This window comes from Populus trichocarpa, chromosome 19 (genome assembly GCF_000002775.5).
Source record: "Populus trichocarpa isolate Nisqually-1 chromosome 19, P.trichocarpa_v4.1, whole genome shotgun sequence".
NCBI lineage: Eukaryota > Viridiplantae > Streptophyta > Magnoliopsida > Malpighiales > Salicaceae > Populus > Populus trichocarpa.
Genome location: NC_037303.2, coordinates 10381938 through 10452494, shown reverse-complemented (window position 1 = coordinate 10452494; position 70557 = coordinate 10381938). Strand labels below are relative to the sequence as shown.

Here is a 70557-nt window from a genome sequence, read left to right as displayed (position 1 = left end):
TTTTAAAATTTTTATGTTCTTTAATGATTGTATATAGATTGTTGGAAAGTTTTTAATTTTCTGTTCTCTAATGATTGTATATAGATTTTTGGAATTTTTTTAAGTTTTATGTTCTTTAATGATTGTATAAATGTTGGTGGAATTGTTTTAATTTTTTGTTGTTAATATGGTTAGCTAATTGATTTGTTGGTGTTAACAAACAATTTTTATTTTCATGAAAATAAAAAATTATTTATAAATAATAAACAATTAACAAAATTAGTAGCCATCATAAATAAAAAAAAATAGCTAAGATATTAGTTAGGATAAATGAGTAGTTTTTAATGTGAAATATTGTACTACAAATCCTTTAATGTGTTTATATTTACCTATTATGATCATTTCGCAAATTTTTATAGCAAAATTAATTGAAAATTTGGTTAAATCAACATAATTGAAATTATTCGATTGATATTGTATTTGCAGGTTTAAAAATTTTAAGTAATCTGCCGTATATGAGAGGTGCTACCATATCTTTTTTTTAAATATGAATGATTTATAGTACCTTAATCTTTTAATTTGTGTAGATGTCTAGGGAAAAGTCAATAGCATGTCGTATGGACATGATCGCTGTTAGTTCTTCTAGCAGTGCTTCTGACGACTATAAGTCATTCGGTGCCAACTAAGAGCAGACACAGGCAGATATGCTTGACCCGGGCTCGTCGAGTGCGATGCCACCATGTTGAGGGGGTCCTTTCATAGCGGGATCCATTTACCTGGAAGTACTGGGTTTAATGGAAGAACAACCTTCATTGTAAGTTTTTTTCCCTTCACAACAACATGTTAATAATTTTTGAAAAATTAATTTCAGTTAACGAATACAATTTCAGGTTTACAAACATTGAGGCTACCATAACCATAACATTGGCGATGAAATTATCGATGGAAATTCCATCATTTCAATAGAGTTAGGTTTTTAAACATCTTGAATGGAAACTTATGATTGATACATGGTTCGGAAGGTTTAAGGTTTGTAGTAACTTAAATATTTTTTTTATTATGTTAATTCGGTTAGTTTATTAACTTATTAATGAAAATTTTCTTTTATAAATTTTAATTGCAAAGAAAATTTTGAATGGGATAGAACTCACAATGCTATTATAAGGAAAGTTTGGGTGAATCACGCTGCAATTAGGCAAGATTGAAATCCATATAAAACTTTTTAATCATTTTATTCAATTTTATTATTCATTTACTAACAAATAATTCATTTGTATCATATACGTTGCATGAATTTTGTACGAGGTGCAAAAGAAAGCCAAAAAATATGTGAAAGAAAGAGAGCTTCCATTCTAGGCTAGAAGGAGGTGGGAGTTTGGAAGGATTTCATATTGTTGTATGTCTCGGAGGCCGAGTGGGCATGATATATTCATGCACATGATGTCTGATCATTTCATGCCATGATCACACTTCAATGCAGAAAACTGGAACCAGTGTGTTCACGATTTCATTACCACGTGCACCGACAGCTTCATTTCGTTCGTTTTGTATGCAAAGCGGATAATAAGATTTTTTTTTAATTACATCCATTTTTTATTTGTTTTTTTATAAATATATTTAACTAACAATAATTTTCTCTTGCAGATTATGGTTCTTAGACGCAAACCAAGCCTGATGGAGCTTTTTATGGAAACACACTTGCAGATTGATGACCGCCAAAAAGAGGTGCAACAACTTATGGATAGCCGAGTTCAACATTTTATGGTATGTTGTTTTCAACCAATTTTTAAAGTTATTATTTTTTTGAATTTGCTGATTTTTTTTCCAAGATATATATAGCACCTGATTGAAAGAGAGATACGGTGACAATCCTTCGACTCATCTGAATCTCGATTTGGATTTTTTATTAGAGACAAGATCTTCATGTGGACCTGATAAAAATCGAGTATACGGTCTCTCTATCACTACAAACAAAAATTCTTTCAGTAAATCTAAAATTAAATTCTAGTAGTGGTTGTTCATATCTTTGCTTCTTTGAAATTGATGGTGGTGTGGATACTTGTTTTGATGAAGTCAGTTCCACATAATGAAAATGGTATTCTTCCAAAACTTGGGTAATTGAATGCCGACAATTGTAGTCAAAGTCGTCCTTTTACAGTGATCTCTCTCTCTCTCTCTCTCTCTCTCGATCTCCACCCTATTAGCAATGAATAATGGATGGATTGAATAGGGGTGGTCCTGACCCTGGAACGAGCAATTATATATACAAGTAAAGGAACAAACAGGAGAGTGAGAGAAACTTGTTGCGGTGCTCTATCAAATGGACCCCCGCAAGCGATACCATATATATATATATATATATATAGCAAGATTTCAAAAGCAGTCGCCTTAGCTTAGCTAGCCAAGTTTTAAAATATAGGTGCTAGCTAGTTTGAAGCAAGTATGCTAGCTAGCTACGTACCAATATAGGACCACACCTTGAGTTTTAAGTCTTATAATGTACATATATGTTTATTAATGAGGTGGAGAGCTACTTCTTAAACTGTCAGTAACCCACATGATGCCCCAGTAGAACTGGGCTATGTCGACGTTTTTGTCTGCATACAATTAATAATTAATGAAGGAAGCCGTGTCTAGAGTGCGCAAGTAGAATGTCTATGGCCATTAGTTTAAAACCATTCTAATTTGAAGCCTTCAAATCTTGTGGTTTTGATAGCGATATGTACTGTAATAATGTGAAAGGATCGACATTTTAGCAACTACATTAATAAAGAATAACCAGGGAAAAACCTTTAGAAAGTAAGGGGAGGTGGTTGAAGAGTATGAATCCATCAGGAAAGGAAAGGTTTGTACTCTCTACAACACCTTCCACTTGTGTTACTATTCTGCACGAACAAAATAGAAATGGGACCTAGCTAGCTACCGACCTCGGAAAAAACGAAACGCCGACCTGTGGTGCTTAGATGCTATATATGAGGTGATGAAACTCTTCATGTAGCTTTCCAGAGAGGAAGTGAAGGTGCATGTGTGTAGATAGATGCATTTCTTTCATGAATAGATGCTTGAAAAACTAGAAGAGAATTGTGTAACTCGTGCATGCCTTGTCCATGATGAACTTTTTTCTTTTCTGTCGATGGGAAAGTGATTGTGACAATGTTGTGGGTCGCCATTTCCTGCTCCTGAAAGTGCTTGGAAGGTGGAGGAAATTAGAGGAGTATAACATTTTTTTATTATTATTTGTTTTGGCTTGCGTAAGAGGTAGATCATGTCCATGGTTTTGGAATTAGTCCTTTCCAAGGCCATATCACAGAAGTAAACGCCAATTTTGCTAGCTAGGCTAGCTATTTGCAACACGACGGTACCCAGGTGAAATAGGCATGCAATTGACGGTACATAAGTCAAAAACCTTGCATACAATGGAAATCAATCTGAATCTCCTATACCTATCCCTTCAACAATCCACATCAATAAAGTGCTTAAGCCATCTGTAACTCTATCAAAATTTTGGTACAATATAAAAAAAATTTCACATCAAATTTCTCAATGCATTGGAATAAGCTATATTTAGTAAACTTGTAAAGAAATGATAGCATACTGAGAAGATTTTCAAAAATGATCAAATTAAGAGCTGATCAACTTCAAAAATTGAAATTTAAAAGAATCATTAGGAATTCAAATTTGCAGGAGCAATGCTTTGGACTTAAGATTGTAAGAATCATTTGAGACTTAAAAGTAAACAAAACCTTGAAAAAGTTCTCTAAGACTGAATAACGACGAAAACATTTATGCTAGTCATTTGAGACTCAAAAATAAAGAAAAATTTGTAATAGTCATCCAAGGTAGTGTTTGGAAGTGTGGTAATAATTGCTTTTCAAAGTGTTTTTTGCTATAAAATGCATGAAAATAATGTTTTATTATTATTATTGATTTTAGCACATCAAAACAATAAAAAAAAAACAAAAAAAAATAATTTCAAGCAAATTTGTTTTTGAAGAAATCATGAAACGGGGTTTCAACCGCAAAAACAAATAGCCCCTATGACTCTAAGAATAAAGACAAATTTGCAACAATCCTTAGAGACTTAAAAGTAGATTCCCCTTATACTCAAAAGGCAAGAAAGAATTGCAAGAGTCTTTTGAGATATAAAAATAAAAAAAATTACCAGAGTCTTCTAAGACTCTAGATCGCAAAAGCCTTCTGATGGTAAGATTTGGCTCATATTCCTCAAGAGTCCTTTGAGACTTAATAATTTTTTATGCATGATCCTTGATGCCCATCTTTCATTGCCATTTTTTTCAAAAAAAAATTCTCATCCTTGACCATAAGCTAATTGGACACATTTTCTACTTGAGCTTTTCCGTAACATTTTTGTTTTCATTTTTTTAATTTTTTCACTTTCATATTTTTTTATATTTTTTTTATTTTGATGTGCCTTTTAGCATTTTGCTTTATGATGCTAAGTCAAGCTTTGCTAGATATGTTATGGATGAACTAATGTCGCTTTTGAATTTTACTACATATGTTATGGATGAACTGATGTCACTCTTGAATTTACTTAGTGCTTTATTAATCTTTTTATGACTTTTATTCGCCTTCTAATATGGGGTGATCCTAGTTTAGGTTTGTTGCAAAGAATTTTTTTAGGCTCAAAGTGAAACAATAAGGGTTATGTGTATTTTTTACTAGGAATTAAAGAAGGCATTTCATTATTTCAAACATAAACTGCTCGAATTGATAAGTATTGATCTTGTCTGACGTAGTTTTTTGGACTAGCATATAATGTTTTATCATGAGTTTATGACTTTTGAACCTATCATGCATCATTATTCATAATGTCAAAGCAAAATATGTAATATGCAAGGCAATAACATGTTTAGAAAAACTAAAGGGTTTCTCACTTTTTTTTTTATGGCCACCTAGGGTTTGGTTGCCTCTTAAAGGTATTAAATTTCAAATGAAATATTTCATAAGATATCATTTTCCCGTCCCAAAGACATGTTTCATTCTATACCATTTTCGCACTCTGATTTTCATAATGCATCATTGCCCCCATCAAAATGCATATTTCATTTGATATCATTTTCACATTCACCTAACATACTTAATTTTAATTATTGTTTTCCATGTTTATGTATCATACTTTGTTTATTCATCATTTTCATCTCGTAATTTCTCATTTTTTTTCTTTCATTAATTTCACTTATTACAATCCTATTTCATATACCAAAATCAACCTAACCATACAAATCATCATCATCACATAATATTACACAATTTAAACCTACAAATCACGATTCCCCTAATTTTCTTATTTTTCTATTATACTATCTTTTCAGTCAAGACACATAACCATTTAGTCTCTGCCTTTGTTCTTCTTAATTTATAGTTTTTTTTTACTTTTTTTAGGCTAAGGTTGTTGTGCTCTATATGTGTCAATTTAGTTCATGTGTGTCAGCTTAGTGTGTGGGTTGCATATTTATATAGTGTTCCCATATCGATTTTTAAGTTTTTCAATTTAGGTTTTTACTATAAAGTGGCAGGCTTGGTCTACGACCCATCATCCACACCTTGACTTTTCAGGTTAAGCATGCATCTTTTTTTTTTATCCAATATTTTATTTTATTAGGTATAAAAATTGGGTGATTAAAATAACAACAACAACAAATAATAAAAAAAGAGTTATGTTATTGAAACAAATTTCATCTTGGATTCAAGATTTGAATAAATGAAGAAAAAAAACCAACTGGAACATAATAAAGAGATAAGAGATAAGAATTGATTGATGGTATTATAAAAAATTATTATTTTCAAGAACCGTATACAAAAGGATCTAGAAATAGGTCATTTGAAGTTTACTCACATGAAGATTCAGATCGATAAGATCTCTCTTATAATGTCATTATAGTGACAAACTCTGTTAATGATTGCTTGACCCAGAGCTCGCAAAAAAGTTTGACCTAATTGATCAAGAACAAAGTTTTTCAAAGCATAAGAACTAATAGATAATAAACAATATTATCAGTATCATATAAAGTTAACCTTTTAAAAGGATAAACACGCTGAGTTGTAATTCCTTTTATATTTGAAGGAAAAGTAGACCACATATTTATTGAATGAGTTGTAATTCCGGGTTTTGACCGGGTCGGCCGGGTCAATCACTATTTTAAAAAAATTCAAAATAGCGTCGTTTTAGTAAAAATAAAAACAAAAGTCAACGGGTTGCAACCGGGTTTTGTCGGGTCAACCCGCCAGGTCGGCTGGGTTACACTGGGTCATGGCTTTTTCTATTTTTTCATCAACCAGACCCGATTCCAGCCCCGGATCGGCCCGACGGGCCGGACCGAATTTCAAAACTATGGGCAAAGCCATACCTTCTACTTCATACTACTAAAAAAAAGGTAGAATTCATATCAAAAACCCTAATAATTTGGTGATAAGAATAATTATGAAATGATAAATCCAAGCAATTATGACTTGAAATCCATAGATAAAGGGATTAATTTGCATGTTGCATAACTCGGTACATATAGATAAAATAAATTATAAAACAATTATCTTTAACATGTTTTAAAAAATAAGATCTTTTGCATGTTTTCAAACTACTTTTTTTATTATTATTATTTCTCTTACGGTAGATCATTAAAAATAGTTGTTTTATTTATTCAATTAGTTGAGGAGACACCGTTTGGGAACGCGGTCCACAAAAATTAAAATTTTGTTTTGCTAAAAATTAATTTTTTTATATGATTTGAATCGTTTTGATGCGCTAATCTCAAAAATAATTTTTAAAAATAAAAAAATATATCATTTTACTGCATTTCAATATTAAAAATATTTTAAAAATAATCGCAACCAGATTTCAAAACACTTTAATGGATTCCTCTCTCCCTCTCCTGCGTTTATTTTAGATAAGCATGGTTCCCCCTCCCTCTCTCTAACTAGTATGATTATTTATTGAAGTGATGCTGGACAAATAAAGAAACATTAAAGTGACAGAAAATGCTTGACTTCGTGTTTTTTTATTATTAAGTAATACTCTAAAAGTCATGGGAAAACTTCTGTACCTTCCCCATGACCTTTCGCTTATTAATATATTATATTATTATAATTATAATTATTATATTATATTATAGAACTGTTTTTTTTAATGAATTTTTTTTGTTTGATTTAGTTTGTTAACATTAAATTTTTTTATTTAGTTATCAGATTTTCATGATACGGATCCCGGGTTTGATGGGTTAACCTTGTTTGACGAGTTAACCCGGATTTTTTTTCTTTTTAATTAATTGTTTTCGTTTAGTTTAGTTTGTTAATGTTAAATTTCTTTCTATTTAATTATCAGACTTTCATGACACGTATCATGGGCTTGACGAGTTAACTTGGTTTGATGGGTTAACCCGGTTAATTCTGGGTAAACCCGTCAATTTTTTTTTCTATTTAGTTATCAAACTTTCATGACGTGAATCTCAAGTTTTACGGGTTAACCTGATTTGAAGGGTTAACCCAATTAATTCAGATTTTTTTTTCATGTTGGTTTTTTTCTTTTTAATTAATCTATTTAATTATCACACTTTTATGACACGACCTTATAGCCAGACTCACATCCAATGCTCTAGGGTCCGGTGTTGCAGCCAGACTCACTTAAACTTAAGTCATGTAAGTTTAATGTTATTATTAATATTATAAATAGTATTCTTGGATCAAGCATTGCAGCTAGACCCAAGGCTTTTGGGTATATCTTTACAAAAAGACCTAACACTCTTAGATCTTAGCATTTTTTGATATTTTTTATGCAAGAAAAAAAAATTAACCCGTGGCGTATGCCTTTGTTTTTTTTTTCCTTTTCCTTTTTCTTTTTCTTTTTAAGCCTTTTACTTTGAACAACACGGTGCAATCCACAGTGAAAAAGCTTATGTCTTTAGTTTATTTTTTTTTTCTATAGTTTCTTAATATTAAATTTTTTCTGTTTAATTATCAGGCTTTCATGACACGGATCCCAGGTTTGATGGTTTAACCCAGTTGATTCAGATTTTTTTTCCTTTTCTTCATTAGTTTTTTCCTTCTTGTAGGTATTTTTCTCTTTGCTTTTTCCTTTTTAATTAATCTTTTTTTAAAAAAAATTAGTTCATTAATATTAAATCTTTTTCCTATTTAGTTATCACACTTCCATGACACGAATCACAGGTTTGACGGGTTAACCTTATTTGGCAAGTTAACCCAATTGATTCAGATTTTTTTTTTCTCATTAGTTTTTTTTCTTTTTATTGGTTTTTTTCTTTGTTTTTTTTCTTTTTAATTAATCTATTTAATTATCACACTTTTATGACACGACCTTGCAGCTAGACCTACATCCAATGCTATTGGGTCTGATATTGCAGCCAAACTCACATCCAATGCTATTGGGTCTGGTATTGCAGCCAAACCCACTTAAACTTGGATCATGTAAGTTTAATGTTATTATTAATATTATAAATATTACTCTTATGTCAGACGTTGCAGTTAAACCCAAGACTCTTGGGAATCACTATTCCCCCCACACACAAAGCACTGTGGATTACAACAGTAATCCACAGTGCATTTTTGTTTTTTGCATTTTTTCATTTTTTTCCTACTTTCCCCTTTTTTCTTTTTTTTTCTTTTTTTTTTCCAAAAATACTTTTTTTTTAACTTTCCTTTGTTTTTTTTCATTTATTTTTTTTAAAATTATTTTTGTTGATTTTGCTTTTTAAATATTGAGCTGATTAAAAATTTCGCTTTGTAATTTTTTCCCTTTAAAATACTGTGGATTCCTGCGGTTTTTTCCCACATAGTTTTTCTATTTTATGTTTTTTATTTTCAAAATTATATTTGTCGTTTTTTTTTTAATATTGAGCTGATTGAGAATTTAGTTTGGTAATATTTTTTCTTTAAAACATTGTTGATTGCTATAGTGTTTCTCCGCATGGTTTTTTTTTTTGTTTTTTTTATGATTTTCTCCTAAATTATCTTTTTTTTTAAATATTTAGCTGGTTAAAAATTACAGTTACAATATGTGAGGAAATCACTGTAACTTTCCTCGCAAATTACTGTGGATTGCTACATTGTTTTTTCCCACATGGTTTTTTTTCTGTTTTTTTATGTTTTTTTTCTAAAGTTATCTTTGTCAATTTTATTTTTTAAATATTAAGCTGGTTAAGAATTGCAATTACAAGTAAATACAAGTTTTTCCTCACAAAACACTATGGATTGATACAGTTTTTCCTTACATGGTTTTTTTCCAGTTTCTTTTGTGTTTTTATTTTTTGTAATATTTTTTTTCAAAATTATTTTCATCGATTTTATTTTTTTAATATTGAGTTGGTTAGAATTTAACTTTGTAATAAAGCTTAATCATGTGGGGAAAGCACTGTAGCTTTCCTTACAAAACATCGTGGATTGCTACAGTGGCTCTCTACATGGTTTTTTTTTTCTTATAATTTTTTTCAAAATTATCTTTGTCAATTTTATTTTTTAATATTGAGCTGTTTGAGAATTACAATTACAAATAAGGCTAAATCATGTGGGGAAGCATTATAGCTTTCATCACAAAACACTATGAATTGCTACAGTGTTTCCAACATGATTCCCCCCCCCCATTTTTTTTGTTATTTTTTTTTCTAAAATTGTCTGTCGATTTTTTTTTAATATTTAGCTGATTAAGAATTTAGCTTTGTAATTTTTTTTCTTTAAAACACTGTGAATTGTTGCAGTGTTTTCTCATATGATTTTTTTATGATTTTTTCAAAATTATCTTTGTCGATTTTTTTTTTAATATTGAGTTGGTTAAGAATTATAATTACAATAAAGCTAAATCATATGAGAAAAGCGTTGTAGTTTTTCTCACAAAATACTATGGATTGCTACAGTATTTCTTTAAATGGGTTTTTATTTTATTTTATTGGGGAAAGCACTGTAGTTTCCCTCATAAAATATTGTCAATTGTTACAATGTTTTTTCTCATGGGTTTTTGTTTCCTTCCAAAATTATCTTTGTTGGTTTTTTTTTTAATATTAAGTTGGTAGAGAATTTAGCTTTGTAATTTTTTTTCTTTTTATTAACAGAAAAGCTAAATGATGTGGCGAAACCACTGTATCTTTCCTCACAAAACACTATGATTGTTACAATTTTTAAGTTTTTGATCACCAACATAACCTTTTTTTCCGCCATGAAATATTTGCTCCATCATACCTTTAGTTTCTATTACTTATATAGCGCTGGTTCACAATTATAATACTATCAAGTGCGTTTGTTTTATAAGCTCGCGGCAGCGCGCGAGCATGTCATCTCGTATAGAATTATGTGCTGGAGTGTTTTATTTATTTATTTATTTATTATTATTATTATTGAATCCCAAGTCAAGTGCCATGAAATTGTAGGAAGAAAGAGCATAAGGGGTTTAGGAGAGTTAGCCTTTTTTTTCTTTCTATTTTTTTACCATTTTTTATCAATATTTTCTCTATTTTTATGAGTGATTAGTGTTTTTTCAGAGGAGTTCTAAAACTTGGGTTTGTTATAGAGATATTAACATTAGTTTTTTTCTTGAGAATCTGGATTAAAAAATATTAAATATTAGTTATATTAATTTTAGTTTTTTAATAGTTAATGTTTTTATTTTATTTTTAATATTTTAATTACTTTTAATATTTTAAAATATATTATCTTTGTATGATACTTAATTGTTGTTTCGACAAATTCTAATATGTTACTCTATTGTAATTAGGATCATAAAGTGAAAATTAGAAGAAATTAATCCAATCTTTTGTCCAAAACTCCTATTAGTGGAGACATACACTAGAACATATAACACTTTTCTCAAAATGCTAGCATATTAATAAAATTCATATAGCTTTGTTAGAAAATCTTGTTGAAATTCCTCATGTTTAACGATACAATTGTGTTCTTATGGAAATGAAATGGGTTGTAAGCCCAATTGTATAAGTCCAGCTCCCAAGTTAAGAAGCACCACAAAGGCCTAAAATAAGATGTCCAGGCCCCAGTTGGGGAGCAAAGATTTCACTGACCAAATTTTGAAAGAAATTCAAAGTTTGTGATATTTCGAAACAGATCGAAATCAGACCTAAACTGGGAAACTCACTAAAATCCTAGGTAGCTTCTCCAATCTTGTTTCCTCCCTGACCCAAAACAAATCTTCATATTTTTTTATATATATATATATTTAGCAACTGCATTTGCTTCCGTTTTGTATGGTAGCATTCCAAGCAAAACAGCCTGAGAATCGTTCCTTTTTCTTGTATAGAACGTGAGTTTTTGTTTTTTGTTTTTTTTTGCGATTATTAAGTTTAAGAGAGGAAAAGAGAAGATGGGTTTGTGTTAAAATTGAATTTCTTTAGCAGAACTATTCAAGTTTTTTTGTTTCTCTGAGGGAGAGAGAGAGGAAGCTGGGGAGAAATGGATGGTGGAGGAGGGAGGAGGATAACGGTTAGTCCGAGGCCGTGTAATGGGAAAAGAGTTGTGGCGAAGAAACGGGGAAGGAGTTTTGGTGGCGGAGATGGGTTTGTAAACAGTGTCAAGAAGCTTCAAAGAAGGGAAATTTGTTCTAAGCGTGACCGTTCTTTTACTATGACTGATGCCCAAGAACGTTTTAGAAACATCCGGTTACAGGTACCCTTTTGGCTTTGGTTTCCTCGGAATTTGTCTTTTTTTTTTTATTATTCTTGTGGGAATTTAAGGTTTTGATTATTGATTTTCCTGTTTGTTGTTTAAGGGTTTCTACTGAGCGTGTCTATTGTTTCTTCTGCATCTGTCTTAATCGTGTTGATGATGAAATTTGTTTTATTTTAAGTTTGCCCATCATAGTTAGAATGGAGGTTAAATCAGGATAGTTATTTATTCTTTAATTTGTGCTTTGTATTACGTCAGAGCTATAATTCTTTTATTCATATTTCTTAGCATCTTTTTATGGGTGCTAGCTTCCTTTGATGCATTTTTTTTGCTACTTATATACCAATGACGCTATGAGCACTGAGAAGTTATAGTGGCAGCACTTGTAGTTGTAGCTAGCAAAGTTGGTCTTGCCAAATTGTTGCAGTGAGGACACACTAGTCTAGAAAATGTTTGATTGATGTTGACAAAAGCTGTATGAATGGCAATTGTGAGTGATGCATGTGATGGTATCTGCAGAATTTAGGTTTTTTCAGTTCTGATAGTTGTTCCTTTGATGAAGGTAGGTTAAAATTTGATCTAAGCATCACCATGGTCGCGCAAATCTCTTTGCCTGTCACTTGTCATAAATGCCCTAGCAATTGACAATATTAGGAGTTCCAAATTTTCATTTGAAGATAGAATTCATAAGGAGCCAAAAATTTGATAAAGAGCGTTTCATTTAGGTGGAATCGAAATTTGGAGGTATTTAGGAAGAAAGTGTTAGGATTAGTGATTGATGTCTAGACACAGAACATAACATTTGAAAGTGGTTCGACAATTTGTCTACAACCACCGAGCAACCAATTTCATTATATAGAGAGAAAACAACAATGGAGGAGGAGGAACACCTCACTCAACTCCCACTCTCTATAGTTGCTTCACATTTCTTTCTATCCCTCTACTGCATGGCTCTCATGCAACTACATCTTGCTGCACTTGCTTCTTCAAATGGTTCTCATACAACTTCAATTTATAGTGTAAATTGGGGGGGGGGGGGACAACCATCCTCATTTCCATCCCGATATTCCTTAACCTAACTTTCCACTACATCTTGATGTACTTGCTTAATTGAAGTTGTTTAAACCTTCTATAGATCTTCGAGGTTAGAAGATAGGTCTGGTGCCTTTTGTCTCCAATTGGAAGATTGTTGAGAAGTGGATACAAAGGCCCACACTCAACCACCACACTAACTCAACAATGATGGTAGTGGAAAGTTGGGTGAAGAAATATTGGGATGGAAATGAGGATGTTTGTTCCCCCATTTTCAATATAAATAAAGGTTGTATAAGTCATTTGAAGAAGCAAGTGCAGCAAGATGCAGCTGCATGAGAGCCATTCAGCAACTTGCAGTAGTAAGCACAGAGGGATAGAGAGAAATGTGAGGCAACCACAGAGAGTGGGAGTTGAGTGAGGTGTTCCTCCTCCATTGTTGTAGATTGTAGTTTTCTCTTTATATAATGAAATTGGTTGTTACATGGACGTAGGGAAATTACCGAACCATGATAAAATGTTGTGTTTGGTGTCTAGGCATCAATCATCAATCCTAACAGAAAGGTAGAGGAACCCATTGACCCCTCCCTTCTTCCATAAATCCCCTACCATCTCAGTACGGCTGAAACAAGAATTTCTAAATTAGAACTTTCCGGTTCAAACCTTTGCAGACGTGCTTGAGGACTAGTGATGAAGAAATTTTACCTGCCTACTTGGAAATATTCTTACTTGCACCATCTTCCCGGTGATGTTTGAAACTAGAACTTCTAAATTAGAATTTTCCAGCTCAAACCTTTGCAACACCCTTGAGGGCTTGTGATGAAGTAACTCTGCTTGCCTGTTTAGAAGTTGCTTGCTTGTGCCTTCTTCACACTGAGCTATTTCATGGTGAACAGAATAACTGAATGTAATAATTCAACCAGCAACCAAACAAATATGCTATTATTGTTTTTCAAGAATATATAGGTAGAAGTGTTGTGCCTTCTCTCATTAAATTGTACTGTTTGTAACTGCTTTTCAAGAATATATAAGTACTCTTAGTCCTGCTAATAAGAAAACATATCTTTAATATGGCATGTCACTATCAATACTGCATTTCTATATAACCATGCTGTATGAAAATCATAGTGATGCCTGTTGGATGCACTTAGAACGTTCAGTTCAATCACTGCTCATGGAATTTAATGCTAGCATTGCACTACAAGCAGGCTCTACTGTTCAGCAATTAATATTTCTCCTGTATACATGTCTCCTCAACAGTTGTATACACTTCATTCTGCATCATATTGTTGATGTTCCCACTTTCTGTTGTGAGATGTAATCTGTGAATTTATGAATAGGAGGAATATGATACTTATGATCCAAAAGGTCACTGTACCATGGTACTGCCTTTTTTAAGAAAGAGGTCAAAGATCATTGAGATTGTAGCAGCTCGTGACATAGTATTTGCTCTTGCACAGTCTGGTGTCTGTGCAGCATTTAGCCGAGGTATTGATTGTCTTTCCACTGTCAGCTCTAATCTTTGATTCTCTTTGCATCAAAAAGTGGAATGGAAGGGTTGTAATGTATTCCTATTGTTTTTGGCAGAGACCAACCAAAGGATATGCTTTTTGAATGTCACTCCTGATGAAGTTATACGAAGCTTGTTTTATAATAAAAACAATGATTCACTCATTACAGTTTCAGTTTATGCCTCAGACAATTTCAGTTCCTTGAAATGCAGAAGCACAAGGATTGAGTATGTGAATCTTTTTACACATGCCTCTGCCTCTCATCCCCCTTCCACTCACATCTCCCACCTTTCAAAATTATGTAGGAAAGACCAAGAGGAAATAAGAGCATCTAGATTTAGTGGTTTCAATTTGTTTAGCCCTACACTTTTATTACTAACAGTGCTTTCTGTTCCAGATATATAAGAAGGGGTCAACCAGATGCTGGCTTTGCTCTTTTTGAATCTGAGTCACTGAAATGGCCTGGTTTTGTAGAGTTTGATGATGTAAATGGCAAAGTACTCACATATTCTGCACAGGATAGGTAAGTACATCGATGGCTATATTCAATTGAAATTATTAATTATTACCCAAGTAGCTTTTTCTTTTCTCAATTTGACCTCTTATTTTCTCTCTCTTTCCATCTATCAGTATATACAAGGTGTTTGACCTAAAGAATTACACAATGTTATACTCGATAGCAGACAAAAATGTTCAAGAGATTAAGATCAGGTACGTTCCTTTACATTCTTGCAACTTTTGATCTGCTCAGCAGCATGTTCTCAAATGCACGAGAGATGTGCATGCAGGTACACATGAGCGCAAACTCGTGCACTATTCCAGAGGGGCTGGAATTGCTGCATGCATGAGCTTATAGTTCTTTTGAGATTAATAGGTCGTACACTTGGATTGTAATTCAGGGACTGCTGCATGCATTTCATGATTCTGAATGTCTTGTGTTGTTTCTTTGAGATTATTCATCAGATTTAATAATGCAAGTGCACAAGTTTAATTTCAGTGTTCTGTTTCCATTGCTTCACACGAGCTTAGCTTAATAATGCAAATGCACGAGAGATGTGCATGCAGGTACACATGAGCGCAAACTCGTGCACTATTCCAGAGGGGCTGGAATTGCTGCATGCATGAGCTTATAGTTTCTTTGAGATTAATAGGTCGTACACTTGGATTGTAATTCAGGGACTGCTGCATGCATTTCATGATTCTGAATGTCTTGTGTTGTTTCTTTGAGATTATTCATCAGATTTAATAATGCAAGTGCACAAGTTTAATTTCAGTGTTCTGTTCCATTGCTTCACACAAGCTTAGACTTTCTCCTGTTTGCTTTTGTTTTTTTCTCTTCAGTCCAGGGATCATGTTGTTGATTTTAACTAAAAGTAGTGGCTGTGTTCCTCTTGAGATTCTTTCAATAGAGGATGGCACTGTTCTCAAATCTTTTAATCATCTCCTTCATCGGAATAAGAAGGTGGATTTCATTGAACAATTCAATGAGAAGCTTCTTGTCAAGCAAGAAAATGAGAATCTCCAGATTCTTGATGTAAGGATCATTGATGTTATCTTCCAATTGTATCTCTTCATCCATGCACAAAATCTGACCGCTACTCTCTGTAGGTGCGCAACTTTGACCTAACAGAAGTTAGTAGAACCGAGTTTATGACACCATCTGCATTTATATTTCTATATGAAAACCAGCTATTCCTGACTTTTAGAAATCGAACTGTGGCTGTTTGGAACTTCCGGGGAGAGCTTGTAACTTCCTTTGAGGATCACCTTTTGTGGCATCCTGATTGCAACACTAATAATATTTACATCACAAGTGATCAGGATCTCATTATTTCTTACTGCAAGGCTGATTCTGATGATCCCTTGTCTGAAGGCAATGGTTAGTTTTTCAAAATTTCCACAGTTTTTCCAAGTTTATTATAACCTGCCTTTTGGCACAGAGTTGTTAGAATACAGAAAAATGAACGTAGCTCTAACAATATTTGCATCCATATGCAGCAGGATCCATCAATATCAGTAATATCTTGACTGGGAAATGTCTTGCTAAAATAAAGGCAAGCAACAGCTTCCCAAATGAGAATGAATGCGGTCAGAATTCAAAGAAGCATAGGCATGCCTCAAGGATTAGAAGCACAGCTGCAGAAGCTTTGGAAGACATAACTGCTCTCTTCTATGATGAAGAGCGCAATGAGATCTATACAGGCAATAGGCATGGTCTAGTTCATGTGTGGTCTAACTGATGTTTTGGTTAATCCTTGTTTGCTTAAGGTTCATAATTGTTTAATCAGATGGTTGAATGAGCATGCTTCCTGGATGTGAGAGTTCCTTGAAACTGTACCGTTGACCACTCCTGTACCATGTTATATTGCATTTTGGCCTTTGAAGAGTCCTTGTTTTTGTTTTGAAAGTGTTTTTAAAAAATTTTAAATTTTATTTTATTTTTCTTCTTGTTTAATTTTTTATTTGTTTTCAGATTGTTCTATAGGTGTCAAAAATAAATTTTAAAAAAATATTATTTTAATATATTTTTAAATAAAAATATTTTAAAAAACAATAGTTTATTTTACTGCGTTTTCGAAAGTATCCGGCGCTCCATTGCCCTTTGTTTTTCTCTAAAGGCATTCGTTTTCTTCCACTTTGCTCAAGTAGTTTTTGTTTTCAAATATCACGTTGGTGATTTGGTAGATCTCTGGTGCCGTGGATGCTGGGGAGTGTTGAACAAGTATCAACGGGTGGGTCATTGTCGGTGAGAACGCATGAAATTCTTGTCTCTCAGCACTAAAAACATGGAGGGCTTTGCATCACATGTTGTAAGAGTCTTGGTGTGCTTTTACCACAGTGCCACATGGGGGGGTTAGTTACATCAGAATCAAATGATTTCTTGGGTCCCCTCCACAGTCCACTGAGCCACCATCATTCCATGTAAAACCAGAGTGGAGGTTGCAGAGGAGGAAAGATGCTGGGACGGTGGAGCAATATGTTGATGGCATCCTCTCTGTTAGTTTTAGGTTAGGTGGGGAATGAAGGCAAAACTAGTTATTGCATTTTCACATGGATTGGAAGGAAAGCATAGCCATCAAGTAGATTCAATGCTTTACGATTCGCCAACCTCTTGTATTATCATCCTCTTCTCTTCTCTTCTCTTGTGCTTTTGACGTGAAACCTAGTTTAGTTTTCTGACATGGTGGAGCAAGCTAGTTACTAGCAAGTAAGTATATAGAAATATTCGAAGGTAATAAGAGATTGCTGGGTAAGTTGGTTATGTTGATTAGGAAGTTTGTTTTTGTGTTTTTAAAATATTTTTTTTTAAAAAAAAAATTGTGTTTTTTTATTGTTATGATATACTGATGTTAAGAATAAAAAAATATTATTTTAATGTATTTAACGAAAAGTATCTTAGAAAATAACCGTTAATATAAATTTTAAATAGGCTCTGAAACTCGGAAAAATATTGTTAATTCACAAAAGAGAGTGTTAATTTGCCTTAAAACATGTAAAAAAATATTGTTAATTCACCAAAGAGAGTGTTAATTTGCCTTAAAACATGTAAAAAAATATTGTTAATTCACCAAAGAGAGTGTTAATTTGCCTTAAAACATGTAGAGTTTGGTTGTTTTTGTATTTTAAAAACGTCTCTAAAAAATTAAATTTTTTTTTTATTTTTTTTACTTCAAATTAATATATTCTAGTAATTTCAGATTATTTTGATGTACTGATATTAAAAATAATTTTTTAAAAAATAAAAAATATTATTTTAATATATTTTAAAATAAAAAATATGTTAAAAAAATAAAAATTACCATACTTTCGAATACCCTTTCTTAATAAATAAATGCTTATGAGTTTGAAATCTTAAAAGGGTGATAGCAAATTTGGAGGCAGCAATGGTTGGTGATTTATGAACTCAAAGAAAAGGGAAAGCATCGATCTGAAAACTTTAATTAAATAAATAATACACAACTTTAAACAACCTCAAATCTCATGATCATTGATTAATAATAGAGAGAGAGCGAGAGAGAGAGAGAGAGAGAGTGGCATTCACGCATTGCCAATACGCGTTGGTACCCTGCAAGCATTATTTATGGTTGGGTTTAGATTTCTGCGCAATCAACGCGCACCACAACCACTCTCACTCGGGAAGGATAATAGTTATTGCTGGATAGGTGACACTCACGCGGCCTTGTTTAAATTTTTTCTAATGTAATAAAAATATTCAGCCACGTAATGTTTTTCTTGAATAAAAATAAAAATTAAGATTCAAGTATGGATTTAATAAGTTCAATATGATAAAAAATAACATTAATAGTATATAAAATAAACAAATTTTTTTAACAATTATCAACTATAAAAAATAGCTATTAATATCGTATTTAGAAAAAAAAAATTAATTGAAGATTTATATCCCGTTTGAAAACGTGGGCCAACCCGTATTTCTAAAAAATTCATTTTTTTGCTAAAAATTAATTTTTTTTATATGTTTTGGATCGTTTTAATGTGCTGATCTCAAAAATAATTTTTTTAAAATAAAAAAATATCAATTTGATACATTTTGATATGAAAAACATTTTAAAAAACAAACACAACCACACTCCTAAATAGTTGTACCACCACTAAAATGACCCCACCAAATATAAGGTGATTCTCCACTTGTAAAATATATATTATTTTAAATGGTTTAATGATACTAAATGCCATGTTATATTATTTTTAATAAAAGTATAACGTGATTTAATATAAATATCCGTCCAAAATCAAGCTAATATTTTATTGTATTTTAAAAGAGTGCCATATATTATTATATTTATATTGATTCCAATCCCAGAGAAAAAAATTGGCAAATGCACGAGTACTCTCTGACCCGTGTGTAAGAATCCCGTTATAGTTCAATGAACTTCTTATATTTTTAAATAATTTTAATATGTTATTTCAAAAATAAATTTTAAAAAATAAAAAGAATTAAAAAAAAGGGAAGAAAATCTCCACGCTTTGCTGAGCTAAGCTATGCTTTATGTTTAAAGAACTTCTTAGTTCTTACCGTAACAGGAGTAGTTAGTTGGGTGTCGTAATATCTGGAGTTACTGCCATTTCTCTATCCTCTCTCTTCTGGAGCACAGTAGCAGTGTCTCTTTTTTACGTTGGAATAAAGATTAAAGAAATAAAAGCCACACATCCACACATGGCATGATTCTTGACGAAGCTCCTCTCCCACATTCAATCAAGATCTCGTGCTATCCAACCCACTGAGAAGTTGAGCTCAGCAGCCCCCATTACCTTCCCTCCTCTCTTCTTCACTCAAGGTGAGCTAACTTCGTGCTTTCCTTTTTCTTTTTTACTCAAATGGGCCCTTTTCTTTTTGGGTGGTAGTTCCTTCTCTTCTCTATTTCTTTACCTACTACTCCCATTTTCTGTAACGCAGCACAAGCTCTATCTCTATGCTTTGTTGTATCAGTGAACTTCTCTTTAGATTCTAAATGCCTTTTGCCTTGACTGTAAAATTCGCTGTCGGTGCTGAATGGTGGAGTGGTGACCCTTCTTTTCTTTATTAAATTTTTGTTCTTTTCTTTCTTTTGTCCTGTTGTTTAGTGTAGGATATAACATTTCATCGCCTAGATCTGATTCGATGCTTAATTTTCTAGTAAAAGTTAGTTAGTTTGCTCTTAATTATGCTGGCACAGATCAACTAAAATAATAAAAAAAATCCCCCTTCGTAGTTGCACCTAACAGAAGGCTGCTCTTTCAATTGTTTTGGTCGGCTGAACATTTATATGCTTTTTATCTTTTTGGTTATTTCTTGTTCAGTCTCAAGTCTGTGTATCAATGAGTGCTGAATTTTGAATTTTGTCACTGGGGTTGAGAGCATTTTGCAAGTAAGTAGATGAAGTTGTTTTTGGAATATTTTTTTTCTGACAAACAGATTGGATCCCATGCCACTGTTAATAAGCAATCCGCTTTTATTTCTTGACATACTCCTCTACGCTAGTACTAAACATTTTAGCTTGCTATTTATTTTTTTCTTCTTAAATGTAGCATCCTTCGTTTTCGTTTATGTTTGTCCGGCTGTGAATCACTTTCACTGTATCAACTTAAATTGGGTGTCTACATCTTTGTGTCTGTCTATCACTCACTTTATTGATTCTATTTGTTGTTGTTGTTGTTGGGTTGAATGTTATAACAATCTGATTTATACTTCGTAGCTTTCATGTTTAATGCAATTAAGATTTTTAATGGATATCTCATTTTAATCTCTCCATCCGTGCATAAATTTCCTGGGATTTAACTATTTATTTATCCTTCCTGTTCTTGCACCTCGTTATCCTTTTTCTTTGAGCTTGTTGTTTTGTTAGTATTGAGTTTTGGTATTTGTCAATAAATATAACTGGCAGTATATATAACAGAAGATCGAGAGTTCTAGTTTCATTGATGTGTATTTTTTAGATCCATAGCAAGCACATATTTTTTATAGTACTTGTTAAAGTAATGCATATACTTGAAAAAATAAGTTGAAGCATGGCACGATGTGAGATTGGTCTTCTGTTTCTGCAAAGTTGAAGTTTTCTTTCCTTTCAGGTTCTTATGATGGACAGCGGAATAGATCCTGATGCATCTCTGGATTATGCTACGATTCAGATATTTCCAACTAAAAACAAGTTAGTTGTTTTTGCATAAACATTGTTTAAGCATTTCAACCAAGATGCTTTATATCATTGAACAGTAGGATATTTTAAGCTGATTTGTTGTCACTCTGCCTTGTTGGCTTGCAACCTTGACAGTTCTATGCTGACTGTTGATAGAAATAACTAGGGCTTAATGAAGTTGTGAAACATTGTCAGAATAACCTGTTATTTGAGTCATATGGACATTTTAATAGCCTTTCATGCATAACTAGTCAGCATTGCTAGTCCCAGAGACTGAAAATATTGCATTTAAACCAAAGAAAATATACAGTGAGCTGTGTATTTCTTTCATTTCATTCATCTAGATGTGTGCGTGAAAGCACATATTCATCCATGTAAGAGACCGCAGGATTTTATAGGACCCATTATATAATCCAATTTTTCTTCAGCCCAAAGGAAAAAAATGATTTCCCAGTCCAAGTGCATGACTTTGCTTCAAGAACCACCATTTCATATTAAAAGAAGTCGAAGTACCAAGCACTGATGTTTGTTCATTGAGAAATGGAACCCACTTTATATCTAGATCATCCTTCGAAGAGCCCTATATAAGTAGTACAAACATTGAGTAATGTCCTGTCAATATTCAAGAGGTATACAAGGCTTTGCCTAGCACTTCTTTCCATGAAACAAATATGGTTACTAATTAAGTAAATCTATTACTGTGCCAACCAGGTTTCAGGATTTTTTTTTCTTTTGGGTGGGGGGTGGGGTGTTAAAGTAAAAATTTTCTAGTTTCGTGGCTCTACTTTTGTTTGTTAGTTAGCTTTGTCCTGCATCTAAAGCTTGGTGCCATTGATGGCATTCCTCCTTCAAGTTTGATAGATATTTAATCATCTCTAAGCATGTATAGGCATTCCTTTTCAGTTTTTTTTTTAAGTGAACCCCTCTGACGTATCCACTGCTATTTTAGGTACGAGATATTTGTTTGTGGTGATGACGAGGTTGAGAAATTAGCTGTTGGCCTGCTGGAGCAACTCTTGCCACATTTGCCAGAAGTACGTAAATTGTACGCTAAAGGAACTAATGCTATCTTCAAACTCCAAGTAACAGGAGAACTCAGCAATGTACCATGGTTCACAAAATCAACTTTGAACAGGTTTTTGTAACTTAGTGTGCATTTTGCTTTCTGTTTATGTTTGAATTAATTGTGGGTGCTTGTTTGTTCTGTTATTAAAATAATTATAATTCTTCTCAGATTCCTGAAAATTGCTGGTTCACTTGATTTAGTGAATACCAGCAAGACTATTGAGGGTGAGATCTCCCAATTGGAGGAGGCCAGAAAATTTCATCTTTCTTTATCTTCTCAGGTCAGCTCCAGTTTCCTTTCATATAATATATTATATTGCCTAGATTGTCTTGTTAACGAAAATTTTCTTTTGTCAGGGGCATCAGGATCATTCTAAAAGTGGACAAACAGGTAACTTGTTTAAAGAAACATGGAAGTTTACCCTTGTTTTGTTATTCTGGATTCTGGAAAGTACAGTTGCATCAAATATATAATCAAATATTCTTCTTATTGGTAATTTTCCATTGCCAACAAAGGAATTTCTGAAACAAATCAGTTGAAGATCCAATGTGGTTTTATCACTTCATCTGGAACAAAATCATGGCAATAAAGTTGTTTTATAAGCAGAGATATATATGGAAATAAAGAATGTGCCAGATAGTCATCAACTTTGGTAGTTTTAAAGTACTCATTGTCAGCCATCAACTTGGTAGTTTTAAAGTACTCGTTGTCACTGGCTGGCCACACCATCTGCATCAAAGACAAGTGATGCTGTTTATAATCTCAATTTGTAAACAATGTGTCTCCATGAACTAAACTTGTTTTTGCGGGTGATTATCCAATTCATGCCACATTTATCCTTGACATAAATTCATAATGTTAGCGTCATAGGATGTCCAAGCATATAAGTCGACTTCAGTGTCATATTAATAGTAGTTAGCTACTGTGCTCGGTGGACATATTGGCTTAAAACAATGTGATATTTGTATCGAATCTGCTGAGATTTGAGTTTCAGTTTTTATCTGATATTTATTGTATATCTTTCCTTATTTGACAGGTGGCTATGACTCAATTGAGACAGAATCAACACTCAAAGTAATTGCTTTTACCTCCTTGTTTTATGAGTTCTCTCTTATTTGTAAATTGGATTAGGTTATTGTTGTGAATATTATAACTACTAAAATAAATTGTCTGGACCTGTTTAGGCTGAAGCGAAAATTGCATTATCAGATACTTCAAGGTAAGTTCTTCTGATTGCTAGTATTTCCAATGAGCTTCTATAAGGGCTGCATATCCTCTAAGCTATAGATGATTGTATTGCCAGAAATGAATTGCTGCGAGCTATGGACCTGAGGCTTACTGCATTAAAAACAGAATTGGCTACAGCCCTAAACCATGCTTCTGGTGCTGCCTGCTCCTGTAAAGAAATCACTTATTTGGTAGAATTTTGTGATTATTTTGGCGCAACAGATCTAAAGTAAGTCACCCACAAGAACAAATTGTGCATAGGTGGTCTAAATTCCTAGTTGCTACAAAACATTTGTAGATGCAGCCTCACGTTACTTATAATTTTTATTTTCGTCTTTCAATATAAAGAAGATTATATTTCTGACTCTAGATTTCATCTGGTATGTATAGGAATTCTTTGTGCAAAATCTTAGAATTGAGCCAAAAGGGTGAGGCAGATGTACTCCTAAATGACGACAAGCATTCTTCAACAATTGACAATGCAAGCAAGATGGATGAAGATGCTCCAATTTCAAGACCTGTATATTCATTACCACCAGTAAAATATGGTGTTTCACCAGCAAAGGCTGCCCAGGTTGAGCGACAGAGCTCATCTGACAGTGAAGAGTCTTCAGATTCGAGTGATGAAAATAAAAAATCTGCGGAAAGAAGTCGAGCTCTTTCAAGATCCGCAGCACCTAGAAGGTCAGCTTCTCCAATGCGGAGGGTTCAAATTGGGAGAGCTGGCTCACACAGGGCAGCTGCACTAACAATTAAAAGCCTGAACTTTTATCCTACCAGAGAAAGGACATCATCTCATAGAGATGCAGCTGAAATTAGTAGTGAGGAGGAAGGATCTGAACAATCCAGTAAGAAACCTGAAGCTAATGTCCGAAGGATGAGTGTTCAAGATGCGATCAATCTTTTTGAAAGAAAACAAAAGGATCAAAGCATAGATGCCCTAAAAAAGAGCTTGTCATCGAACATTTCTCTCTGTACAAATAAATCTGTTTTAAGAAGATGGAGTTCTGGTGTTGCAGAAAGTTCCAGTCTCTGCCAACAAGAACTTAGTTCAGAAGACTCTGTTCCTCTTCCTTGCAATGATATTGCAGATAAAGAAATCTCAAATAATTTGGTGGAAGAAAAATTAGAGTCTGATTTTACACCAGGAGGTCAAAATCTTTCTGAGACTGCTGAAGTTGATGGAGAGTTGGAGAGATGGGAAGAAAAGGAACAGCATGCAGTAGATGTTGAAACAGATGCTAATGGAGCCCAAGGAAAGGAAAGAAATGGAAGAACAGCAGACTCAGTGGAATGGAGTCGACAAAAGGAAGCAGAGTTGAACGAGATGTTGATGAAAATGATGGAAAGCAGGCCTGTGAAAACCCAGAAGCCTAAAACTGTCAAAAACCAAAATATCCCTTCTGAGCAGAGGGGTGGATTTTATGATCACTACAAGGAGAAGAGGGATAGGAAACTTAGAGGAGAGAATACTGAAAAGAGAGCAGAAAAAGAAGCGCAATTTAGAGCAATGCAGCAAATTCTTGATGCGAGAAAAGCTGAAATAGCTACCACAAATGTGAAGGATGTTGGTAAGAAGCATCCACCAAGCAAACCCCAAAAATCTCTCAAAAATCCATCTCAATCTGCAGATCTTCGAAAAGACAGCCTAAAATCTTCTGTCACAAAAAAGGTTTCATCTAAAACAACGACCTTGCCTGCCACTCGTAAATCATGGCCATCAACACCACCAACCAGAGGGCCAGTGTCATCTCCATCTAAAACTCCTTCAGGAATCTCATCTGCTGTTACCACACCAAGGAATCGAAAATCCCAGTCAACAGTATCGCTTCCTCGATCAAATGCTAAAGTTGAAAGATCCCAGCCACAGCATAGAATTGTAAAGGAAACACGAGTGGATGCTAACAAGAGCTTAAAGGAGGTAAAAGAGAAGAGGCAGCAAACTGTAACAAAAAGTGGAAAAACAACAAAAACAAAAGCTGCAGCAGTTCCTGAAGATGGTTCTGCCATGGTTCCATCAAAGCCTAGTTTCTATAATAAGGTTACCAAAAAAAGCACTGTTGTTCCAGTGGAATCGAAACCCTTCCTCCGCAAGGGATCTAGAAGTGGCCCTCCCATTGTGAACAAGACAAAAGATTCTTCCCAGCCAGGGGAGTCTTCTGTAAACTGTGGGAGTATGTCAGAAAGTCAAGAGAATGAGGTGGTTGTTAATGCTTCTGTCGAGGTTAGTGAGCATCAAGATCAGGATAATGTGGCAGAGAGTCATTTTGGTGCTGCTATGGATTCAGAAACAGTGGGAAATAGCCATCAGAATTCAGGTGAGGTGGAGAACTTCAAAGAGCTTGCCACTGATGTTGATGATGGCTTCAAAGATACAGTTCAATCTTCGGCAAACTTTCAGTCTGAAGAAGACTCAGTTATCTCTCCCAGTGCGTGGGTGGAAATAGAAGAGCAAAAGGACCTGCCTAGCATACATGGAGATGCCACAATTCAACTTAGCCCTCCAGTCCGTGCTGCACCTGTGGGATTTCCTAGTCAAGGTGTTCGTCATTCTCTCTCTCAGATGCTGCAAGAAGACAACAACAGTGAACCTGATATTGTCGAGTGGGGAAATGCTGAAAATCCTCCTTCAGTGGTCTACCAAAAAGATGCTCCAAAGGGGTTGAAGAGGCTTTTGAAGTTTGCTAGGAAGAGTAAAGGAGATGCAAATATGACAGGTTGGTCTAGCCCATCTGTTTATTCTGAAGGAGAGGATGATGGTGAGGAATCTAAAGCTATCAATAAGAGAAACACTGACAATCTTCTGAGAAAGGCGGCCCATCATTCAAAGGACAGCGGGCAGCAACAGACTTCTTTCTTTGAAGGATATGACAGAAATGTGAATGCCCATGAACTTCTGCTGGGTACTTTTTCTTCCTGGCTCTGGCAATTCTTTATTTTTTGTTTGTCTTTTTTCAATAAAAAATTGGATGATTATAGGTGATCTGTTTTTCTTTCTTCCACATGCTAACTTTTCAATTTGTCATGTATAACATGTATTTGATATTCTGGATGCAGCTCAATCAAACATAAGCAAATTCAATGCCCAGAGTTCGCATCAGTTGCAGAAGGGCAATGTATCAACTGCAACCTCTACAACTAAAGGTCAGTTGTGATTCTTTTTGGCTATACTGTGATCTTTATTGGTTTTTCCTTCTCCTTTCATGTACTCTAGAGTAATTTGTAGTTCTTTTTTTTTTTTTTTTTGTCTCCTCCTTTAGTGGTGAATTTAAGTAGACTTTGACATCCTCTAATATTTTTGTCTCAGCAACAAGGTCATTCTTCTCTCTTTCAGCATTTAGGGGCAGCAAACCAAATGAGACCAAGTTCCATTGATGTTGGAATGAATGTAAAATATCGGTCACATGTTTCCTCCTAGGAGCCACGTACAAGGTTAGACTTGGGCTTGAGGAAAAATATTCCTTCATCTTCACTCACAGTTCCTGTCTAGTTCTGCATGAATTTCAGAGGGCTGGACCATCCATGTGTTTCATACTGACCAAGGGTATTGCACATAGAGCACATGTCTAGTATCAGTATATGTATTATGCAGATCATACGGATTCTTGCATTTTAGAAACTCAGTTGAGAATGTTAAATGCTAATGAATCCATTAACATCTGACCCATTTGTTTGTCTGTGTTAATTCACTTCATTGTATGATTTTTAAGTTGAAATCTTCGAGGTTTAACTTATGTTTACATCATGTATGCAGCTTGTTTGTGTTATTACATGCATGCTTTGCAGCTAAAGGAAGCGCATTCCTTGAGCACTAATCAAAACCATTTTGTTTGTTTTGAGAACCAAGATAAACTAGGATTGTCACAAATCAATTTCTAAAGAATAGCATACACAGTAGTTCATTTAGCAGAATCTCTACACTATGTACCAAGTAGAATTTTATGCAGTACAAGGGTAGATGGATACATTATCCAAATACAATATGCAAGAAGTCATGCTAAACATGTTGGAAAAAATAACAAAGGGAGAAACAAAATAAACATGTCCCAAGAAACTTGCATCATTAGTCATAAGCATGATCACATTAAATAATAATGAATCATGCTCGTTATTCATTGCCTAAGTGTATCTTGTTTGCAACCTTTGACAGTTATTGTTGGGATATAACTCCATCATTTTCCCTTCCCTTATATTACCTTAGTAATATAAATAATATTTATATAGATTGGGTTAACCCATCATGAATGACCTAAATCCATTTTTTCCTTCATCTCCCACCGACACATGATGGGATCAACTCTCTTATTATTTCTGCAAAATTCATATTTCACAAATAGGTCGTGTGATCAGGCATACTTCAAGAGCTTAATTGCTATACATATCTATTAGGAGTACATAGCTTCTTAATAATGGGACATATAGTAAATGCAATATGCAATCATTTCTTGTGTAAATATGTACTTCATGTTCACTTTCTTATGTGCAACCATATCCTTAACAAAATTATACTTGATATCTATGTGTTTGGTTTTTTCATGGTACTTGGAGTTTTTTTTTATATACTATTGCAGCTTGACTATCATAGTTCACTTGTACCTGATTAATTACAATATCAGACACTCCCAAATGAACCAGAAAATGTATCAACCAAATAGCTTATTGTACTACACTTAAAAATGCCACGAATTCAGATGGAAGATAAGGCTTTACAAGATTGTTTCTTACTGCTCTAAGATATGACACCATTATTCAATAAGAAAACAAAACCAGAGGTAGATTTTATTTCATCCTTATCTCCTCTCCAATCAGTATCAATATAGCCTCCTCATTGAAGATCATTCCCTTGAAAACATAATGAATAATCAGTTATGCCATTTAGATCTCTTAATAACCTTTTTATTGCTTTCCAATATGCTTGACCTGGGTTGGATTGATATATGTTTACCAGACCAAAAACATAACAAATATTAGGTGTTGTATACATGATTGGGTATATTAAACTCCCAAACTATACTGGAATAAGAAACTTTGCTCATTTATTTCTTTTTTTATGAAGTCATAAGATATAATTTCTAGCTTAGCTTAAGGCTTCAACTTTTAAAATTAAAGTATATATGGGTTTGCAATCTTGCATATTAAATTGCATAAGGATTTTGTTGATATATGACTCTTGTGAAAGAGATAATATCTTTCTTGAGTGGTCCCTTGAAATCTTACTCCAAGGATATATAGAGTTTCTCCCAAGTCTTATTATTTCCAGCTATCAGAATGTCACCCATGTATAATGATAAAATCATAAAATTCTTTTTGGACCTTTTAATATATATACAATGATCTTCATTGATCATAATGAAACCACGTGATACGATTACATTAAGAAACTTAATATACCATTGTTTTGAAGGCTACTTTAAATCATAAATTGACTTCAAAAGTCTACACATTCTGTGTTCCTAGCCTTCCCTAACAAAACCTATCTATATAGATTTCTTCTTCTAATTCTTCATTAAGAAAAGCTTTCTTTACATCCATTTGATGTAATTCAATATCCAAGTTAGTTACTATAGCTAGAGAATTAATTTTATCGAGGTAAACCTTATAACAAGTGAAAATATCTCATAATAGTCAATTCTTTCTTGTTGTGTATATCCTTTAGCCACTAATCGAGCCTTGAATTTATCGATACTACCATCAACCTTTCACTTTATTTTAAAAACCCACTTGTTCCTAATAAGCTTATGTATTTTTAGAAAATCAACCAATTTCTAAACTTGGTTTGATTTCATAGATTCCAACTTTTCTTCTTAATCTATTTTTTTTTAGTAGGGCATGTAAGAGCTTTGTTTATATTTCTTAGCTCCTTTTTATCTTGTATAGTAATAATAAGTGCTTCCCTTTCAATCTCAAAATGATGACGAAGAATGCTTTGATGACCAGTTCATCGTAGATGAGATTGATTCATTAATGAATCAATGGAAATGTTACAACCACTCAGACCAGCAATCGTAGATGGATTCATCATAGGTAGCAATTGAGGTTCAGTTGAAACAAATTCATCTTCCTATAAATTGCTTTCACTCAAAAGCGAGCCTGTTTGTATTTGTATAGCTGAAGCATTCTGGTCCTGATTTTCATAAAGAGATAGGTCTTGACCTATTTCCATTTGTCAAGAAAAATTATTCTCCAAGAATGTGACATCTCCTGATTCAAATTCAGTTATATTTCTATTTTATTGCTCACCTATAAACACTTGTCTTTTTTTGAGTGTTCAAAATATCTTTTAAAGATACATTTCTTCCCTGTTGGACCTAGTTTTTTTATATTTAGGAGAAGAATCATAAGCATAAACACCACAACCCCCAAAGGTTTCAAAAAACTAAAATTAGATTTTTGTTTTTTCTATAATTCATATGGTGTAGTTATAACTAATTTAAAAATTATATAATTAAATACATACATGACAGTTAATAGTGCATCACCTTAATAGATGATAGACAAATTTACTTGTTCCATCATTGACCTAACTATTTCAAGTAGGGTTCTACTTCTTCTTTCAGCAATACTATTTTGTTGTGTCCGTTCTATTCCTCTTTCATTAAATAATTTTCTAAAATGATCAAATAAACATTCATGACCTTGATTGGTTCTTAAAGTTTTTATTTTCATGTCCAATTGATTCTTCACTGGGTTTATAAATTTTATAAAGCAACTTAAAGCTTCTGATTTATGATAAATTAAAAAAAAACATAAAATCATCTATAAAGATGATGAAATAGACATCTCTATATCTTTCTCTCATATTCATTGGACCACAAATATCATAATTAATTAATTGCAATGAAAATTTAACTCTAGTACCTTTTTCAAATGGTTTTATTATTGTTTTTCCAATTACACAATATTCATAAGTAAATAAATTTACTTTTCCAACATTTCCCAATAAATCTTTTTTGGCTATACTCTTCATTAATTGTTGGCCTAAATGGCGTAGCCTTGCATGCCATAAAGTCACACTATTCTCACAATTAGTAGAAGATGTAAATAAAAAAAAAAATACATTACTTGTATTATAATCAACATCTAATACAATAAAAACATCCAATAAATATCCATTACTATAAAAACTTGTTTCTAATGACAAGTTAACACTATTTTCATGAAAATACAAATTAAAACCTAGCTTTAGTAAAACCAACACAAATACTAAATTTTAATAATATCTAAAACATATAACATATCATGTAGAATTAAGGTTCATCCTTCATGCATGACTAACATACATATTCCAATCTCTCTCACATCTACTCTAGAGTTGTTTCCAACATATATCCATCGTGTTCCATGTGAGATTCGCTGAAATTCCACAAAAACACCCTTATCTTTCACTACATGGTCAGTGACTCCTAAATCTACAGTTAACAAATGATTGGATTCACTTAGATAAACAAAACTAGAAACATATATTGTACTCATAAATACATAAGGTCTTTAAAATTTTTAGGCTCTCTATAATCACGAGAAAAATATTTTTTATTACCATAGTTAAAGCACTTGACTTTGGTCATATTGTTCCTTTTCTTTTTAAAAGAATGTTTTCCTTTTCATGGTTGGTTAAGCTTTTGCTTCTTGGTGGCTTTCTCTTTACCTTCTACTAAGACCTATTTTAATGCCTACACTTCTTTTGTGTTGCACCTTGTGAATTATATATATATATATATATATAAAAGTTCTAGGTTTGTTGGCTTCGAGGGATCTTCTATCATTTTGATATTTTAATTGCAAGTCAAATGCATCTTCATATGCTCCAAGTTATGAGATAAAAAGCATATGGCAACTTGGACAATTTTTACTGTTATCTATTGTCACTAAACTCTATTTATATTATTATATGTTGCATGCACGCTCAAAAATTAAGTAGCTTAGTGGTGGTTGCCGTATATTTGCACCATATCAGGTTCGAATCTTAGTGGCGACTTTTGTTTGTTGTCAAATAAAATTTATAATAAATGTTTTCTTGATAAACATAACATTTAACTTATATACAATATCTATTATGCATAGTGCACTGTTCTTTTATTTTTTTCCTTTAATTTATGTAGAATTTATGAGGAATCATATGTCAACTCCACAATTCTTTCTAAAAGAAAACTTTGAGATTGCAAAAGATAAAGGCAAACAAATCACTTGGAATTTGTAGTTTTGGAGAATTTCAGTTTGCATAATTTCAACACACAAAGCAAACTTGGGATTTCATGAACATACATAATATCCACAACTTAACATTATTAAGTTATAACTTATGCACATAATTAAAGTAAACAAATAACTTTCAATATTTAAAATTTTTGTCCAAAACAAAACCTTTTTTTTTTTTTAATGTATCAACTATGTTAAAAATAACCAAATCAAACATGTTATTTAAACTAGGAAACATGTAACAACATGCTCCGATACCAATAATAGAAAAGAGAGAAAAAAATAAGCGTGTCTCAGTAAACTTGTATCACTAGTCTAAATACAATCACATTAAATAATAATAAATAATACTTGTTATTCATTGTCTAAGTATACTTTATTTGCAGAATTGACAGTGAGTTTGATTTAAGAGTTTTTTTTTTATTAAAAAAATAATTATTTTTTCTTTTTTTATTACTGTTAATAAATATATTTATAAGGATGAAGAGTTACAATCCTTGACTATTATTGTTAGGATATAACTCCCTAATCAAATTTATTTTTTTCTTCACATACGATTAAACGTATGAATTTTATACAATATAAGGGTAGATGAATACATAATCCAAATGCAATTTGCTACAAGTCATACAAAACATATGAATTGGGATGGAAACAAAGAAGCAAAAAACAAGAAACACAAATTGTTAGACTTGGAGAAGAAAACAACAAAGAAAAAGAAAAAGGAACTGTAGCTCAACTTTTTGAAGGGCAGATATTAAAGAAAAGCAACCTGTAATAATTTTGGATAGGAAAGTGAAATGAAAATTCATTATTTATTTTTATTTTGGTTAAATTGCTCACTGGCTATTGGCAAATGGCTATACTCGCCCTCACTACAATAGTTTTCCATTTGACTTTATTACCCTTTAAAATTGATTATAGGATCTCTGTATTCTCATTCTGCAGAGAAATCAGACAAGAAGGGACCAAGGGAGACATGGGCTTCTCGGCACTAGCAGTAGCTGCTGAGCTTCCCCTTCATTATTCATCAGTAAATAAAAATGGGGACCGTTTTCTGTGTCAGCAAAGGAAACATGGCCACATTCGTTATTGCAAGAAGCCCGTCTCTTGCAACATCAAGTCTAACATCACTGCTGCTGCCACCAGCGGTAATAATACTGCTACTACTGGTTCCACCTCATCCTCTTCTTGTGGTGGAAAAGTATTGGAGATTAAAGAGATAAGGGAAAGGTGCAAGAAGTGGTTGTGGAAGGGGCAGTTCTCCATCAATTACTTTGTTTCTTGTAATTCTGATTCACAGTCAAACCCTGGACCTCCTCTTCTTCTTGTTCATGGCTTCGGTGCCTCCATTCCTCACTGGCGCAGGTTAGTTGATTTTTGAAATAATTTAGCCACATATTAACTGCATACCCTTATCTTGATACTCTGCTTTCTTAGCCAATAGCCACCAACTATTGGTGGTGATATGATGTAGGGTCTGTCTTAGGTTTACATTTTGTCAAATTCAAGAAAATCCATTCGCTCTGAGAGCTCTTCTTCTATTAACCTTTTTGCTGTATATAAGATAAGATAGAAGCTATTTTCACACTTCATATGGATTGTCCAAGCTACCTTTAGCGGAAACCGAAGAAAAACGTTGCCATATCCAGTTCGTAATGATAGAGCCATGTTTCATTGGTTTAGCAAGAATTAGTACGTATGCTAGGGCATTTCTCAAAGTAGCTTTTACATTTTCGAACACCTTCTAAGTAATTACTGTGTTTTCTGTTCACACCATTGAGGTTTTTATCAGGAATATCGATACATTGGCAAAAAATTATACAGTCTATGCCATCGACCTTCTGGGATTTGGTGCTTCGGATAAGCCAGAAGGCTTTTCATATACCATGGAAGCATGGGCTCAGGTACTCCATTATCAGAAGTTGAGTTGTCTTGTATTTTACAGCGAGCATTTCTTAACCTTGGGAAAATGTTACCCTGCTAATTCTGGACTCACTGTGCAGTTAATTTTAGATTTCTTGGATGAAGTTATTCAGAAGCCAACTGTGCTGATAGGGAACTCTGTTGGGAGTTTAGCTTGCGTAATTGCAGCCTCAGGTAGTTGAAGCTGTACATTTTATTTCCAGAGAGAAGATACTTTCTACGAAACATTCCCTTGCAAAAACTTATCCATGCAGTCAAATCTATGGTTTTCCTCATGCCTACTATTCTTTCTGCGATTATAGATTCTAGTCAAACTCTGGTTCGAGGGCTTGTGCTGCTGAATTGCTCTGGTGGCATGAACAACAAGGCGATTGTTGATGATTGGAGGATCAAGCTGTTGCTGCCTCTGCTTTGGTTAATTGATTTTCTGCTGAAGCAAAGGGCAATTGCATCGTCGATCTTTGAGCGTGTCAAACAGAGGTATGCCATGCACTTTCACCAATTATAGCACAGAAATACAACAGTGACTGCGAAAATCTAAAACAAGTCGTATGATGGATGCAGAGATACTCTGAGGAACATTTTATTGTCTGTTTATGGAAATAAGGAATCCGTGGATGAAGACCTTGTAGAGGTAACATCTTCATATAGATTATTTGCAGATTTAACAGAACATCCACTCAGAACTTTCGTTTCCTCATGGAACTTTCAGATTATCAGAGGACCAGCATGTGATGAAGGGGCACTCGATGCTTTTGTTTCAATTGTGACAGGGCCACCAGGGCCGAACCCAGTGACACTGATGCCTGGAATTTCCATACCTATTCTAGTTCTTTGGGGCGATCAAGATCCGTTCACGCCTATTGATGGACCTGTTGGCAAATATTTCTCTTCCTTGCCTTCTCAGCTTTCAAATGTGAGACTTTGTATGCTGGAAGGCGTTGGACACTGTCCTCATGATGACAAACCAGACTTGGTCCATGACAATTTGCTTCCTTGGTTGGCTCATCTTGCTGCTTCATGACACATTCTGCTTCCTAGAATGAATTTAGTTCAAGCCATTCCTTGTATATTGGGATTTAAGAAGCTTATCATCCCTGGCTAATTTGTATAGAAAATTATGATACACTGGATACCAACTCGTGATTCGCCGCGAGTCAATATTTTTTTTCAAATAAAAAAAGTTGTTTACACAAGTTTTTTCAACACGTTTTTGTATTTGAAATTTCTTTAGTGAAAATAAAAAATTTTATGCATACGTGTAATCAGATAAATCGAGAACTATATGTGTTAATAAATGAAAAAGAAAATATAAACGATAACTAAAAATAAAAAAATAAAAAAATTGAGAGACAAATGTAAATGAAGATATTTAATCTCGCAAAACGAGATATTTACGCGGTTGTATTTGCTAAATTTATTTATTAAAATAATATTTGTATTCAAGCAAATAATAATAGAAATAGATATATAAATTCAATTGAATAAATAAAATAAAAGAGGAAAAAAAACACTATGCAAGGCTACCCATATTAGAAATATTATCTAAAAATAAGATTTTTTTTTATTTTAAAAAATAAAGTTCATCTCTACCCAATATATATATAAAAAAATTATAGATGAATAAAAAAACTCCTCAAAATTTAAATGCATAACCAAAAAAATAATTGTCATTTAAAAGATCTTTAAATAAAATAAAAGAGAGAAGGAGTATTAATCTAAATATAAAAAAAATAGAGAAAAAACATATAAAAAGGCATTAATTTTAAAAAAGAATTAGAAGAAAAAAAGAAGAAAAAAATAAAGGCAAGGCGCTACTTGGCCTGACCCATTTCGTTAAGGCCCATACGTGGGCTTGCCCTAAAAGGCCCACACTAAACCCTTATTTTTTTGTTGTAACTATCGTATGCCCTATTTTTTTTAAAAATTAGACGCGTCTCTTATTAAGTCAGATGACGCGTCGTCTGATTTGACCAGATTTCGACTACTATAGTGGTCAAAAAATCATGGATTAAGTTGTTTTGACCTTAAAAACCATTATTTCAACCAATTTTTAACCTTAAACACCTATAAAAACACCTTTTGAATCGTTATAAACGTATTCATGACCTAAAAAAACAAAAAATTGTCCCAGCTCATATATGTTTTTTCATGAATTTTAAAGGTAAAAAAACACCTAATATGAACTTCCCTTCTCATTGATATTGTTCATTGTGTTCAATACATACGAGATCACCAAAAGTTAATGTCTGTTTGTATTTTTCTGAGAGCTAAGTTACTGTTCACTTCTCACTTGCATTGTTTATTATTGTTCGGTATATACAGATTCACTAACGGTTAATGTATGTCGATATTTTCTCGAGAGTTAAGTTACTATTCACTTCTCACTTACACTATTTATTACTGGTCAGTACATACAGAATAACCGATAGATAAAAAAATAGTCAGTGATAGTTGGAGGGTTTCTATAAATTTTCAATTAAATTGAAAATTTCAACTAGACTTTACAAACGGATACACTAATGAAAAAATTAAAAATATTAATATTTAATTGTCCGTCGGTAAAATCGTCAGTAACAAAGCCTCAAATTAAAAGACCAGAATCCAAAAAAATCAGAACAGACAGTCACATTTCTCTTATTCTCTCTTCTTCTGCAGCTTCTTCTCTTCACCTCCCAAATCTTCATCTTTCTTTCTTTTCTCTCCCTCTTTCGATCCTCAACTCATTATCTTATCTTCTCTTTTTTTCCATGCGCAGGTATGTCTTATCCTCTTTTCTCCTTCTCTTATTCTCTATTTATTTAATTAGGATTCATTTTTCTGTTCTCGGGCTCGGGAAAACTCAACATTAAGGTAAGATTCTTCTTTTTCCTTCTCTTTGTTTGTGTGTGTGTGTGTGTGTGTGTGTGTGTGTTTCACATTTTTGTTTTGCATTTTTTTTATATTTTTATGTTATTTATAATTATATAAATTTTAATGGAAATTTGTTGTGTTTTTTTAAATTTTTGTTATAAATAATTGTATAAATATTGATGGCAATTGTTTTTAATTTTTCCTTAAATTTTTCTATTATAAATAATTGCATAAATCTTGATGGCAATTTTTTTTTAATTTTTCTATTATTAACAATTGTATAAATGTTATTGGAATTTTTTAATTTTTTTTAATTTGATGTTCTTTAATGATTGTATATAGATTGTTGGAATTTTTTTATTTTTCTGTTCTTTAATGATTTTATATAGATTGGTGGAATTTTTCTAATTGTTTTTTTTCTTCTAATTTTATGTTATTTAATGATTGTATATAGATTGTTGGATTTTTTTTAATTTCCTTTTAATTTTTATGTTCTTTAAAGATTGTATATAGATTGTTGGAATTGTTTTTTTTTTTTTAATTTTCTCTTATTAACATGGTTAGCTAATTCATTTTTTGGTGTTAACCAACAATTTTGAATATAATGAAAATAACCAAAATAGTAGCCATCATAAATTAAAAAAAAAAGCTAAGATAATAGTTAGGATAAATTAATAGTTTTTAATGTGAAATTATTGATTTTTTGATATAGCTAAGATAATGTTAGTTATATTAACATAATTGAAATTATTCAATTGACATAGATTGAAATAAAATCAACTAGTTTGTGCAATCAAATTTAAATTGTTGTGTATTTACATGTTTAAAAATTTTAGGTAGTTTCTTATATAGGAAAGGTGATGCCGAATGTTTTTAAAATAGAAATGATTTATGGTATCTTAATCATTTAATTTGTATAGATGCCTCAGGAAAAGTCAATAGCATGTCATACAGATATGAGTGCTGCTAGTTTTTCTAATAGCGCTTTTGAAGATCATGAGTCGTTAGGTGCAGACCAATAACAAACACCTGAGACACAGGAATCCATCTATGATGACGCCACGTTGAGGGGAGGTCCCTTCATAATGAGATTCATTTACTCAGAAATACCAGGCTTAGTGTAAGAATGATCTTTCAATGTAAGTTTGTTTTCCCTTCATATCGACATGTTAATAATTTTTAAAAAATTAATTTTGAATTAATGAATGCTTTTTTTAGGTTTATAAACATTAAGGCTATCAAAACCATGACATTGACGATCAAATCGCTGATGGAAATTTCATTGTTTAAATGAAGTTAGGTTTCTAAATATCCTAAATGGAAACCTATGATTGATACATGGTTCATAAGGTTTAATGTTAGTATCAACTTAAATATTGTTTTATTATGTTGATTCGATTAGTTTATTAACTTATTAATGAAAATTTTCTTGTACAAATTTTAACCGCATGGAAAAATCTGAATGGGATAGAGCTGACAACGCTATTGGAAAGAGGGTTTTGGAGAATCACGCTGCAACTAGGTAAGATTAAAATCAAGATAAAAAAATTTAATCCTTTTATTCAATTTTATTATTCATTTACTAACAGATAATTCATTTGTACCATATAGGTTGTGTTATTTTTTGTATGAAGTGCAAAAAAAAAGCCAAAAAATACACGAAAAAAAAAGAGCTTCCAGGTTAGAAGGAGGTGACGATATGGAAGGATTTCAGACCTCCGTATGTCTCAGATGCCATGTGGGTGGAATATATTTAGCACGTGATGTCCAATCATTTTATGCGCGATCACACTCTGGTGCGAAGAACTGGAACCGGCATGTTCACGGTTTCGTTACCACGCACACCGACAGCTCATTCTATTTGTTTCACATGCGAAGCAGATGATAAAATTCTTTTTAATTATATCTATTTTTTATTTGTTATTTTTTTATAAATATATTTAAGTAACAATAATTTTCTTTTGCAGGTTACGGTTCTTGGATGTAAACTAAGCTCGAATGAGCTTTTTATGGAAACGCATGTGCAAATTGATGAATGCCACAAAAAAGTGCAACAACTCGTTAATAGCCGAGCTCAGCATTTTGTTGTATGTTTAAAATCATAAATCAATAAAATCACATTAGACTTCATTGAATTATCATATACCAAACATTTAATTTAATTCTATCAATATTTAAATTTTTTCTTTTTATTAAAATTAAAATAATTTATTAAATATTAATTAAAGATATTCAATATGTACTTTAACAGTGAGAAAAAAAAAGATAATATTATTAAAATCATACTAGTGAAAAATTGCGTAAAAAATACCAAATATAAAAGAATAAAAGTAATTGGTTCCACTAGCCGATTCAATCATCTTTAGTGAGAATCGTATGTATTTGGGTCCAGTTCCTTAGCTCTCGGTCCGACATCTGGCCGTCCGGGGCTAGTTCTAAATTAATTCCATTTAATGAGGGCACTGTTGAGTAAAATCTGAAAAGTTTAGGCATCATTACTTTAACTTTGAACTTGCAGAGACTCAACTGAAAATTACACATAGTTTAGGTACTGGTTTGTAGTTTACTTTTTTCCTTCTTGGAGGAAGAAAGTATAAAGACAGTCGAGAAATTCATCGGGAGAGAGAGTTATTTTCCTCGGACAACAATGGCTTCCTTTGGGACAAACTGAAATCCCCTTTACTTACCATTAGAAGTAATACTTACTGATTCAAGAAATGGCAGTGTCAGCTCATTCGCTACTAAAATCAATGCTTCTCCTCAGACTTCCAATCACAACCAACACCATTGTTCCTTCCCGCATATCTCGTCCATCTTCTTCTCCTTTAAATTTGATCTCTTGCCATTATCTCAACGGTTCTAACAGAACCAAATCAAGACATTTTCACTCACCAACCTTGTACACAAGAACTGCAGAAACCCCAAAAAAACGCTTAATTTGCTTCAATTATAACACTTCTGCAAGTCATGGTAATGGTACAAACTACTTAGAATTGACAGATGATGAACTGATGAGACAGTGTGAGATGGACACGTTCAAGGCCTCAGGCCCAGGTGGTCAGCACCGTAACAAGCGTGAGTCTGCTGTCCGTCTCAAGCACCTTCCTACTGGGATTATTGCTCAGGTCACCACTAGCTTTACTTGCTTCATTCTCTGCCAAAACTGTACCATGCCGAATATGCATATAACATGTTTGTTGTTTTGTCTAAATGGTTTTTATTTGGTTCTTGTTCTTTTTACTGTATGTAGGCTGTTGAGGACCGATCACAGCATATGAATCGTGCTTCGGCTTTGAAACGCCTGCGCGCTCTATTAGCTATCAGAGGTAGAGACTTTTAAGTGCCTTTTGATTCTTTTAGTACTCTTTTTTATTGCTGATTGAGTGAAGATGGACAAAAGTGTATGTTTTGTTTTGCTTGTTCAGATACTCCTTATTATTATTATTATTATTATTTTGGTAGTTAGGAACAGTTTGGATATTGATTCGTATACACCTCGATTGGAACTGCTTCAAATTCTTCCTCTTAAATCAACAATCAGAGGATCAGATTGTGGTCCACAAATTGGACCCAAGAATCCTAAATTTATCTTGGTAATAAAGTTGTTTTTCCTTTTAAAAGTTACATGTATTTCTATCCATTTTGAAGGGTTGGAAAACTCATTGCAAGTTTTACTCCTTAATATAGGGAATGCAAGCGTTGCTGGATCTAATCTTTGCTGTTGACGGCTCTATATCGGAAGCAGGGAAATTACTAGGGTACTTAGGAATGAGCTTTTCTATCCTATATCCCTTTTTTTTTTTCTATACTTAAAACAGACTATAAGCCTTAAAAACTGAAACTTGATTATCTTCTAATGCTAGCCTAGAGGCTCTGGACACCATGATGCATTCTCGTCTAGATTTTTAGTGGTTCATTTCTCATATCTGCAGAAATTAAGAATTATTTTTCACTGGTCCAATAAATGTATCATTTCCTTTTAAACCGTCATTTGTTGTATTATCCATTCTAGTTTTTCTTGATCAGGGAAAACTTTCATGCTAGTCAGGCTTAGTGCAAGTAAACTTGATTCTTGATTATATTTGGTGACTGACTAGGTTAGAACAATCCCGCTCTCATGATAGTCTCTGCTGAATGTTGCAGGTTAAGCACAGGGGCTCTGTCACGTTTGATACTATCAGATGATTCTCTTAGGATGGCAGTGAATGATTTGAGGAATTCGAAGGTATAGTTACTAATTATTATTGCTAGAGTTATTGCAATTGGTAACATACTAGGTCATATCAATTACTATTTCCAGCAGAAGAAATGGATAAATCTTAATTACAAATGCATGCTAGCTCTTAGATGAGAACAGTTTTGACACTTTGCTTTGTTCAAGATATCCATGTCTTTGTAGTAGCTTGGTTTAAACTTTCTGTTCTGAGCTCATAGAGATGTATCATTTTGATGAGCAAATAAACTGATAATCTCCATCTTTGAGCTCATAAAAAACTAGGCTGCTTCACCTTGTTTTAGCCAAATACAACCTCTTAATGAGCTTATGCATTTCTTTCTAATTTGTATTTGCTTATCAACTCATACACAGTGGAGCTTTATATTTTTTATGTTTGGCACTTAATGGAGACAGGAAAGGAACTAAAACATTCATAACTTGATTACAGAACATTTCAACCTCCACATCTCTTGATATCTGTAGCATCAGCTTAGGTTGTTGGTCCAACTTGTACGTGTCAAAATAAAGTTAAAGAAAAGAAGAAAAACTTATAAAAATGATTTATTGTCAGCATTCCTGAATGTGGCATGATGAAAACTTTTCTGAGAACATCCTCTTTCCATGTCTCGGCTTGTATAGGCACCAACACATGCATAAATTTATTACATAACTCTTCTGCCTCCAGACACAACTTGATCTGAAGCATCAGCTTAGATTTTTTGTTTTAAACTGCCCCTATTAAAATAAAAATAAAATGAAGCGGTGCAAAGGTGAAAGATCTATAAAAATGGCATCACATTAGTTTCCCGAAACTTCTCTTTTCATGCATCGGCCCATCAAGTTGATATGATGACCTGGATCACTTGGTGATATATGAAGAGAAACTAGACACATTTTGCCATTGACTTGATTGAAAAGTTAAAACTAAGTGTAAAATGATCTCTGATAAGAATATTACCTGTTAAGTGTTATACCAAGGGAGTGTCAAAAATTCCAGACCTTAAAGCATCCCATGAGAACTGAGGGTAAAATATAATTTTTCTTTTTTCCCCTCTGAATGAGATCAGTAAAAGAAGTAAAATGCAAAAGCTGAAAACAGTCATTTCTTCACTTTTTTAGGTAAAATTTGTTCTCTATGACATCAGTAGGAATTTGCTTGACCAGAATAGAAACACAATTTTGCCTTCATTTTGTTGAATTTTTAATGCCATGTGTGTAAATGCTGTATTTTATGTAGTTTGAGCTTCTTTCACATGCTTTTTAATTTTTTTTCTATATTTATCCATTATGAGCTATCAATAAAAAATCTGACCTTTTATGGGACTTTTCCAGGGTTTAAAGCCTCTAAGGTAGGGCTTTCCAGAGGCTACTTACATTCAGGTATAACAATTTCTTGATTTCTTCTTTTTTTTTTTAAAGCACCGCTTGTTTTATTTACAGTGACTATGCACGGAATGTCATTAATTAAAATAGCACAGCAGTTTGCATAGTCATGACATCATGCAGTGACAGAAAATATGAGATGGCAGAATGTTTTACCCAGAGGAACCACGCATTTAGATGCGTTGTTGTAATGCTTTTATTTACTGATTAATTTCTCAAATTTATCCAGATCCTTGTATTGCTATTTAATGAATTTATCAACATGCTCTCGGGGGACTTTTCTAGTGGAGTTGCACTAGAGTACAAAAAGTTTAAGATTCGTGCCTTGTACTGTTTGGAATCACTTTTGTGGTGTCTAGAGTAAAACATGGGAATAGGTTCGACAGGAATCATTTTTTTGCTTTAGTTGATTGGCCTCCCTTCACAAATGTGTAGTTCAATAATTGTTTTCCCTTTCTTTGAAGAGTTCAGCGGCCCTTGTAGTGAAATGCTGTGTCTACCACACACTGATTGTAGTTTTTGAATATGTTTTGCCTATTGATTTTTTTTTATTTGCTGAAGCTAGCAAAGCACTAGTGTGGGAGGATAGAATGAAAACAACAGAAAAGACAATGAGTTGAAAGAAAAATTTCATGTCGTAATAATCCCATTGCCTATCTGTTGGTGATTCAACTAGTTTTGACAATAATGACGTTAGATAGTGTATTAAACTTAATGTTTTTATTGGAGTGCATTTTTAACATGTAGAAGTCTAGACTACTGAAAATAGTGTTTAGATCACTGAATTTGAATAAAACAATAAATAAGAGTTAGCACATTTACATCTAAAGGCATCTGCATTTGTGGTTGGTGGCATTATAGCAAACCCTTTTATCATGAGTGCAAGCGTCCAATTTCAGGGCTGTTGGCAGTGTGTGCAGACCTTTCATCTGCTCCTGGAGGGTGGATGCATGGATAATGAGATCGGACAATTTCAACAATCATAATTGTCGAGTGAAATTCTCGTTTTTGTTACAAGTAAGCTTAGCACATCGTCATATCTGTCTTTATTCATAATAAAAATATTGAGCATTGACCATTGTAGTCGGGCTTGTTCTATAATTATTCGCTTTGTATCTTGTACTTGCTAGCCTGGAAATGTATTCTCACAAGTTGGTTTTGACCCCAGACAATATCCAACTTGAGTTGGGGAATATAGAGGATAAAAAAGAATCGTTTCATTCCCAAATACAACCTGTCAATTCACCCTGTGATGAAGGTTTTCAGAATATAGAAATTCATGATATTATTTGATTTGATGGAATATGAATGTATGAAACTGCTGTTAGAGATCTATTCAATCATTTATCCACACAATTCAATTTCTCCAAATCGGCCACTAGTGACAGAATAACCAGGCTAGAGAGTAGGCTCAGTTATCCTTCCACCTTGACATGTGTCGACATGATGGAATTTGTTTTGTTTGATGTGATGGCTACTTTTTTTCCTCATCTTTTTTTCCTTAATTCATTGGGATTGAGGAGGCTTATTAGTCTCGTGTTTTACAGTGAAGATTGCTTCCGTTTTTCAAATTCCCATCCCACTTCTCTCTTAATTTGAACTTCAGAATTGCACATGAAACCTCAAGTTTGAACTTTTGAGGTGTCCGCTGAGAGACTATTAGCTGTCACGATTTAGCCATGGCTGAAACATCTTGAACCATTACTAAATATGACAAGGCATTTCACCCCGCAATATCTTATATGGGTCATGTTTTGCCCCTTGAGTGGCAGCTGAATGGAAGTTGAAAGTTGTATCATAATGAATGAAGAACCTGTGGATGTGAAAAGAGAAGATATCATAACCAAAAGCAAAAAGAAAGAGAGAGAGAGAGAGAGAGAAGATATCCAAGGTCAAGAATGCTTAGTATATTATGTTGTTGCCAATAGGAAGAAAGCTTGATGCTGGAGAATCCTATTCCTAAGGAATGAGGTTCTTTCTCCCTCCACTACAAAGAAACCTTTTTGCCCGTTGACTCTTTTAACATGTAGCAGTTTACTTGTTTATATCCACACTCCCAAAAGTTAAAAAGAAGGAAAGGAAGGCCGTGTAAAGCTTTTGCACGCCTTGTTTCGGTTTTCAAATTCACAACAATCAGTTCACCTGGAAAAGCTAAATATTAATCAACACTAGTGATTGATTTGAGTTTACAGGGAGAGGGAGAGAGAGGGAGAGAATCCAAGGCCTTTAGTGGGATGGCCAATGACCACATTTTTCCTGTTTTCTTCCATATCATTCATTAATTAGAGTCAAACATGGGGCTGCGATTTATAATCCCATAAAGTAATGAAAAACAAAGATTTATGTAAATTCTATATGTACTTGTATGTTTCTCTTGTCCAGTACAAATCATTCACTTGTTCATCGAATTCACTGTTCAACTAGTGGGACCCTTTTGCAGAGATATTTGAGATCAGAGCAAAGCACTTGAGATCCTTGTGCTTGCAGTACTCGCAGGCATGTGATTAATCACTCGGTCTAGCAAATATTTGTCGAGGATAAGTTTCATGGTAGATTTGCGAGAATTTGTTCCTGTTGACTTGTGTATGTGAAACACTTGGTACCCTATACAGCAATATAATAGTAACAAAGCATGCAAACTGTGATTTTAAATTTCTTAGCAGAACATATTGGCCCATATGGTCTCTTTTGTTACTGGAAGACTTTTTTAAAGGCATAACTTGGCTTGTTTTAAAATCAAGATATGATTCCCCATTGCCTAATTCTTCAACTTCCCTCTCCCCACCCTCCCTTTTATAAATGCTTTCTTCTAGTGAAACATATCTACACATTTTCTTACAAATTCAAAGAAATGGGGGTGGACATACAAGGCAAGCTCCGAATAGCTCTTGGCGCAGTGAAGGATCATGCATCAATTGGGAAAGCCATGATCTACAGTCATCATGAAGGGAAGGATTTTTCCAGCATAGAGGTCGCAGTTGTGCGTGCAACTGGCCATGATAGTGGCCCCATTGACGACAAACACATGCATGAGATCCTCTTCTTGGTCTCAAACTCTCCCGGATCCATCCACTTTCTTGCCGAGAGGATTTCTCGCCGCCTTGGCAAGACCAGAGACAACCTGGTTGCCCTCAAGACACTCTCTCTAATTCATCGACTCCTTCGTGGAGGCAATCGATGCTTCGAGCAGCAGCTGCGTAATGCGCATGCTTCAGGCCATCTCCAAATGAGTACTCGCTGCTTCCTAAGGAACATTTCAGATCCTTCCGTAAGCTTCATACACAAATATGCAGCTTATCTAGAGGAAAGAATAGGGTGGGTCATCAATCAAGCAGGGAAGCTTGAACCTGTTATGTCCCAAGGTGATCTGGAATCTCGATGCTATGATGAAAAGTCCATCGATATGGTGTTCAGAAAATTGCCAAAATGTCAAGTGTTTATAGATAGAGTTTTAGATTGTTCGCCGTTCAATATTTCGCCTTTAGATAATCTTGCTCAAGCAGCTATGAGCAACACCTTGAAAGAGAGCTTCCAAGTTTACAAGAAATACAGTGAAGGTGTAGCAGCTCTTGTTAATATGTTCTTTGATTTAACAAGGGCAGCTAGAGACTTGGCCTGTCAAATACTAAGGAGGGCTTCTCAGCAAAGCCAGGAGCTTCATAATTTGTTTGAGAATTGCAAACGAATTATCGAAAACAAGAACTTGGACTATCCAGTGGTACAAATCGTCACCATGGATCATATTATGGCACTGGAGCAGTTTTCGACCTATATTGCAACTTCCCGCAGCTCGTCAGTCCTGAGCAAGAATGGTTCAACACCTCCCATTTTGGATTGCATAACAAAGTCAGAAGGTGATGAGAAGGATGCGGGTAATTTTAGCTGGTCACCAACTCTTTTCTCTTGCACATTGGAGACTAAAATAAGCAAGGTGTGGGTGGTTTTTGAAGATTAATAATCATGAAACTTCATACGCCCTTCGTTTGTGGCACACGGCCAGTGATGATCTTTCTGCCAACCCAATATCTGGGAAATTGTGAATAAAAAGTAATATATCAGAGAATGAACATGGTAGGCCTTTCATTCTAAACCCTTTTACAAGCGAACCTTTCAAAAGTACGAGTTAGCTTGGATCAAGAAATCCATTGTTTGTAATTTTGGACTCATGATGTTGTTGATTCTTGATGTTGGATCTTCAATGGGAGTCATTTGTTTGTTTTTGCGAGGAAGAAAACTTGAACGTGGACGTGATGTAATCACGAGAACAACCCATTATTGTACTATCTTCATCTTGTCTGTGAGCGATTAAGTGTAGAAGTGAATACACTTATAGGAAAAATGATTAGGGCTATTTTCTGGAAGAATTAAGTGTTTCAATTAATGTATAAATAAACTAGTAAACTACTCCTGATTCAGTAAAGTAAGTTCATTCGATAAAGCTGCTAGTGATCTGATCGATGAACACTACTATACCTCTCCCTTAGGCTCCATCCCTTCATCTCATTCAGCTCTGGTAATTATTAGCCAATGCATGAGGCAGACTTCTGTTTACAAGCTTAATTGATGATTGACACATGAACCAACTTAATTAACAAGCTTTTTTCATGATTGCACTGTCAATATCATTCGTTTAAACTAGTATTTCGATATGTAGCAGAAACTAAGTTAGTTTCCAGGAGCAAAGCATGGATAATATAACAGGTAACTTGGATTTTTTGAGAGAATCCCTGCAGCTATTCCACTTTCCCCTCATCCTAAGTGCAGAACTGGGGTTGGCTTGAGAAGTGATTGGAGATTATTGGTGGGTTTTACGGTTCGTATTTGAGGACGAGGAAGTGTTGTGTTCTTGACAATCTCGAGGGCAAATGGGGCGTTTCGAGGACAAGATAGAATAATGCCTCGAGGGCGAATGCGGTGCTCGAGGACAAGAAGGAATAATACCTTGAGGGCAAAAATATGAGTTCGATGGTAATCTTAGAATTTGCGAATGACACTTGTTATGAAGTTGAAAGAGATATGATAATCTTAGAAAATAAGACTATAAGAGTTCATATGTGTTTGGAAGAAAAAATGGGCGGGGAAAGAAAATTGTGTTTTCTTTAAGGATGAGAAAAAAACTGAAAAATTGATTAAATTGAGAAAACTGGAAAAAAAAATAACTGAAAAAACTGAACCGTGAAAAAAACCGATTAAAATTTTGAAAAAACCGACCGGTTCGGTTCGGTTTCGGTTTTATAAGCCTGAAACCGAAAAACCAAACCGAACCGAACCGAACCGAAAAAACCAGAAAAAAACCGAGCCAAACCGGTTTGAACCGGGTTTTGTTTTAAAAAAACCGAACCAAAACCAAAACCGGTTAGTTTGAACCGATTTCGGTTTTTTTAAAAAAAAATTCGATTTGATTATTTTTTATATATATAAAAACTGAACCAAACTAAAAATGATCACCCCTAATTTTTATCTGTTTGTTAGAATATAGTGGAAGATGAAAGGATAGAAAGTGAAAAGAAAAGAAAATATAAATAGCAAAAAATGGACGAAAATAATTGTAAAAAAGAGAGAAGAAAACTACCATTATATTCTAGATTTAAAGCTAATATGGCAATCATAAAGGATGTAATTGTCATTTTCTTACCCACTTTCTCTCCAAACTGGAGAGAATGGTTTGTGTAGGTTATGAAGGAATTTTCCCTTTACTTTTCTACATGTTCCCGGACATGGAAAATGCTTTGAAATATAGTTGATTTAATCTAATTTGACTCGCGTAAATTAATTTGAAAAATATAATGATATGAAAATTAATTTTGAAATTAAATCAATTAAGATATTAACTTTATAAAACATGATTAATCCTGTCTAATTTTATTTTAATCTAGACATGTAAACTATAAAATATAAAAAAAATAATCAAAATGATGTTGATATAGTTATTTATTAAAGAATAGAAAAAGAGAGTTCACTTTATGAAAAGTTAGTTGATCCAATCTGATGATTTTAGTCCTTCATTAAGTCAAATTTGGGTCACATCTAACTATTATGCTTGGAATTTGCATTTTCCTCTTTCTTACTTTCCTTCTTTCCATACAAAATGTAATTAGGTCACAAATAATATAATATCTTAATGTTGAAAGAGAAGAATTTCAAACAATTTAGTTTGGTTAAAAAAATTCAAACTATTTTTTTTAAGTTAAATAGTTTGAAAGAACTAAATTGATAAGTTTATTTTTATATTTGTTAAAATAAATTAAATTAAATTTGAATTAATAAACCTTTAATTGATCTATTTTTGACTGATTTAATATGTTTTTAGTTTATAATGGATTTTTTCGGTGTTTATTTTTTTAATTTATAAAATTTAAAATTAAAATGAACCAAACCAACTTTTTTGTATTTCTTAACCAAAATTATCCAATATCATTCAATTTGATTAATTTTGGATAAGTTTTTATGAATATTTTGGATAATTCAATTAATTTGCTCACATCTAAGGTTGACTAAAAGAGTATCTTTTAAAGACATGTCATGAAGGCACCAATCTCAAGGAGAATATGAAGAATATAACTGTTACGCTTTGATTGATATGACATGTTATTAGTTCCTTTCTTCTAAACTACACTTACGAATTTAATCCTAAGGAATATATAAAAAAAAGTATAGCAATAATTTTGTTTTTAAAAAAAAAAACTGTAGAGGAAAATTATCAATTGTGATAAGTAAAAAATAGCGATAAAAATCATCTAGGTGGTGGCCTAGTGGTAAGAGCTTGGGACCAAGAGGTTTGCTCCCTCTGTGGTCTCAGGTTCGAGCCATGTGGTTGCTCATATGATGGCCACTAGAGGCTTACATGGTCGTTAACTTCAGGGCCCGTGGGATTAGTCGAGATGCGCGCAAGCTGGCCCGGACACTCACGTCAAACTAAAAAAAAAAATAGTGATAAATCATAAAAAGCTTGCAAAGAAATTATATATACGAGCTTGTTTATTATTTTCAGCTTCTAAATGATCTATTTATATTGTTGTAGAAACCGAGTTTCACATGAAATAAAAATACTACTTTCACACAAATTGTTTATGAAAAATAAGGATTTCTTCCTCCTTTTATATATATATATACATTCTTCAATATTAATTGCTAAAAACTCTTGTTATGAAGAGGTTTTTATCGTTGATCAATAACTTCAATCTTTTTCTTCTTAGTTGATGGTCGATCTTAGCTATTTTTACTAGTTTGCTAAAAAAAACAAAGAGAACAATTTTTATGTCCGGGTCATTAAACACTTCTTCTCTTACCCTAGATAACCTACATAACAACTCATGAATATTCAATTTTCACAATGCAACAACTCATTCTCAATATTAAGCCTTACGCTAGTCGATCGAACAATCAATTTATAATAGTACACACCTGTTAAAAATTTATCAAGTACATTAAACAATTTAAGCTTGCTTTTTCATGAAGAGACCATTACATTATAAATATTTATTCATATTACAATTCCCATCCATTTGAATTAAAATACATTATGATAATATACCTAGTATTGTAACTAAGCAAATTGATGCCTTGTCTCAATAGGTTATATCTAATGACAAGAACCTACAAAACTTATAAATTTAAATAAAACACAATTATCACAATTATGATGTACTAGATACAACATGCACATGGTTCCTATCATGAATAGACTGTCAAAACAATCACCATTCCTGTTACTATTAGTTTTTTGAGCTTACATTCTTATCACAAAGAATTGCCCTTTCAGCATATGACTATACCTCAATAGTTTGTCCAATTAATCTACCTTTATATTATAAGTTGTCAACCAACCTTATTAAATATGTGATTAAGTCTGCTAAATCCACTTCATCAAGATAGCCTTTTTGAAATTCCATACCATAAATAAATATACATTCTTAATTCCTTAGAATTTATCCCAAACCTTTGCTTAGTAAAAGCCTCTAACCTCCACCCATATAGGCCATACCACAATGTCAATATCAATTTAACCGATATCATTAGCCCTTGTATACATGAGCTACTAATTAAATCAATGATGATATCAATCAAGTTGATATCATTAGCCTTTACCGAGTGGACGACTAATCACGTTTATGCCGATATCAGCCAAAACTAATATCATTAGCCTTCATACACATGGACTACTAATCAATGTCGATATTGAAAACTCGATATCATTAGCCTCCACCGAGTGGATGACTAATTAAATTTATACCGATATCAGTCGAAGATGATATCATTAGCTTCCATACACATGGACAACCAATCAATACAGATATCAGAAACCCGATATCATTAGCCTCTACCGAGTGGATGACTAATCAAATCACTCCATAATCCTTTCAATCCAATCCATAATTTGTTTTTCTCAATTTCCTTTTTGTAGCCTTCCTTCTCCTTATTTTTTTTTATTGTTTTCAAGCACAAGTTACAACATTGCATTCCAAACAATCCATTTCAATACCAAGACTATATTACATATCCAAGTATTCATTTTAACAACTGAATGAAATATTTCATTTCATTATTCATTCTATCAAATTTATTCATTTCATAATATCATGACACTAAAAGAATAACAATTCATTAAAGAAACATTCAAGAATTTTAGAAAAAAAGAGATGTCGAGCACCTATCCGCAACATATGTAAATCCTGCTCCACCAGTATGTTGTCCAACTCTTGTAATCTCTTTTATATCAACAAAATTTTAAAACCATTATACCCATATTAAATCAACCTAAAAACCTTATTCCGACTCCCATTAAACACATGATTGCAAATTTATTATAAGATAGGCGTATATGATTTAATACTCATCTATACCATCCAAAATTGTCATTCTTTATTCACGCATCAATGCATAGTCATACGTTTAAACACATTAATTATTGTCTATATACTCAACTTTGTCAATTTCCGCACCTTAATACGCCCTTTTTATTTAACATCTAAATCTTTTTTATCAAACCTTTTTTACACTTGTTATATCATTATATAACATTAGTCGTAAGCATAGTTTCACTTAGTATGACGACTCCTGAACTTTATTTTTTTGTTTATCATGTATTTTCCTTAACCTAGAATAACATTTATATCTTATGGCCTTTATTTCCTTTTTGTTTAACCTATAATCATTTTAACTATTTGAATTTAAGTCTCAACAACAATTTGAAACAACGATCCACTTGATATCCCATTTTAACTAGTTTTCCGCATCTAAACTTAGCCTTTCACTATAGTACCATAGCCAAATTAACCAACCCCTTTTTACACAAGTTATATCATCATTTAACATTTATCTTCAACTTAGTTTCTTGTAGTAAAATGACTCTCATCTCTCTTTTTCTTTTTATTATTCATTTTCTTAGCTAAATTAACATTTCATCCTATGGTGTTTTCTTTCATTTCTCGAATTCAAAAGCCAATAACAAGTTATAATATACATTTCAATGACAATTTAAGATGTTATGCCATAAGGAAATGCATTTCTCTTTACCTTTCATTCTTTTGATTGAACTTACAATTTATATTTTTTCACAAATCTTTAATCTTTTGTTTAAGACTTATCCAACTTGCTTAGTCTATAAGGAATAATCCTTTCAAACATATATTTATCTATAAATTTGATTCCTTCCTAATTAGTCGAATGGCCTCTTCAAATATTCCATGGATTCTTTCAATTTTTTCATCTTGAAAACTCATTTCATTATAACTAAACAATACATTGTCATACATTTAAACACTTGGCAAATCAAATTAAAAACCCCCTAGAACCATCACCATTTGGCCAAACCTTTTATTGGAGAATTCAATGGTTCTTCCCAAAACTCTTTACAATTTATATTTTCTCAATCATGATTTACATAAAAAAAAAAATATAATAAATCTTTTAAGCAAGCACTCAACACAATTTAGTCCCCTCCTATTTTTTTCAATGTTGGTTGAAATACCCAAGGAAGAAATCAAGGCTTCCCTTTTTAATTTTTCATGCAATTAACACTAAACCCATTCATTAATCATCTCAATTAACCCATCACTAAAAAATTAAATTAACAATCATGCATCAATCCATTAAACCCTAAGTCTACTCGACTTCCATAATCAACATATGCCAAAAAGACTTATAAAATCAAATAAAACTTGAAAAAAGGTTATCATATCTTCTAAACACAACAATTCCAAGAAATATTTCAAGTTTAATACAAACTTTTCTTCCCTCCTTGCAAATTCTCACTTTCTCTCTCTAGCCAAAATTTTGTCTCTCCTCTCTCACTTAAATTATTGTGCCTTCCTATGGATTCCAACTAGAAATCACTCAAATCCTTCCCTTCTTCAAATTTTCTCTCCATTTTCCATAATTCAAGCTATCATCCTCTCATTTTTTTTTACAAGCAAATAAGAGGAACAACCCTCCCCCCTTTACAGCTGTTGCTGGTCATTTTTTAAGGGAAAGAGATAATGATTTTGCCTTATTTGCAAAGATACCTTATAGTGTCTCCATGAAATACATCAGGCTACTGAACTATATTGTAAGGCCTTTCAAAATTTTGATTGAACTAAAATTTTAACCTAAGATAAAACAATATATTAGGAGACTCCTCATAAAATTTCAATTTAATTCAATTGTCGGATTGAAAGTTATACGCGATAGTATAAAATTGATCAATATGTGATTTTTACATCAAAATCTGAATTTTCTTGTCAATCCATGCTTAAATCATATCAATTATCTCTCTAAGTCATTATGACTATTTTTTCATTTCAAAATATATTTATTTTTTCTTTTTATTATTTATTTTATTTATGGATTTATTATCATTTCACAATAACTTTACCATTTTTTTATTCTTTTATCTATCGAAACCCATTACCAGGTGCACCGACATTAAGAGTTTTAATCTAAATTCATATCTCTCATCTTAACCTCAACAATACATTTATATTATTTATGGATATAATCATCTCCATATACGTCGTATTTCTTATTATTTCTACCATTTATTTATTTATTCTCATCCCAAGTTTTCATTACTCGTTGAGATTTCATTACATCAACCCTATATTTATACGGGGTTTTACAAATTAAATAAAAAAGTTAATAAATAAAAGTTATTAATCTAGTGGGCTATATGACTTGGATCACAAGCTTAACAAATTGACCTGGGTTCATTATAATATATTGTTTTAATTTTTTTTTAATTGAATTGTTTTTTTAATTTCATCTTTCAACTTTAGATTGATTTGTGATTGGACATTATTATTTGTTTCAATCTGTTTTTTATACGGTTGTCACTGTCTTATAATATAGGTCACGAGTTTAATTGTTTAAGTCGGGTTGATACAGATGAATCTATTATACTAATAGTTGAATATTTGAATTTTTTTTTATATATCACTGTCTTACTATTAAAAAAAAAAAAAGTCATCCAATATACCTTATATTTTATCACTGTCTTCGTAATTAAACTTTTTCTTCTTAGAAAACACAATATTAATGCCTACATATTTTTTACGTTAAAAAAAATAATTCGGCTCACGGTAGTGCTGTGATCTCTAGATGAATCAGGTTTTTTTAGGATAATAATCGATATATATTAAAAATAAACTTAGCCATTTAGAGAATGGCAAAAAAGAACAGGAACTGAAACAAGAACAAAGAAACGAAAGAGAAAAGGGAGGAAAGGCAAGAATTCCCCGATTACAAAGCAATTCCTACAAATCTAGCTAATAACTCCAAAGAAGAAGGCCATTTGCACTTTGCACTAGGTCGTTGCTTGTGTAACTAAAATTCCATATGAGACTTTACAACAACGAAGAAGGCCAGTTTGGTGTTGGGGAACAGAGACTCTCTGTCATCCTGACATATGAGACTGCTCTGTTTATTTTGGTGTAACATGCTGAACATACTGCAAATTATGATGCCGATTCCTTGACAGGCTCTGAACAGAGACTCATTTAAAATTCCTCTCGGTAACTTCTTGTATGGGTAGCTCTTCCCTGCGAACTCTGACTCTGTTGCTGTTCTGTAATCCTGTTTCGCTTTCCTCCTTTAACCCCCTCACCTCCACATCTCAGGTTCTGTGGTTTTATTATGTACTTGTCTCGAGAAAATAAATGCAGAATCTTGCATGTGTTTAATCTCATGCTACTGCTGAATAACGCAATAGATTCGCAATGGGTTTTCTATTTCATTCAAGCTCTCGCATTGAACTGCTACGCCGAGTGACCTATCTATTACATTGTTTATGTACTTTTTCCTGTAGAAAACCATGTACATTTCATCAAACAAGTTGGCCTTGATTGAATCATCATAGCCTTGGAAGAAAGGAAATCACCTTCCTTTCTAATTTCACCTGGAATTACTTAACTGTACAGTCCTCCACCGACAACGATAACGTGAAAAAAGAGGAGCACAGCTGACATGGTTTCTTGGTGTTCTGTCTTCTACGATAAACCCATTTGCCATACATTCTCAAGCAATAAAAAAGTGATTAAATATCATAATACTGTCATAATAATTATAAATTCATATTTGCAAACCTAAACCTCTTGTCAACATATGAAGTTTGGTGTTACTCGAAACCATCATATTAACATATATACTATCCTAAGAGCATTTCAAGCTATTTTTTATTTTGATCCTTAAAATTTTAAAAGATTTTTTTTTTAATTTCATCTTCCAATCTTAAATTTACAAGGTAGAACATAAATTTGGTAATTAATTTCCTCCAACGAAAAGACAAAAGATCCCATAAATTAAGTGGTTAATTCAATGTATATTGTTTGTAATGAAATATACCATAGGTCTAATGAGTGGTGATCAATATATATCTTGGCATGAAACAAAGTCACTGGAGGGAGGATGAAGATGGGAGGTTCCAACATCGAATAAGAAATATTTCAGCTTTGCACTTTGCTAGTGAGAGGTTGAGGAGGGATAGCCAATTTAGAGAATCAAAACAAATTTATTAAGAACAGCATACCATAAACTTTTAAAGATGTAGACAAAACTGTCAACAGAGATTATCTGCAACGGCAGAGAAATCGAAAATTAAAAGAAGAAATACACTAAGTGCATCTCTTGGACAAAAGTTTTGGACCCAAGAAAATAAGGGACGTAACATCTAGTTGGCCTTGGACTTCATAAGTGCAAGAGCATCAGAACCAGAAGGAAGGGCTGGAATTGCTCCTTTCTGAGTTGTGCAAATGGCTCCACATGCATTTGCAAATGACAAAGCCTCCCTCAGTTTCTCTTCATTCTGCCATACCAAATGCAAGGATAATTGAGTTATAAGATTAATTCCAATTCAAACAGAAAAGGAGAAAAGTGTTGCTAAATCGAAAAGAGGGGAGGAAAAGAGAGAGTACATCAAAAATTGAAGTGTCCTTGGCAACAGAAAGAAGGAGTGAACCAACAAAAGCATCACCAGCTCCAGTAGTATCAACTACCTTCACTGAAAACCCAGGCACTCTTCCTTTGAAACTCTGCGCATTGCAAAAAACGTATTATCAAACAATGAAGCAAAAATGGAAATACCTTAGAATATAGTGATGAATTATAATCATTCAAGAAATTATGAGGCGCAAAATATGTAGACAAAAAAAGTGCCTTAGTAAAGTATCTGCAACCCTTTTCTCCATCGGTGACAACAAGTAGCTTGAGGCGATCATGCCAGAGGGACAGAACCACATCTTCCTTTTGGGGATCCCCTTGTGTCAGGAATGATACCTCATCATCACTAACCTGCGTCATGTAACAGCAAGCAATTCAATTACTTGATAAAAGAAGAATTAAACGCAAAGCAATAAGATATATAGCTGATCTTAACTATGTATGAGCTACCAAATCATTGATCAGTGGATAAAAGTAACTGTGGCACCAACTCAAGATCATATAAATAAATGTCAAACAACTATCAAATTTCAATTAATAGATAAAATTTCTGATTTTATATTATTTTCTAACATATTTCAATGAGTGAAATCTCTTTAAACTTGAAAAATTATTAGTATTTTTATAATTTAATTAAATAATTATATAGAATAGAGATGATAAGATTTAAATATTAAAAAATCTGAATCCATAAGTTTAAAATAGAAAATTAGACTAAACATGATCTGAGTTAATGAATTCAGGGAATACAATTGATTTTCTTCAGCTAAACTCAATACCTTGGTTGAAAAACCACGAAGTCGTTGACTTTGCTTTCGACCCCATGCTCAAGACACAAAAGAAAATTGGGACAATGAGGATCTGGGTCCAATTTGTTTTTATGCTGTGACTGGTTTTTATAACATCTAGTCCAACAATGTGTGTAGCTTTGGATTTTATTAAGAACATAATTACCCAGGCAGCTTTTCTTAAGAAAACAATTCCTCACTAAGAGACCTTTTTTTTGTTTTGGAAAACTAAAAGATAACTCAATTAAGCTGTGACATATTTAATAATTTGGAGGAACGATTTTAGGTAGATTTACCTTGATGAAATCAGCTTCATTCCAGATGCTCTTGATCCCATCTCTAGCAGCATCAGAAGACGGCCACAGAGGCAGCCTCACATTTGGATCATAAGAAAGCAATATCCCAGCTTCCCTGGCGGCTTTCATGGCTGTCAAGTGAGCCGATTTGCATGGCTCAGATATCAAACTTATAGATCCGTAGTGGAATACCTTGGCCTGCTTAAGGAGACCCATGTTCAACTCAGATTCCTGCAGTAGCATATCAGCACTAGGGTTTCTATAGAACATGAACTCCCTCTCTCCATTTTTCTTCAGGGTCACAAATGCCAAAGCAGTTCTGGCATGTGGATCATAGCACACTCCTTCACTGTTCACACCATTCTTCTTCAAGATGTCAACTAGCATGTGGCCAAACTCATCATCTCCAACCTATCATATTAAAAACATAATCATGATTACTGTACATTATTATTATTCTTTGAGATCCATATGTTCTTGCATGAAAATCATTACATTTTATTTAACATCTCTTTTTTTTTTCTTTTTTTTTTCTTTTTTTGAAGAAGAAGATGTGCAAAAAGCGTGTACAAATCTCACGATCTGAAGGCTCACAAAACAAATGGTGAAAAGTAAGTGCCTTGCATGGTGCACAAACGAGCCAGGAGCAAGAGATTTACCTTGCCAATGAAGGCAGATTTTCCACCAAGCTTGGTGATGGCACAAGCAACATTAGCAGGTGCGCCACCAGGTGCTTTGATGAAGCCAGCAGACTCTGCCAATGAAACTCCAGCAACATCAGGCACAAAATCAATGAGCATCTCTCCGAAAGAGACGATCAATGGGGCAGGGTTAGTCGTCATCTTCTTCTCTTAATTAATTTTGAACAAACTTTCTCTCAAACAAGCTAGCTATGATCGATCTCTTTTGGTAAAGGATAATAGCAACGAGTACTGATAAACTCTCAAATCAGAGACCCTTTTATACACACAAAGGCAACAAAAACAAGGATAGGAGTAAATGAAAATCCGTATTTTTTGCTTAATTATATCAACACTGGCATATGTTTTTTTTGGCTTATTCTTTTCAGAAAGAGATTACTTAGTAAAGCAATCCATGCGTTGCTTACATCGTGTCCATCCAATCTAAGTAAACTAGGGTATCAGGAACACTATGGACCGGTTGATGATAAATCAAGCCATCATATTATCTCATTTCCTTGGTTTAATGTTGTCAGATTTTTAGTCGAGACACGGTCATGTGATTTGTTATTAGTTACCTTAAAAACTGGGTCTTTTATAGAAAGGAAAATCCTGATCAACAGTTGCCCAGCAAGGTAATAGGCAACTCTCGTATACTGTTTATTGTTTGGATTCTATGCCAATTATATCGGTCTTCCATAAACGAATTATAGTAAATTAATAATTAGTAATTATATTTTCTATTAATTAAGCCACGCACACTGATACTCCTAATCTTTCAATTTGTTATTATAATTCTACTCCGTAATATTTCGTAGTTAATCACCATGGATAGCCTTTTTCTTTCATGATTAGGAAAATTATTTAAGGAAAACAATTGTTATAGATGTTGGACTGATATATTATTATTTATTTTAATTGAAAATGACTATTTATAGAAAATTAAGAAATAATACTTCTATGAAGTAACTAATAAACTTCAAGGACTATTTTGGACTCTGGAGGACGAGTTGTTCTGCCTGCTTACGATAAGATTACGCGTAGATTAATAGGATGCAGTACATGAATGGCTTACGTAGGGTTTAGTCTGATACTCTGCTCAACCCTTGAGCATTTTTCACAAACACAAATCTAATAGTCCTCTGCTCAACCCAAGATTTAAAACCATTTTAACCTAGGATAATCACTCGAGACTACTGAAGGACTGAGTAGGGTACATAGTTGCAATGTGTGTTGCTGCGAGGAATGTTTCAGTAATATTATTAAATTTTCAAATTTGCAGTGGAAACATGGTGACCGGTCGACTCAACCTCTTAACTAAGTCAAATTTTAGAGTAAATTGAATGAGAGTTGATCTAGTAAAGCTAATGTGTCCGGTGCATCTGTGAATCGTTTGATTCAATCAAAACTAGTTAACTTTTTGTAAGAAGAAAGTTAAGAATGATGTAAAATTATTTTTTTATAAAAAAAACATTTTGGAACCATATTTTTTTAAAAATGTTATTATTTATTTAATTTTTATTTGTTTATTTACTAATTTTTGGGATTAGTAAATATCTTAATTTTAGATCAAAATCAATAAAATATTCTATTTTTAGAGATTGATATCAAATTTTTTATTTAAATAACAAAATCAATGAAACTTTTTATTTTATGAATTAACTTTAATTTTTTCATTAAAAGTACCTGAGCTAGGTCAACTTGACCTCACATAAGCGCAATAATTAAGTATTAGTGGCATCCTTAGGTTTTATTTTGGATGTATTCAAAATAATAGGGTCAAAGCTTAATTTTTACCATCTATACAGGTCTAATACCTATTTTAATAAAATCATAAACTAATAAAATCTTTTATTTTAAGAATTAATATAAAAGTTTTTTATTCAAAACTATAAACTAATAAAACTCTTATTTTAAGGATTAACGTCAAATGTTTTTGACTCGAAGTCCCAACAAAATATCTTATTTTAGAAATGAATGTTAGTTTTTTTCTTAAGAAAATCATAAATTAATGAATTTTTTATTTTTAGAGATTAGTGTCTAATTTCTCGTTACAAGTTAAAATTAATGAAATATTTTATTTTTGGAGATTAATATTAATTTTTTTCATCGGAAGGACAAAATCGTTGAAATGACTAACTTCAATTTTATCTCGGCAAATGAATTGTTTGTGATTGATCTGGTAAGTGATAGGAGTTGGTCATCACTTTCGTTTTGGTTCCCTCTTGGAGAGAGAAGTGGCTGCCTGGAATCTGCCATGTTAGCTACTGAGAGAAACGGAGATTTGCCTTTTCCCAACTTGAGGCGAATGCTTTGTGTATATGCTACCATTTTATTAATTAATTAATTATAAAGAAAGCTAAGGGATTAATTTCATTTAGTTCTAAACACATTTATTACTATGAATTGCAATAAAAATATTTACATCATTATGTTATGTTTAAAAGGATAATGGGTGTTTTTTATTTTTAATCGAAAAATTATAGACGCGTGTTTCATATGTTCTAGCAAGTGAGCGACACCTATATCATTAAGAAAATGTGTTAGATTTTTTCTGGTGATAAAATCTAATCATCCATTGCGCAAATGTACCATTTGAAAACCAATTAAAGTTTCTAACTATCATAAAATTATATAGGAATATTTTTTTTATTTTTACTTTTTTACATATAATTCATCTCAATGTCCCATGCAAAAATTCTAAAAAATTCTTTACATAATGTTGAAAATGCCTCTAATACACCATTTGATGAACACGTGTCGTTCGAAGTGAAAATTAGTTCTTCGGAAGTTAAAAACCGGATTTTCAAATGATACTTGTGTTCCGAATGCTTTTGAAGGAACAACAGTCAAGAATTGGAAGATTAGACGCAGGACGTCTTGTTCCTTCTTTGAGTCTAATTAGATACTTACTATTTTGTTGTTTTTCATTAACACAACAAAGACAGTTGCTGGTTCTCCTCTCGGATCAACCAGTCCTTTTAAACTTGTTTTTCTGCTCTTGTTTTCTCTGTTTTTTTTTTTTTTTTTTGTTCTAACTTTGTTCCAAGACACTTCAACGCGTTCACAATATTCCCAACCTTTCCCAAGCGCCTAATCCCCCTGTCATCTCCTTCGAACACATCTCATTATTAGTTAGTAAAATGATCGCACCAGGTTGCAAGCGCAACGTAACAAAACATTGAATTCAAACTCAAGGTCTCCATTTTTAGCATCAACTTCGGCTCCGAGTTTAGAATTAGATTGCGAAAACATCTATTCCCCTGGTTGTTCTACCGAATATAGGAAATGTGAAGGAACGCTTATTTCATATGGTCAAGAATTGTTCTCCTTTTTTCAACAACTAAGATTTTATTCATAGTCTTAAAGAGTTGAGAATAAAAGCTTACCTTAATTGAAAAGAAAAGAAAAACTAAAAGAGTGGCCATATACAACCGCCATTGTCGTTATATGAAAACATTACACTAAGAAAAGAAGATTTGCCTAATAATTTATTGAGTTCCTCTTCACCATGTACTCGGCCAAAATCTGAAAATACATCTCTGTTACTTCAAGTCTCTGTAGCTGTAAGTCTTTTGACGCTGTTTTCTTTGATATCTGTGTCCCCTCCCCATTTTCTTATTCTGTCTTCGGCAATAGAAGCCTGCATGCAGAATATATATTTATGAAAGAGTAAAACGACTAAACACAAGGACTGGGAATGCTTGAAGCAGCTGCTGGGAAAGTTTAACAATGAACATACCTCTTTGTTCCAATTTGTTTTATAAATTATCAAGAAGAGGATAATAGTCTGGAGGACAGTCCCTGATAGCATTCCATACCATATCCCCTGAACAAAACGGATCAAAACTCAGATTTGAAAAGCATGTATATTACTTACAGGGGACTGTTTCTCTTGGCTACCGGATATTTGTTTTTAATTTTGCTACCTCATACATTGTATAGTATATATCTTGGATGCAGCACGCACATTAATCAATATATATATATATATATATATGAACTGTTGAAACTCACCAACCATTATTTTTTTTTTAATATTAATAATTTATAGTGTCAGTCGGTCGGTGTTTAATTGAACAATTGATCAAAGCAAAGAACAAAGTGAGAAATCCTAGTTTGACTAACCTTAACTCCTAGTTTGACTTTGAAACCCAATATGAGACCCAAAGGGATCCCAAATATATAGTAACACGCAATGTTTACATAGGCCACAACAGCCTGCCATCCAGCTCCAATAGCCACACCTAAAAAAGAAACAAAAATATATAAATATAATGATAAAAATAACAAAAATAAAACAATGTCAAGAAAAAAAATAATTGTTTTAATGGTAAAGGTAAAGAACTATCTCAATTTAAAAGTTAAACTGTTAGGTGAGATTTTAAGATATGATTTATATTATTCTCTAATATATCATCTTAAGTGAAAGCTTTTGAGCTTGAAACTTGCATAAATTCACACTATTTTATATTTAATTTTTATCAAATAAATAAAGATAATAAGATTCGAACTCGTGATCGTTCAGTCATTAAAGTTCTGATATCATATCAACAAACTATTTCAACCTAAAAATTTAAATTATTAAATAAAATTTTAAAATATAATTTATATTATTTTCTAACAATGAATAAGAAACAAACAAAAAAAATTAAGACTTATAAAAGGACAAGCATAAAGATTCAGATTTTTCATAAAGTTAATAATGACTAGGATCAGTAATTAATTACCAGAGAGAACTGGCTGAACGTTGTCAATAACAATGCAAAGGGCCAACAATGGTGTCAAGTCTTGAACAAGTTCTTGCACATCCAGATCACTTGAGAATAAAGATGGGTAACTCTTTCGGAAAATAAGAAGAATGGCTGCAAGAATGAGACCAATGATGAAGGATGATACAACAGCCACCACCAGTGCAAATTTTGCTGTTCTCGGATGAGCAGCACCCAGTTCATTCGATACTCTTACACTGCATTATTTTACATTATTTAACAACCATATATCAGCTTGATTTTGCTTATATGTATTTATTAAATTAATATAGGCGCAGATATAACAAACCTTATGGCTGCATTCATTCCCAAAGCTACCATGACCGTCCATCCCAGTATGTTCATGCTGCAGATTTTCAATACATTATGGAACAGTTTTCATCACAGTACCCCAATTTGTCTCTAGCATTATAATAATTAATTGTAATATGAAAAGAAAACGTTACGTTGCTTAACAGATTTTCCCAATAACATCTTGAATGTTTAGTAGAGAAAGAATGGTAGCTGGAAGAACGAAGAAGTAGACTGATAAACTAGATAAAAATATAATTTTTTATGTTTTTTTTTTCCTTGGTGCTGAGAAGCCGAGGAATTGCAGACCTGTGGTTAAAAGTGTTAATCGTACATCAATTTGTTCTCTAGGTAGGACGAAAAAGAGAGATGTCCGAAGAGAAAAATCATAACTTGCCAAATGCGTGCAGACAAATAACTTGTCAGATACAACCTAAAAGCAGCATTAAAGTGATAGCCGTATTTGTATTTGTTTTTGTTTTTTAAAATATTTAAAAAAAATTAAATTTTTTTTGTGTATATATATATATATATATATAGACCTAAGGAGAGACACTGACAGTGTCCATTTACTCGTTGGGTCCCCTAAGGAGTGTCAAAGTCAGGGGCTTTTGGCAGGTGCTTGGATTGACTGGTAGCTCAAACGTGTGCTCTATTCTTTGACTGTTAGCTTCTACCTGCAATTCCTTATTTTCCTTCCTCTCCATTTTTTTTGTTTTTTTCGAGGAAGCCTGCGGCTTGTTAGTGACCATTCATCACTGGGATACAACGTGGAGTCCAGAGAGCTGCGTGTTATGACATAAGCATGGATTTAATTTAAAAATGGAAAGCAACAGGACTTGCCCAGTGACAGACCTCTCGGTTGCTATCTGTCCTTTCGGCGATGACTAAAATGAGCAGTTTTTCTCACAAGGCGATATGACATGAGGGGTTTTTTACTCGGATAAAAACGAAAAAAAATGACAGTGAATCTGATTTAGTTCCGAGGCAGCCCCATGATCCTGAAATTTTACTAACGACGGGACAAATTTATGGTTGCTGTGCGCCGGGAATGGCGTTGGCTACATGGGAAGACCTCAGACATGCGGCAAATTTGAGACGCCACCTAGTAACTATTTTATGTTGTCTGTATTGAGCAATTAAGGTTGTTTTTTTTGTATCGAAATGTTCTTCAATATTAAGATTATGAAAAGAAAAGAAAAAGTAGTTTTACTCTAATGGCTGCTCGGGTGTGTAAGTAGAGATTGTCTTCTAAAATTTTATAAAAAACAGGTTAAATCGTAGAACTTATACGGTAATATTGACTAGAAATTCTGCTGGCTGGCGAGTGATCTTAGCTAGGGAATCCCTTTCTATGCACTTAAAAGCAAATAAATTTCCTACTGAAAGGGGCAAAAATAACACAAAAAAATAAAAATAAAAACAGAGAATGATATTGTAATGGTGAGGGTCTGACCAGATCGACAAGGCATCCACCGCAACTTCTGCGTTCTTTAGATATCCAGCAAAGAGTATCAATGCCATAAAATACCAGACCTCTAAGCTGCAAAACAATTTGGAATAATGGTGAAAATGTTGATCAAATCTTTCGAGTCAAGATCGGGACAAATTAATATAAAAAAATATATAAATTTTGGAGTTTTTTCTCAGTTAGATCTTCCCAAGTACAAATAGGAAGTTTATAAATGGGATTTGGTAAACGTTGAACAGCTTTTTACTGTGCTGATTACAGTAATATTTGCAAGGGCCACGCTACCGTGTAGCTATCCATTACATCAAATAGCAAACTTTAAGGTATATGATTAGGAGCCTGTTTGGCAGTGTGGCAGTGGTTGTTTTTCAAATAGTTTTTCGTGCCAAAATACATGTCAATGATGTTTTTTTATTTTTTAAAAATTATTTTTGACATCAGCACATCAAAACGATCCAAAAAGTACAAATCGCACTCAATTTTAGCAAAAAAAAAAAATAATTTGAAATTCGGTCAAAAGCAGGTTCAACCGCAGAGCCAAACAGGCTCTAGATTAGACTAATACCTCGTTTGGAGCTGCAATTAAACTGATTTTTTTTTATCTAATTTTAAAATTTATTTTTATTTTAAATTAAAGTTAAATATATTATTTTTAAATAAAAAAAACACTTTAAAAAATATAAATTCATCGCATTCTCAAACAGACCAAAATTATACTTGTGCTTAATTTGAAAACTAAGAGAATAAAGTACTGATTTCCTATAAACATTTCGAAGAAGAGTACATTTGCAGTCTCCTAATGGTACATGTTGATATTGTCCTCGTACGTATATGGTGATAAGATACATGAGCTTGATTTATGATTTGAGATCTTGAGATATATAATTAAGATCATCAAATGTAAATAAATAAGAAAATGGTAATGGTAAAAATTAATAATTAAGCACAAGGAAACTTACCAAAGCATCACCGCGGACGCAAGAGATAACCTGACAAAACTCCAGAGATTTTGAAAGGCCTTCCACGAGAAACCACTCCACGCCCGACCACAGGTTCCACTGATAATATACACAAACTGCGATATGTCTATGATCACCCATGACGCATTCAACACCACAGCTGCGCCCACCAGACCCCATTTCAACTTGATCATCAGCAACCAGCTGAAAACCGTATGCAAAATCAAGACCACAACTGAAATCACAGCCATGACCATGATCTTGCTCTGAGATTGCAAGAATTTTGCCATTGGGAAGTTAAACGCGTAGGCGAACAATTGTGGTAACATCCAGATCGAGAACATCCCTGCTGCTTTTGATATGGATGCAGTTTGGCCTATAAGCTTTAAGAGTTGAGCTGAGAAGATGTAAACCAGACTAAGTAATAAGGCTGTGGTATTGAGTATGAGCCATGATCTCTGCATATAAATTCCTAGCATATCAAGCTGTCCAGCTCCGAAAGCTTGCCCACATAATGTTTCAAGAGCACTTCCCATGCCAAGCTGATCACCATTCAATTCTATTTAATTAGTGCATGATCATATATACCCTTATAATTAACCGAATTAAACTTGCATAAATGTGTTAAGAGATGGATTTTAAATTTGTTTCTGTACCATGAGACCGAAGGAGAAGCCAGCGATGACTGAGTTCTCGATGGAGACGGCAGCAAGCGCGAGAGTGCCAACATGGCCTGCAAAGACTTGAGTGATAGCGCCAAGGGAATACTGGCATACGGTAGTGAAGATGGCAGGGGCGGCTAGGAACCAGAGCTTTACGGACTCCCTGCAGAATTCTCTAAAAAAATCGCGGACACTATTGATTGGTTGGATGTCATCGGCATCTGCAACGAAGGAGGAGGCAAATGAATTGTTTGTGATTGATCTGGTAAGTGACAGGAGTTGGTCATCACTTTCGTTTTGGTTCCCTCTTGGAGAGAGAAGTGGCTGCCTGGAATCTGCCATGTTAGCTACTGAGAGAAAGGGAGATTTGCCTTTTCCCAACTTGAGGCGAATGCTTTGTGTATATGCTACTCTATGTGTGTGTGTGTGTCTATATATGCATTTAATTAATTACTTAATTACAAAAAAAAAACAAAATAACAAAATGTGGTACTAATTCACTGTATCAAGTGAGTAGATTTCTTTTTTTGGATTCATAATTATGGTTTTGCTTTTTATTGCTTTTAATATTTGTTTTAGTAATGGGGTAAAATTATAATTTTTATAGGGTACAAATATTATTTGAGAATCGATTAGGGGCAAAGTTATCGTTCACATTTATAATGCAAAGTAAAAATATTCTTTTTCCTTTGATATCTAATAAAAAATGGTTTTTTGGTAAGGGTATTTTTCATCTTTTTCTTTTAATTTGCAAGGTAAAATAATGCTTATATTTTTAGGTGCTTAGAAAAAACGTCTTTGCTAGGAGGGGTTTATTTGTCTTTGCATTATTTTTATACATTAGAATTATGTTGTTGACCTTTAACTTTCCGAATTTAAAGAATAGCTTCATGGAGCATTTTGGTCTTTGCTCCATGGTTTTTTTCTTGGTAATAATAATATGCCCTTGAGCTCTTTTTTGTTATTTTCCTTGTTAAAATATTAATAAATCGGTAAATTATGTTGGCATGTGTCATGTTATTTCAGAGGCGTGTGTGGCTAATTACGGTGGCAAAAACAATTGATCACCGTCTCATCAGATGCACAAGGATGTGGCGCAGCTGCTAGAGTGGTGCATGCTCCAACGTGGGCGGCGGTGGGGTTTTTTTCCCTTGCCTTAATTTCTCTCTCTCGGGTCTTGGTTTTCATGCCAAGCCTCGAAAATTTTAGTTTTGTCCTCCATTTTGTATTTGTTTTGGGCTAGGTCCTCATTCTTTTGATTTCTATTTATTTTGATTTTAATGCTTTTTGAAGTTTAATTTAATTTGTTTTTTGTTTATAATTTGGTTCTCAGTCTTTTGATTGGTGTTTTTTCATCCTTTGCATTTATTTTATTTTATTGATTTTTTCCTTTAAATTTTAATTCATTTTCTTTTCAAATTTTGGTCCTCATTTGTTTCATCGCTTTTTCTATCCTTTTCTTCATTTATTTTGTTTTCAATTTAGTCCCTAATTAGTTTCTTTCAATTATTTTTTGAGCAAGATTTGGTCCTCATTGTTTTTTTTTTCAATTTTTTATAATTAAGGATTTTGCTTTGTGATTATTTCTGTCTTTTACAGGGTTGTCTCGTTGTTATGATCGGGTTCACCAGTTTCAATGATTTACCTGGTTTGAGTTCGGTATTTTTTTAAAATTCTTTTTAGAATTTTCTTTTATTTTTATCATTTGACATTGACTTATTAATCTGTTTTTTTTTTCATTCAACATTGAATTATTGGGCTATGAACTTTGTGATTTGTTCAACTTTTTTTTTGTGGGGTTATCCCCGTCTCATATCTCGAGTTGTAGGATGGTCGGGTTAAGTTTCTTAGTTTAGTCCATGTTGTAGAATTTAACAGTTTACAGGTTTAAGATATAAACTCTGATTAACAAAGTTGACATGGATACAGGTTTTCATGGTTTTTTTTCTTTTTTTAAAGCTTTTTTTTCATCTTTTACCATTTTGTTATTTTTTTTATTTGTTTTTATGAGATTTTTATGGTCAATTTTAAAATAACATAGGCCGCCTTGCTTTTAGTTTTTGTGGCTTTGTTAAATTTAGATTTTCTAAATGAATTTTGTTTTTGAATTGAATTGATTTTATCATCAAATATTTAATTTTTTAAGTGTTGAGCTCTTGGGTTGAGCCTGGATCAAGAATTTAATGGATTGCATGTTTAATAGTTTAACCCGGGTTTACAAGGTTTGCATCGTTTTAATATTTTTTTTCTTCAATGAAAAATATGGTTGACCCTATTTTGGTTTATTAAATTTATTGATTGCATCCCTGACATTTAATTTGAGGCAATACTTGAAGTAATTCTATTTTTAATTTTTTTTAAAATTAGTATTCTTTGTTTATTTACCTTTTTTTCTATTTAGTTATCTCAGTATCATGTCTTGAGTCATGGGTTCAACAAGTTCACCAGGTTTGGATCGATCATTTTTTTCATTGCTTTTTAATATATTTTTTTTATCTCGAGTCAATGATGATTATTTTGGATTTTGTTCTTTCTAAAAAAATATGAATCGTCTTGATATCTTTTTTGCGATAAAAAAATGATAGGTCCGCAGCGTTGCGTGAGTCACCTATCAAATAATTACCGTCCGCTTGCATAATATTGACAACTTCACTTCGTTTTGTTGGTGCTTTGTTTTTTAATTTTTTTTAATTGATTTTTTTTTCTGATTTCATCATTCTATATTTTTAATCCAGGGATTAACAATCATTTTTTTAGCTCTCTTTCTATGGTGTCGAGTCATGAAACTTTTTTTCGATCTTTAAAATCTAATAATAATGCTTGGGCATCAATTTTTTAAGTTGCAGAAAAAGAAGGGCTCCGCCTGCAGCAAAATGCGGGTCATATATCTAGTTATAAACTAAAAGAGAATGGAGTTTTACTCTACCATTCTCACAAAACTGTTTATTCATTGTAATAGTGTTTTGTTTTTTAAAATTGATGTTTGTTTTGTAATTTCATTCTTTAATGTTAATTTTCTTTTTAGTTATCACATTTTTATGATATGGATCACGGGTTTAGCAAGTTAACCTGATTTGGCGGGTTAATCTGGTTGACTCGTTTTTTTTCTTTTTCTTAATTAATATTTTTTTCCTTTTATATTTTAATATTGAGTTAATTAAGAATTAGTTTTCATGATTTGTAGTTTTTTTTTACTTTCTATTATGTTATTTCGGCCTTATGACTCAAGAATAATGCTTAAAAAGTTAACCTGAGTAAACTCGATTTGTTTTTGGTGTCTTATTTTTAATTGAATTTTTTTCTAATTTAATTATTCAACATTGAACTGATTGGGAATTGAGCTTTATAATCCATTTTTATTTGCTTTTATGGGGATATCTTGGTCTCATGATCAATGTCGCTGATTTTGGCATTTTAATGACAGTTAAGTCGGGTTGTTTATTTTTTCTAAAAGGTCATCATGGTCTCATAACCCAGGTCATGGGTCCTTCAACATTGAATTTTTTTTTATTGAGTTGTTCCCATCTCATTACCCAAGTTGCAGGTCTGACAAGTTAACCCATTTGACTCAATTTGTTTTTCTTAATTGACTTTGCCCCCAAATTCATCATTTAATATTGTGTTAAATTGAAAATTAAGTTTCATGATTTGTTTTTGTTTGCTTTTTATTAGATTGTCTCTGCTTCATGATTCGAAAATAATACTTAATAGGTTAACCTGAGTTGGCTTGGATAATTTTTTATGTCATTTTTTTTAATTAAAATCTTTACAAATTTCATCATTCAACATTGGGTTCAATAGGAGTAATTAAGAATTGAGCTTCATAATTTGTTTCGATTTGCTCTCTATAAAGTTATCTTAATCTCATGATCAAAATCGCGGATTTGGTAGGTTATATTAGATCATTTTTTTTCTATGAGGTTATCTCGGTTCCAGGCATAGTTTTGAAACCCGGACCGGCCCGGTGGGTCGACCCGGGACCCGGCCGACCCGGGCCTGGGACCGGTCCGGGTTTAAGTAAAAACCCGCCGGGTAGTTGGCCCGGCGAAACCCGGTCGACCCAGAACCCGGCTGAGACCCGGCTACCTTCTTTTTTTGTATTCAAGTGGTTGTCGGTCGAAACAGAAAAGACATCATCTCGAAACAGAAGAGAAGGGATACAAAAGACATCATCTCCTTCGTTTTTAATGACTGGGGCAAGCAGATGCTACCAGAATGTTGGGACCAAGAAAAGATACACTGCAAGCTAGATCATAGCAATTCAGTTAACTTACCAAAACAAGAAGACAACCCTCCTTCAACAGCTAGATATCTCTGATCTGGACTTTAATATCTCAACAAAAGTTTTCAAATATTCTCCAAAATCCTCCAACAGAAACTTCTCATATATGATCAAAAGCTTCAAGTATGCAATTTATATCCAGCTTCAACCCCAGCTGCTTACAACGACTTGAATCAAGAAAAGACAGGAGCTAGCTTGTCCCATTCAAATCTTCCAGGAGTTGCCTTCTTATATTGATTATTATAAGAAAACATCTCTATCTAGAAGCAACGTGTCTTTTTATAGTCCACAAAATCCAAATAAAGGAAGAAGAAAACAGTATTTCTACCTCACCTTTAAAACAGACCTTTAGAATTTCCCCGACGACGAGTCGTAACTTTTAAAGTATGATATTTTTTTTTGGGTTGACCCGAGTTGACCCGGGTCAACCCATCTGACCCGTGACCCGATCATTAGACCAGGTCGACTACCGGGTCGGGTTTCAAAACTATGGTTCCAGGTCATGGGTTTAGCGGATTGACTCGGGTCGTTTTCTATGTTTTTTTAATTGATTTCTTTTTTAATCGATTTGTTTTTCATAGGGTTATCTTAGTCTTATAACCTAGGTCATGAGTTTAACAGGTTTACCTAGGTTTTTTTTTAAGTCCTTTTTTAATTGATTATTTTTTCAATTTCATCTTTCAACATTGGTTTGATTGAGGAGCAAGCTTCATAATTTATTTTGATTCGCTTTCTATAGGGTTATTATAGTTTTATAACCCTGGTCGCGGATTTGACATGTTAAACTAGGTTAACTTAAGTCAATTCAATATGTTATTATTTTAATATTAAAAAAAAAATATCATCTTGAATTTTTTTTAGTCAAACTATGTTTTTATGAGTTGTGTGGATTGTTTTTTGACCCGCTAATTCAATCGGGTTATATCATATTAACCCTCATACAATTAAATTTTTTTCTGTTGAGAAAAAAATTAGCAACATCTTAATATTTTTTTAAATTAAAAAAATTAACCCAACCCGTAACATTTCACGCTAAATCATCTTGTACGAGATGACTTGCCCGCGCGATGCCGCGGGCTTATAAAACAAATGCACTTGATAGTGTTATAATTGTGAACCAGCGCTAGATAAGTAATAGAAATTAAAGGTATGATGGAGCAAATATTTCATGACGGAAAAAAAAAGTTATGTTGGTGATCAAAAACTTAGAGACTGAACAAAATGATTTGTAGCAATCTACAGTGTTTTGTAAGGAAAGATACAGTGTTTTCGCCACATG

At 33.0% G+C, this 70557-nt stretch overlaps 7 protein-coding genes across 12 annotated transcripts; 5 read left to right on the top strand and 2 right to left on the bottom strand.

The window, feature by feature from the left end:
* Positions 1-11000: 11000 nt before the first annotated feature.
* On the top strand, positions 11001-16569 carry LOC18108371 (uncharacterized). 2 transcript variants are annotated; one of them, XM_024591619.2, is made up of 8 exons: positions 11001-11619; positions 13992-14139; positions 14239-14389; positions 14560-14685; positions 14793-14873; positions 15504-15696; positions 15771-16041; positions 16164-16569. In XM_024591619.2, the coding sequence occupies exons 1-8, from the start codon at positions 11407-11409 to the stop codon at positions 16400-16402; spliced, it is 1422 nt and encodes a 473-aa protein (XP_024447387.2). In that variant the 5' UTR covers positions 11001-11406; the 3' UTR covers positions 16403-16569. The 2 variants fall into 2 exon arrangements, with proteins under 2 accessions (XP_024447387.2, XP_006371341.3); XM_006371279.3 differs by having other exon boundaries at positions 11004-11619; positions 16161-16569.
* Positions 16570-19244: 2675 nt separating this feature from the next.
* LOC18108370 (COP1-interacting protein 7) lies at positions 19245-26830 on the top strand. Of its 4 annotated transcripts, none has more exons than XM_006371278.3 (11): positions 19245-19459; positions 20730-20809; positions 21747-21932; positions 22032-22143; positions 22220-22253; positions 22900-22937; positions 23048-23082; positions 23167-23319; positions 23481-25993; positions 26148-26234; positions 26398-26830. In XM_006371278.3, the coding sequence occupies exons 2-11, from the start codon at positions 20736-20738 to the stop codon at positions 26463-26465; spliced, it is 3300 nt and encodes a 1099-aa protein (XP_006371340.3). In that variant the 5' UTR covers positions 19245-19459; positions 20730-20735; the 3' UTR covers positions 26466-26830. The 4 variants fall into 4 exon arrangements, with proteins under 4 accessions (XP_006371340.3, XP_024447384.2, XP_024447383.2 ...); XM_024591616.2 differs by lacking the exon at positions 19245-19459 and adding an exon at positions 19511-19685; XM_024591615.2 differs by lacking the exon at positions 19245-19459 and adding an exon at positions 19512-19677.
* A 5350-nt stretch (positions 26831-32180) lies between these two features.
* Positions 32181-34418, top strand: LOC18108369 (pheophytinase, chloroplastic). The gene is made up of 6 exons (XM_006371277.3): positions 32181-32654; positions 33082-33193; positions 33293-33386; positions 33515-33692; positions 33777-33846; positions 33925-34418. The coding sequence occupies exons 1-6, from the start codon at positions 32266-32268 to the stop codon at positions 34234-34236; spliced, it is 1155 nt and encodes a 384-aa protein (XP_006371339.2). The 5' UTR covers positions 32181-32265; the 3' UTR covers positions 34237-34418.
* A 4189-nt stretch (positions 34419-38607) lies between these two features.
* LOC18108368 (uncharacterized) lies at positions 38608-43029 on the top strand. Of its 2 annotated transcripts, none has more exons than XM_024591118.2 (7): positions 38608-39190; positions 39316-39391; positions 39528-39658; positions 39753-39823; positions 40209-40290; positions 41614-41661; positions 42576-43029. In XM_024591118.2, exons 1-6 carry the CDS (start codon positions 38783-38785, stop codon positions 41632-41634), a joined length of 789 nt encoding a protein of 262 aa, XP_024446886.1. In that variant the 5' UTR covers positions 38608-38782; the 3' UTR covers positions 41635-41661; positions 42576-43029. The 2 variants fall into 2 exon arrangements, with proteins under 2 accessions (XP_024446886.1, XP_006371338.2); XM_006371276.3 differs by having other exon boundaries at positions 38614-39190; positions 42564-43029.
* Positions 43030-44443: 1414 nt separating this feature from the next.
* LOC18108367 (putative clathrin assembly protein At1g33340) lies at positions 44444-45947 on the top strand. The gene has a single exon (XM_006371275.3). The coding sequence runs from the start codon at positions 44516-44518 to the stop codon at positions 45617-45619; it is 1104 nt and encodes a 367-aa protein (XP_006371337.2). The 5' UTR covers positions 44444-44515; the 3' UTR covers positions 45620-45947.
* An 8682-nt stretch (positions 45948-54629) lies between these two features.
* LOC18108366 (probable fructokinase-5) lies at positions 54630-57127 on the bottom strand. The gene is made up of 5 exons (XM_024591369.2): positions 56821-57127; positions 56162-56572; positions 55294-55428; positions 55053-55169; positions 54630-54943 (listed from the first exon to the last, which is right to left on the bottom strand). The coding sequence occupies exons 1-5, from the start codon at positions 57001-57003 to the stop codon at positions 54809-54811; spliced, it is 981 nt and encodes a 326-aa protein (XP_024447137.2). The 5' UTR covers positions 57004-57127; the 3' UTR covers positions 54630-54808.
* A 3036-nt stretch (positions 57128-60163) lies between these two features.
* Positions 60164-65411, bottom strand: LOC18108365 (protein DETOXIFICATION 29). The gene is made up of 8 exons (XM_024590885.2): positions 64991-65411; positions 64335-64876; positions 63361-63447; positions 61903-61959; positions 61572-61810; positions 60970-61088; positions 60584-60670; positions 60164-60484 (listed from the first exon to the last, which is right to left on the bottom strand). Exons 1-8 carry the CDS (start codon positions 65336-65338, stop codon positions 60392-60394), a joined length of 1572 nt encoding a protein of 523 aa, XP_024446653.1. The 5' UTR covers positions 65339-65411; the 3' UTR covers positions 60164-60391.
* Positions 65412-70557: the final 5146 nt, after the last annotated feature.

Excerpts from the sequence above, each read along its gene's own strand:
- LOC18108365 (XM_024590885.2), bottom strand. The coding sequence starts at position 65,338 with ATGGCAGATTCCAGGCAGCCACTTCTCTCTCCAAGAGGGAACCAAAAC. Across the intron at positions 63,448-64,334 it reads GCGTCCGCGGTGATGCTTTG|CTTAGAGGTCTGGTATTTTA; the intron begins GTAAGTTTCCTT and ends ATTGTTTTGCAG. Across the intron at positions 61,089-61,571 it reads CGTTCAGCCAGTTCTCTCTG|GTGTGGCTATTGGAGCTGGA; the intron begins GTAATTAATTAC and ends TTTCTTTTTTAG.
- LOC18108368 (XM_024591118.2), top strand. The coding sequence starts at position 38,783 with ATGGCAGTGTCAGCTCATTCGCTACTAAAATCAATGCTTCTCCTCAGA. Across the intron at positions 39,659-39,752 it reads AGAATCCTAAATTTATCTTG|GGAATGCAAGCGTTGCTGGA; the intron begins GTAATAAAGTTG and ends TCCTTAATATAG. Across the intron at positions 40,291-41,613 it reads ATGATTTGAGGAATTCGAAG|GGTTTAAAGCCTCTAAGGTA; the intron begins GTATAGTTACTA and ends GGACTTTTCCAG.
- LOC18108369 (XM_006371277.3), top strand. The coding sequence starts at position 32,266 with ATGGGCTTCTCGGCACTAGCAGTAGCTGCTGAGCTTCCCCTTCATTAT. Across the intron at positions 33,387-33,514 it reads TTGCGTAATTGCAGCCTCAG|ATTCTAGTCAAACTCTGGTT; the intron begins GTAGTTGAAGCT and ends CTGCGATTATAG. Across the intron at positions 33,847-33,924 it reads TGGATGAAGACCTTGTAGAG|ATTATCAGAGGACCAGCATG; the intron begins GTAACATCTTCA and ends TGGAACTTTCAG.
- LOC18108367 (XM_006371275.3), top strand. The coding sequence starts at position 44,516 with ATGGGGGTGGACATACAAGGCAAGCTCCGAATAGCTCTTGGCGCAGTG.
- LOC18108366 (XM_024591369.2), bottom strand. The coding sequence starts at position 57,003 with ATGACGACTAACCCTGCCCCATTGATCGTCTCTTTCGGAGAGATGCTC. Across the intron at positions 56,573-56,820 it reads AATCTGCCTTCATTGGCAAG|GTTGGAGATGATGAGTTTGG; the intron begins GTAAATCTCTTG and ends TTAATATGATAG. Across the intron at positions 55,429-56,161 it reads ATGAAGCTGATTTCATCAAG|GTTAGTGATGATGAGGTATC; the intron begins GTAAATCTACCT and ends TACATGACGCAG.
- LOC18108371 (XM_006371279.3), top strand. The coding sequence starts at position 11,407 with ATGGATGGTGGAGGAGGGAGGAGGATAACGGTTAGTCCGAGGCCGTGT. Across the intron at positions 15,697-15,770 it reads AGAATCTCCAGATTCTTGAT|GTGCGCAACTTTGACCTAAC; the intron begins GTAAGGATCATT and ends TACTCTCTGTAG. Across the intron at positions 16,042-16,160 it reads TCCCTTGTCTGAAGGCAATG|CAGGATCCATCAATATCAGT; the intron begins GTTAGTTTTTCA and ends ATCCATATGCAG.
- LOC18108370 (XM_024591615.2), top strand. Across the intron at positions 22,254-22,899 it reads TTCTAAAAGTGGACAAACAG|GTGGCTATGACTCAATTGAG; the intron begins GTAACTTGTTTA and ends CTTATTTGACAG. Across the intron at positions 23,320-23,480 it reads TTTGGCGCAACAGATCTAAA|GAATTCTTTGTGCAAAATCT; the intron begins GTAAGTCACCCA and ends TGGTATGTATAG.